Source organism: Saccostrea cucullata, unplaced genomic scaffold (genome assembly GCF_032062105.1).
Source record: "Saccostrea cucullata isolate Sc308-1 unplaced genomic scaffold, CSIRO_AGI_Scuc_v1 ctg3891, whole genome shotgun sequence".
Taxonomy (NCBI): Eukaryota; Metazoa; Mollusca; class Bivalvia; order Ostreida; family Ostreidae; genus Saccostrea; species Saccostrea cuccullata.
This window is the reverse complement of record NW_026939533.1, coordinates 4,315-76,403: the sequence shown is the minus strand read 5'-3', so window position 1 is coordinate 76,403 and position 72,089 is coordinate 4,315. Positions and strand designations below refer to the sequence as shown.

General features: G+C 33.3%; 1 protein-coding gene across 1 annotated transcript; it reads right to left on the bottom strand.

Moving 5' to 3' along the window:
- Positions 1–30,847: 30,847 nt before the first annotated feature.
- Positions 30,848–34,580, bottom strand: LOC134253152 (tryptophan--tRNA ligase, cytoplasmic-like). The gene is made up of 8 exons (XM_062735661.1): positions 34,343–34,580; positions 34,085–34,193; positions 33,279–33,398; positions 32,940–33,122; positions 32,430–32,643; positions 32,032–32,205; positions 31,297–31,437; positions 30,848–31,165 (listed from the first exon to the last, which is right to left on the bottom strand). Exons 1-8 carry the CDS (start codon positions 34,473–34,475, stop codon positions 30,998–31,000), a joined length of 1,242 nt encoding a protein of 413 aa, XP_062591645.1. The 5' UTR covers positions 34,476–34,580; the 3' UTR covers positions 30,848–30,997.
- Between the last annotated feature and the right edge of the window lie 37,509 nt (positions 34,581–72,089).

Below are 72,089 nucleotides of genomic sequence, written 5' to 3'. Positions count from 1 at the left end.
CTGGTTATGTGAAAATTTTGGGGAGAAAAAAGAAGGAATCTGTGAAGTCAATAGTGGATTTCAATCATTCACTTTATGCAAAGAATGAAGATGTTATTGACAATGCTCAGGAGGCATATGAGATGATTGGTGAACCAGAGGATGCATGGTCACGAATATGTCCAGAAACTGAGGTTCTTAGAAGGGAGGGTATAGCACAAAGAAAGGAAACTACAGTGCCACAGGAGGAAAACAGCTATCATACCGGATATCGAAAGCGAGACACATAATGCAGATGTCATGTATCATGTTCACCAAAATGCAGCTTCAAGAGAGGAAATGCAATCTGTTCTTCAAACTTTGAATGAAACACAGAGTGAAATATTTTACTTGGTGCGCGACTGGTGTTTAGGAAAGATTGCAGGAGAAAAACCTGAACCACTACATTTATTTATTACTGGAGGTGCGGGAACTGGTAAAAGTCATCTCATAAAAGCCATTCATTATGAAGCATCACGTTTGCTTTCACGAATAATGACTGAACCAGATAGTGTATCAGTGCTTCTCGCAGCATTCACGGGAACAGCGGCTTTCAACATAGGCGGAAATACACTTCATCACCTATTTTCATTAACAAAGTATCTTCCCCTTCCTTATGAACCACTTGGAGAACAAAGTCTCAGTGAATTGAGAGTTAGGATAGGAGATCTTCAGATCCTAATCATTGATGAGATATCAATGGTATACAAAAGGCTTCTCTACTACATACATGAAAGGCTGGTGCAGATTAAGAAGTGCAAAGAGCCATTTGGAGGGGTTTGTGTTATTGCTGTTGGGGACTTTTACCAGCTTCCTCCTGTTAAGCAGCGAAAAGACGAGAGACTTTACAAAGAAAATATGAGTTATCCAATGGACTTCTGGCTTGAGTTATTTAAAGTCATTGAATTAAAAGGGATAATGAGACAAAAAGAAGACTTGTCGTTTGCTGAGGTTCTTAATTCCCTTCGTGTAAGAGAGAGAGATCAACCGTTAACACATCAGCAAAGTGCTATGTTGGAAGATTGTATCAGGGAAGGTCCAGAAGATGTTCTTCATGTTTTTTCTACCAATGAAGAGGTTAACGCATTCAATTTGTCAATGCTAAAGAAATCTTGTGAAGATTTACTGGAAATTGAGGCCCAAGATTACAAAAAGGACAAAACATCGGGGAAACTGATACCGAAAAACAAACCTTTGACAAAATCTAAAAGTGATGGCCTCCCAAGTTCGCTCTTATTGTCTGTCCATGCAAGGGTTATGCTCACAAGAAATTGCAATGTGGAGGATGGACTTGTTAATGGAGTAATGGGGCATATCTGTAAGTTTTCAATGGTTGAAAACAGTGATAGAGTTGTTAAGGCTATAGGAGTAATTTTTGATAATAAGGAAGTTGGGAAGAAGTCCGGACAAAAGACAATGGATGGAAACCTAGTGTTCATAGAAAGAGTACAAGAAGAGATGAAGGAAAAGGCCAGTACGGTGGTAAGACACCAATTTCCAATTCGGTTGTCTTGGGCATGTACGGCTCATAAAGTGCAAGGGATGACAACTGAGAAAGCTGTAGTGAATTTAAATAAAGTTTTTGCTCCAGGTCAAGCATACGTTGCATTGTCAAGGGTTACTTCAAAGACTGGCTTATTTATTGATACAGAAGATTCAACTCGTTTACAGAGAAATATCTATGCTGATCCAGAGGTAAAGTCAGCATTAAGTGAAATGCCGAAGGTTACTTTTGAATACACTTCACAAGCCTTACTATCCACTGGGAAGAAAGTAATTCTGCATAACATACAGAGCTTGCGCAGTCATTTTGAAGACCTACAAAATGATGCAAGGTTTAAAGAGGTTGATGTTATATGCTTAACAGAGACATGGATAGGATCTGGGGAAAATACGGAGAAATATGGACTGCAAGGGTTTCAGTTTCATAATCTGCCTAGAGAGGAAGCATATGAAGAAAGTATTGTCTCAAAACAAAGTTTACGCATGTCAAAGGGTGGAGGAGTTGGGCTGTACTTGAAAGATAGGGAGGATTATGATATTGTTCTAATTGCCCAGATGAATATTGAAGGAATAGCAGTAAAACTAATCAAGGAAGATATTTTGTTGTTGTGTGTATATCGGCCTTGCATGGAAAAAATAACATCATTCCTACACAATCTTCAGAATGTTTTGGGCTTCTTGAAAACAAATGACTATGACTGTATCATCATGGGTGATTTCAATGAGGATGCAAGAGCTAATGGCCCAATTCAGAGGTTTATGAGAGATCAAAACTTCAGACAACTTGTATCCTTTAGGACCACTGAAGGTGGAACAACACTGGACCATGTCTATGTATCTAATTTAAGACAGATTGAGGTTCATCGATTACCCACATATTACAGTTATCATGATGCTATTCTTCTAAAATTCTTAGATCTTTAAAGCAGCACAGTGTTTTAGAAGCCAGACGGTATGTAATAAAGTAGCTGTTGTTCATGCACCTATGACAGACGTTTATGTCAGACGATAACCGATTTACTGAATGTTTTGTACAGAAAATTTTTAGCTTTTTCATTGAAAAAATAAATTTTGTAGTTTTTTGCCATTAGTTGTAGTCAGTGAAAAAGCATTAGATTACTAGTATCTTACAAAGTCTTCAAAGTCACAGAGTTCTTGATTAGCCTCAAATTTCGTTATCAATATCTCAATAATTAAAGAAAGTTTACCTCAATGAAATAGTATTGCCTTAATATTAGTAACTTAATTCAAAGATAATTGTTTGACATAGACTCTTTTGAAAATGTTTGTAAAAATTCAGATGTATAGAAATTTTCAATTAATAAGGTACACAAATACTCAAGAAAAAAAAAATGCAAGAAAATGTTAGCAGTTCAACCTGGGCTACTGAACCTGATTTTTTTTTTTGTACATTCTTGAGGCTGAGATGAGGTTGTGATTATGTATACATGTATCAACTTCTTAGTGAGTGAATGCATAGAGAAATATGTATTACAGTTGTACAGTTGCAGGTTAACGAGTATGTAAAATATGATTCACTTATAGAGTTAAGTGAACTGTTGAAGTTGAAATACTATATGTGTACTTTTTGAATAGCTACTAACGGAAACTGAACTATAGAAAAGGTAAATTCCAGTAAACCCCAGGAACTCGCACTGTTTATTTGTATATAAACCATATATTTGTAGAGTTTTTTCTGTATATATTATTGATTTCAAAAGATTATCAGCACTTTATTTTCCCGTTGCAATGCATTGGTTACATTAACTTCATAGAAATTTCCGAATACCGGGGTATCGGTCCCAGGTGTAAAAACTACCGGTATATGAACTAAAGGTATTGCCAGGTGTTTTCCAAGTTTTATGACTTCTTTTTTGAACAATTCATGGGAAACAAGTTCTTCAAAGACCTCAGCATGTTTTATTAGAATTGATTTTGAGGAGAGTTAGATGTGCAGGATAAGAGTTATATGTTAGTATGGATTGCATGATGAAGTGAACTTAAGATTGAATTTTGATTTTAAATTCTCAAATAGTCAAAACATTGAAGAAAAAATGAGAGATTCCCCATAGGGTTATAAAAAATTCTATTAATGAGCTTTTCTTTAACGTTTAAAACTGTCAATGTTACAAACAAATCCTTATAATATTTACATTTGCTGAACAAGAACAAGATTATCATTCATAATATCTGAGGCAATTTAATTACAAAATATGGCAATTGTGATTGATGTAAATATTACATAACGTGGTGTCATCGCATCTTTAGTGCAAGTTAGAAATAGAGCTAGAATATTTTTGTAAATATATATCCTGCTCAAAATCCTACTTCCACCTCCCCGCGGTGAGCAGGGGGCAACGGACTTTGTCCGGCGAACGGAAGAGGTAATTAATAAATTCTTCATGTGCATGATGTGTGTTATGTTCTTTTTTTAAGGTATTCAATGTATAACGACCATATTTTGTACCTGATAAACAAATGATCCGATGTCTTTAACCATGGAGGCATTTTGAAGATGTTATCAAAGAAACCGATCCACCTTAGAAATTTTCAAAATTTTGATTATTGTCCAATTAATTACATCTTTAATTCTACATCGAAGTCTATAAGCAGTGTATGTTTTATCAGATATTGTAATAAAGTAATATAAATTTCAAACAAATCTCTTAGTGAAAATGTGCATAAACTCCCTCTTTACTTACCAGGAAAGTGCAAAATGACTGTCTCCTTACATGTTACCAGTGTTGTGAATTTGGTTCATTTCACTTTCATTTTTATCTAGCAATGCGTTTTAACTGCTTTAAAATTATTTAAAAATCGTTCAAAATCCATTCATTATACATTAAATAACTTAAAAGTAGCATCCTGGCCCCTTGTGTCTCCTAGTTGTGTAACATTTGACATAAAATATGTAGTTTAAGATTTGTGAAATAAACATTTTGCGTCAGTAATATGTAACAAAATATTGACTGCTAAAGAGTTATCGATTAAAACTGTTGGCCTTTTTCAGCCCCCTAATTTTAGGGGTAATCCCCTTTTTCGTGATTGTCACGTTAAATCTCTCAAGAATTTTAAACACTTTTTGTTCAACAACTATTCAGAGATTCTTTTTCCTTTTCAAGTTATTTGCAAAAGAAATATTTAGGGATCAACTCCTTATTGGGGATGTTTAGCAAAAAATGAAAGGTTATATATTGTTAAGAACATTATTTTGAACATCTTTTGCTCAATATAACATTATCAAATTATTTTCCACTTTTGTGATATAAGCGTCAAAATATAGCATCCTGGCCCTTTGTGGCCATTAGTTATATACCATGACATAAAAATTATAATATATAGATAAAGATTGCTGATATAGACATGTTTGTTTCATTGATATATTACAAAATATTGACTGCTACAGAGTTATCAATTGAAGACTTTTGCTTCAGCAATGTATTACAAAATATTAACTGATGAAGAGTTATCGATTGAAGATTTCTGGCCCCTGCATTAAGTGCCCAGTCCCTTTTTCTTGATATCATCTTAAAGCTCTCAGGAGATTTTGATTGAGATTTTCATTTTAAAATAATGATTTTCCATAATCTGTAAAAAGACATTCAACATTAAAGACTTTAAAAATCGAATTTTGGCCCCTCACGACCCCAATATTAGGGATCAGCCCATTTTTCTTCATATCATCTTAAAGCTCTCAGGATTTTGATCACTTTTTGTTCAATAATTATTCAGAGATTCTTATTCGTTTTCGAGTTATTTGCAATAGACATATTTAGGGACCAACCCTTCAACTGCCTAATAGGGACGTTTAGCGAAAAATGAAAGGTTGCATATTGTTCAGAACATGATTTTGAACATCTTTTGTTCAATATTACTTATCAAAATATTTCTATCTTTCAAGGATTTAGCATTCTGGCCCCTTGTGGCCCCTAATTATGTACCATACGACATAAAAATCATAGTATATAGTTGTAGATGGCAGAGATAAATATCTTTCCTTTAGTAGTGTATTACAAAAAATTAGATGATAAAGAGTTATCGATTGAAGACTTTTGGCCCCTAATTTGAGTGCCCAGCTCCTTTTTCTAGATTTCATCTTAAAGCTTTTAGGATTTTGAACACTTTTTGTTCAATAACTATTCAGAGATTCTTTTTTCCTTTTCGAGTTATTTGCAAAAGAAATATTAAGGGGCCAACCCTTCAGCTCCTTAATGGGGATGTTGAGCGAAAAATGAAAGGTTGCATATTGTTCAAAACATGATTTTGAACATCTTTGTTCAATATTACAATTATTATCAAAATATGTCTCACTTTCGAGATAATAAGCGTCAAAGATTTAGCATTCTGGCCCCTTGTGGCCCCTAATTATGTACCATATTACATAAAAATCATAATATATAGTTGTAGTTGGCTGAGATAAATATCTTTGCTTCAGTAATGTATTACAAAATATTAAATAATAAAGAGTTATCGATTGAAGACTTTTGGCCCCTAATTTGAGTGCCCAGCCCCTTTTTCTCGATTTCATCTTAAAGCTCATATAATTTTTTGGACACCTTTTGTTCAACAACTATTCAAAGATTCTTTTTCGTTTTTGAGTTATATGCAAAAGAAATATTTAGTGGCCAACCCCTCAACTCCATGCTAAGCACTTCCGGAAAATATCCTGACCCAGGTGCAGCATGGGAACATGTCCTCTATCATCACTGAAAATTTCATCTCTCTAGCTTGAGTCATTTTTGAGTTCCATCACAGACAAGGAGGTCCTCTGAATTTCAATAAAAGGGCGATAACTCTCGACTGAAAGTCAATATCCCTAAAAAGACCCACCGGAATTAACTTCAGATATAAACGTATCAACCATGAACATTTGGAGAAAATCGAACGACCCATCTCCGAGAAATCGCTTGCACAAATTTAGTAAGAAGAAAAAAGAATTTAAAAAATAATAATAACTAAATACAATCTCGTTGCCAGAAACGAGTGGGTCTTCTGTCCGATTCTTGATGAGATGAGATAAGATTTTGATTGAGATTTTCATTCTAAAATAATAATTTTCCATAATCTGTAAAAAAAGACATTGAAAATTTAAGACTTTAAAAAATCGACTTTTGGCCCCTCATGGCCCCAAACATTAGGGATCAGCCCTTATTTATTCATATCAACTTAAAGCTCTCAGGATTTTGAACACTTTGTGTTCAACAACTATTCAGATATTTTTTTTCATTTTTGAGTTATTCACATAAGAAAACGTTATGGGCCAGCCCTTCAACTCCTTAATTGGGACGTTTAACGAAAAATAAAAGGTTGTATATTGTTCAGAACATGATTTTGAACATCTTTTGTTCAAAATTACTTTTCAACATATTTCTCACTTTCGAGATATAAAAGATTAAAGATTTAGCATTCTGGCCCCTTATGGCTCCTGATTATGTACCATACGACATTAAAATCATAATATATAGTTGTAAATGGTTGAGATAAGTATCTTTGCTTCAGAAATGTATTACAAAATATTAACTGCTAAAGAGTTATCGATTGAAGACTTTTGGCCCCTAATGTGAGTGCTCAGCCCCTTTTCCTGATTTCATCTTAAAGCTCTTAGGATTTTGAACACTTTTTGTTCAACAACTATTCAGAGATTCTTATTCGTTTTCGAGTGATTTTCACAAAAAATATTAAGGGACCAGCCCTTCAACTCCTTAATGGGGAGGTTTAACGAAAAATGAAAGGTTGCATATTCAGAACATGATTTTATACATCTTTTGTTCAATATTACTTATCAAAATATTTCTCATTTTCGAGGTATAAAGCTTCAAAGATTTAGCATTCTGACCCCTTTTGGCCCCTAATAATGTACAATACGACATCAAAATCATAATATATAGCTGTAAATGGTTAAGATAAACATTTTTGTCTCAATAAAACCCCAGTCACATTTCCGAAAAAGACTAACGGCCGACGGGTTTTGAAGCAAAAATGGGATTATTCGGGTGACAGTCGGCAGTTCATCGACCGTTGTCTTGACCGATTTTGACCACTCTTTTTGTCGGCCGACCAATTTTTTGTCCATCGGTCCAAGTTATAATTTTTTCTGCATCGGTGGCCGATTCCTTCAATTGAAGTTATCTGTCGACCAACCTTCGATCATCGTCCGACTATCGGCAGTTAGTTTTTTATGTCGATCGTCCGTCGTTCGACAATAAGGGTGTTCAAATTTTCGGCCGATGGTTAAAATCAAACTGTAGCTCAGAGCTCGATGATCGGGCGACGATTGATCGACTTGTGAATATTTTACAAATTAAGGATGCATAACACAAACAAAATTTGATGCACGGATTGATATATATTTTTGAACGGAAATAACTTAAATAATTAATCCGTAAGATATAATGAAATCTTAAATATTGTTTGCTGCTTAGATATGTTGTTTTTATGTAATTCTATACAAAGTTTTGCACACATTTTAACACTGAGTCGCGATCTTATAAAATTCTGCCACTTTGCCTTGCAAACATTACTCACGTCACCTATTTGAATATAGATCTATGAAAAAATATTGCTGATTTCACAAGAAAAGAGATTTTTTGTATTATTTATCCAAGTCATCGGTGTTTCTAGGAATTAATGTGACTGCTCCGTGTCGCCCGATACTTGTTTCGGCCGATCATGTTCTTTCAGCCGACAAGACCAGAAAATTTAATCGCCCGACCATCGGCTTAAATGTGACCTAGGCATAATGTATTACAAAATATTAACTGATAAAGAGTTATCCATTGAAGACTTCTGGCCCCTCTTGGCCCCTAATTTGAGTGCCCAGCCCCTTTTTCTTAATTTCATCTTAAAGCTCTTAAGGTTTTGAACACTTTTTGTTCAACAACTATTCAGAGATTCTTTTTCGTTTTCGAGTTATTAGCAAAAGAAATATTTAGTGGCCAACCCTTCAACTCCTTAACGGGGACGTTTAGCGAAAAATGAAAGATTGCATATTGTTAAGAACATTATTTTGAACATCTTTTGTTCAAAATTACTTATCAAAATATTTTCCACTTTTGAGATATAAAGCGTCAAATATTTAGCATTCTGGCCCCTTGTGGCCCCTAATTATGTGTCATACGACATTAAATTTATAATATATAGTTGTAGATTGTTGGGATAAACAATTTTGCTTCAGTAATCTATAACAAAATATTAACTGTTACAAAGTTATTGAATAAAGACTTTTGGCCCATCTCGGCCCCTAATGTGATGAGTCATCACTTTTTTCTTGATATCATATGAAAGATCTTGTCATTCTGCACAAATATTTCTCAGTATGTTTTAACAAAATAATTATACTTTAAAAGTTATGATCCAAAATGTCTCCAAAAATCACTCATGATTCGTGTCCTAAATTTTGACCCCTACCGAGCTTCCATACTAGGCACTTCCGGAAAATTTCCTGACCATGTTGCAACATGGCAACATGCCCTCTATCATCCCTGAAAAAATCAGCTTTCTAGCTTAAGCCGTTTTTGAGTTCCATCACAGACAAGGAGGTCCTCAAAATTTCGATCAAAGGGCGATAACTTCCGACCGGAAGTGAATTTCAAAAAAATGAAAAAAAACGTATAAGGTTTAGATAAAGATACGCCTTCTCCGAAAATTTCAAGGAAATCGGTCGAGCCATCTCCGAGAAATCTTCTGCACAAAAATTGTAAAGAAAAAAAAAGAATAATAATAATAAAAGTGAAAAAGAAACAATAGAATAATAGTAGGGTCTTCCGTTGGAGACGGAAGACCCTAATAATAATAACTAGAGCCGAGCTCGTTGCAAAGCAACGAGTAGGTCTTCCGTCCTGTTCGACCGGAAGTAACTTTTATTTTTCAAAAAAATGAGTAATGAAGTCCAAAAATGGTTTAATCCTCCAAATCTATGCTAAATATTGCTAAATTAAGCCATTTTTGGCTACTCCGGTTTGACCGGAAGTGACGACGACAGACGGAAAATTAAGATTTATGCTTCCAGTGACATATGTGAACCAAAAACCTTTCAAGAATGGCAAAAATATGCAATTTTTTACTACTTCCGGTTTGACCGAAAGTGACGTCGCCGGACGTATTTTGACGACGCCGTTGGATAAAGCTTAATATTTTGAACAACTTTGCTTATTTGACGTATTACAAATTCTCAATACTTTTTGAGATATAAAGGAAAAACTTTCGGCCCCTTTTGGCCCTTTATTATAGGGGCCAGCCCCTTATCGTTGATATTTTTTGAAAGACCGTGACATTTTCTACAACTTTTGTTCTATATGTCTTTACAAAATATTAACGTGTAAAAAGATATTGCCAAAAATGTGTGAAAAATTTCTAAATTCCCGATAGGACTTTTTTCGAGCCATAGCAAGCGCCGACGTGCGGCACTTCCGGAGAAAAAGAGTGGTGTATGTCACATCAGCACATGTTGCTCTATCGTCGCTGAAAATCTCAAGTTTCAGTCTAAAATCAATTTCGAGAAAAATGATGGACAATGAGACCCCCTGAAAATCACTAAATTGCTGAAATCTCAAAACCGGAAGTGACGTCATCAAAACAAGAAATTACATATCAGGTTTGTTTGATGTTCTATCAGTCCTGAAAGTTTCATGAAAATCGAACGAGCCGTTTCCGAGAAATTGTGTACACAAAATCGGTAAGAAAAAAAAAACAAAATCCCCACCCCTACCGGCAAGACCTGCCAATTTTTCCCGACACTGAAAATGTTACTTTAAGAATTTGAAAGGCAAGGTAGCCTTGATAAATAAAAACCGCGCTCGTTTTCCTAATAGAGGGAATACATTAAAATAAAGTTTTCAATTACTTATCTTCATCTAAGGCTTTGATTTCTTGAACTAATTAACAATTATATATACAATACAGATTGCAAATACGAATTAGAATAAATACAGCATTCATTTTATCTGATATCAAACAGTAGATTAGTCTAAATTAGCTGCAGAACTATAGCGTTATGGTTTTATATTTTAGTCTCTGACCATAGTGTTATGGTCAAAGACTAAAATATACTCGGTTTTTATTTATCAAGGCTACAAGGATTTTGTTAATCTTTAGTCACTATTTATAACTTTATTATTATGTCAACAATCCTTTATATATTGTAGACAATGCAAAAATATATATATTTCTGATTATGTATTCTATTTAATATTTTAGAAGTCATAATATAAATTGAAGTATATCTTGCTGATCAAAAATCAAATGATTATTTAACTTTCTTTCTAATATATATAACACTCTTTCTTGCATTGTAATTCATTCAAATGACTCATTTGTTATAAATACATTAAACGATTTATTGATAGATTAAACATAATAAAGGGGAGTAATCAATGTTGAACCCGCATTTGATTAGTTAATCTGGATTTTGAATCTCGAAACTCGAATTTCGAACCTCGAATCTCGTATGAGCCTTTTGATTGGTTAATCTGGATCTTGAATCTCGAAACTCGAATTTCGAATCTCGAATTTTCAATCTCGTATTTCGAAACTTGAATCTCGAATGAGCCATCTGGGCTTTCGTAGAAAAGAAACCTAAGAATAACAAGAAGGTCTTCCGCTGAAGACGGAAGACCTTAAATAGTGGAAAAGAAACCTAAGAATAACAAGAAGGTCTTCCGCTGAAGACGGAAGACCTTAATAAAAATAGTGGAAAAGAAACCTAAGAATAACAAGAAGGTCTTCCGCTGAAGACGGAAGACCTTAATTAGAGCCGAGCTCGTTGCAAAGCAACGAGTAGGTCATCCGTCCTGTTTGACCGGAAGTAACTTTCATTTAAAAAAAATAAAGAGTAATGAAGTCCCAAAATGGTTTAATCCTCCAAATCTATGTTAATTATTGCAAAATTAAGCCATTTTTGGCTACTTCCGGTTTGACCGGAAGTGATGTCGACGGACGGAAAATTAAGATTTAAGCTTCTAGTGACATATGATATCCAAAAACGTGTCAAGAACAGCAAAAATATGCAATTTTGGACTACTTCCGGTTTGACCGGAAGTGACGTCGCCGGACGTATTTTGACGACGCCCTTAGATAAAGCTTGATATTTTGAACAATTTTGCTTCTTTGACGTATTACAAATTCTCAATACTTTTTGAGATATAAAGGAAAAACTTTTGGCCCCTTTTGGCCCTTTATTATAGGTGCCAGCCACTTATCGTTGATATCTTTCGAAAGATCGTGACATTCTTCACAACTTTTGTTCTATATGTCTTTACAAAATATTAACGTGTAAAAAGATATTGCCAAAATGTGTGAAAAATTTCTAAATTCTCCATAGGTCTTTTTTCGAGCCATAGCGAGCGCCGACGTGCTGCACTTCCGGAGAATAAGAAAGGTGTGTGTCACATCAGCACATGTTGCTTTATCATCGCTGAAAATCTTACGTTTCTATCTAAAAGCACTTTTGAGAAAAATGCTGGACAATGTGACCCTCTGAAAATCACTAAATCGCGGAAATCTCGAAACCGGAAGTGACGTCATCAAAACAAAAAATTATATATCAGGTTTGATTGATGTTCCATCAGTCCTGAAAGTTTCATGAAAATCGATCGAGCTGTTTCTGAGAAATCGCGTGCACAAAATCGGTAAAAAAAAAACAATAATAAAAATAACGAGAGCAAAGCTCGTTGCAAAGCAACGGGTAGGTCTTCCGTCCTGTTTGACCGGAAGTAGCATTAATTTTTAACAAATGAGAAGTAAGCCTAAAAATGGTTTGAATCCTTTAACGCTATGTTAATTAATGCAAAAATAAGCAATTTTTTGCTACTTCCGGTTTGACCGGAAGTGACGACAACGGACGAAAAAATTATTTTTTTTGCTTCTAGAGACATTTGTTACCAAAAAACTTGTCAAGAACGGCGAAAATACGCGTTTTTCGACTACTTCCGGTTTGGCCGGAAGTGACGACGCCGGACGTTTTCTGACCACTTCAATAGATTAAGATTGTCATTTTGAACAACTTTGCTTCTTTGACGTATTACAAATTCTCAATATGTTTTGAGATATAAAGAAAAAACTGTTGGCCCCTCTAGGCCCTTAAATTTAGGGGCCAGCCCTTTTTTCGAGATATCATTTGAAAGATCGTGAAATTCTGCACTTCTTTTGTTCTATACGTTTTCACAAAATATTTTCAGGTAAAAAGATATCGAAGAAAAGGTGTGAGAAATTTTGAAATTTGTGATAGGTCTATTTTCGGGCCATAGCGAGCGCCGACGAGCGTCACTTCCAGTAAATTTGATATACCTGATGCACCTCTCCAGACATAGCTCTACCTAGCCTCAAAGTTTGAAGTTTCTATCTAGAGCCTTTTTTCGGGAAAATTGTGGACAAAATGACCCTTAAAAATCAGAAAATCGACGATATCTCTAGACCGGAAGTGACATCATCGAAACGGAAAAAAACGCATAAGGTTCAAGTAATGTTCCATACGTCCTGAAAGTTTTATAAGATTTTGTTGAGCCGTTTTCGAGAAATCGCGTGCACAAAATCGGTAAGAAAAAAAAATAATAATAAGGTGAAAAAAGAAACCGAACGAAAAACGATAAGGTCTTCCGCTGAAGACGGAAGACCTTAATAAAAATAGTGGAAAAGAAACCTAAGAATAACAAGAAGGTCTTCCGCTGAAGACGGAAGACCTCAATAAAAATAGTGGAAAAGAAACCTAAGAATAACAAGAAGGTCTTCCGCTGAAGACGGAAGACCTTAATAAAGGTAAAAAAGAAACAATAATAGAAGGTCTTCCGCTGAAGACAGAAGACCCTAATAACTAGAAAAGAAACTCGTTGCGAGCAACGAGAGGTTTTCCGTCTGATTCTGGAAACAAAACCCGTACAACTGAGCTGAAAAAATGAAGAGAAATGTAAGACACAAGGAGGATTGAATCCTGGTCGCCAGCGTGAAAATCTAATTAACACGCTTTTTTTATTCCCAATGCGCTAACCATTACCCTATTGGGACTTCTGCTCTAAATGTACTTGTATATATACTTCTGCAACAGTACACCAGTCTAATAATTATGAAAGTCTGGCCAATCTTCATAATTTCGCTCAAAAACACACGATTAAATCTTCGCGCCTTTTCTTTGCAATGTTACATTAAATAGAGGTGTAATAGCTTCAATGAAATTAAGAAAAAGAACTTTCTTATTGCCTAAATTTTGAGGTTTAGAGAGTATATTTAACATATTGTACACATTCTATATCTTATATAGGTCAACAACACTAAAGAAGTGAAATGGCTATAATTCCCGTTAATCTCCAAAGTGAACTATCCCGATTAGTTACATTTTCATAAAAAGATTGAAATGGTTCGCCGAAAACATGTCCCGCACTACGACGGTCAAGGATCGGATACCATTTATGTTCAATAACCTGAATCAGATCGATCTTTGAGAAAAGAATGTTAAAATAAATTCCATTAATCGATCTTATTAAAAACTTTTTTTTTTTTTTTATTTTCTTTTAGTTTAATATGACACAAGTGTACATGGGAAAAACAGTGGTTAGGTTTTTTACTTACTATATACATCAATATTCTTTTTGAAAAATATCACTTATAGCGAGCACAGCGAGGCGGCGCGTCGCGAGCTCAATAGACTAACGTGTACGAACGGAGGAAACTCGGGTTGAAATCTCCACATTGTTCCAAGAAATTTTTATCTCACCGCGTGAAAAAATTCCAAATATCCCAGTCATCCTTTGCGGTGCATAGCAACAAAGTGGCTAAACAACTGCAACTTACTTGAAAAAAAAATACAAACAACGATTTATTGCAATTTCCATGCCATGAAACCATCGTTTGCGTCCTAAGTCTACAGGACTTTTTATCTGACGTCATACTTTCGTCACTTTAACGGTTCGGGTATTTCCGATTTTGTCGGACACTTCCGAGAAGTTCGGAATTTCGATCCCGATGTTTGGGAAGTGATTTCTTTTTATTCTTTTTCTTTTCTTTCTTTTTTTTTCTTGAATGATAGGCAATTCACGTGTAGGTTTATGATAGTACATAACTGCGCTCGCCGCAACAGTCATACCGTAAAACATATAAACTATGATTTCATTTGCACATTTAGTCTTTTCTTTTCTGCTTTGAGAACCAGCCAAAACCAATGATAAAAGACGATTGAGAAGACCTTGGAACAAATCTTTAGTTTGACACAGTAATGCAACGTAACTTATACGTGACAATCAACGCATTTATTTACATTTCATTTATTAACGTCTTCCTTGGAAGACGGTATTGTATAGTTGAAGTTTTTTACAGTCTTCGGACTATGCACTTCCTCTCTTTTGTGATTGGTAGAAAATGCATGATGAGAAAATTTTCAATTATTTCATTGGTTGAAATGCTGTTCAAGGCAAGGGAGATAACTTTCTGATGATCTAATTTTCGTGCGACTTAACAATTTTGCAAGATTTTCAATCTTAAAAAAAATGACAAAACGAACAACAAAATCAGCAGTAATTAACTCCTAATAACATGATTTTTTGTATAGCAAAAAATAAAAAGATCTCTTTAACTTCATTATAAATAAAATTTGATTTTTATTGCTTGCAGGCTTTACAATTTGTTATTATTCTTTTCCCTTTTCTTGTTTGAAGAAGGAAATGGAATCAGCCGAGGTTTGCCGAAAGCTCTCGGCGAGTCAAAGTTTACGGAGATGACCGAGCGACAACCGTGGTAGGGCTAATGCCAGTAGAAAGCTAATGTAGAAATACAAAATCAAGAAATTCAAAAGAATTATACGGCCTGATAGGTGTAGATCAGTTTACAGTTTAAGATTGTTGCTAAAGGCGGGAAGCTTTTTTAAAAAGCTCTACTTGTCTTTATGTTACTTTCATTCAAGCAAACGCTCAGCTGCCTCCATAGACCCCTACTCGCAAAATGTCGGCGTTGACAGAGACAGCCTCCATCTTGGTCCCGCTTCAGATTTTTAAATGTTAATATCAAGAGTTTTGATTTATCAATATTCAAACAAATTATATAGTAAGCGTCAATAGAAGGGTCTCTATTAGCATTCCAAAAATAAATAAAAAATATCGAAAAACAAAAAAGTTAGAAAATACAATTTTTTTAATTCGTTTCTCCTAACGACAGAAAGTAGCGACGACGAACAAAATGTCGCGTCCTGGATGGTATATATCACGATCTATAATCCCTGAAAGTTTCATGTTGATATCTCTTACCGTTTTTGAGTTTAATCGAGGACAAAATGTCATTTTAATTTCAGGAAATGTCCCGTAACTTGGCACCAGATAGGAATTTTCAAAAAATCTCCCGGATATACAAAATTCATGTAACGACACATCTGTTCTGAACATTTCATGTAATTCCATCCAGTAGTCTTCGAGAAATCGCGTGCACAAAATTAGAAAGTCAAAAAAATAATAAAAAGAACTAGAAACGATCTCGTTGCGAGCAACGAGAGGTCTTCCGTCCGTTTTAGGAAAAGAAACCCACGTAAAATCGAGCTGAAAAGAGATTCAAATTTTGGTCACAAGGAGGATTGAACCCATGTCGCCAACGTGAATACGCTTTTTTTTTATACTTTTTTTATCCTCAACGCGCTAACCATTAAGCTATTGAGAGTACTGCTCTAAACATACTTGTGTATACTTTTGCAACAGTTCACCTGTCTAAGAATTATAAAAAACATTCATAATTTCGCGCCAAACGCCACTAGTAAATATTCGCGCCTTTTCTTTGGACTGATCTATTAAATAGGTATGATAGCTTCAATTAAATTTTAAAAATAAAACATTCTTAGCGCCTTTATTATACCCCCCGCTTGAAAAGCGGGAGGGTATATAGTAATCGTTAATTCCGTCCGTCTGTACGTCTGTCCGTCCGTCCGTCCGTCCTTCCGTCTGTCCGTCCGTCCGTCTGTTACGCTTTGGGGTACCTATCTCTTATCCGCAACTCCTCTCATACCACTGAATGAAATTTGATGAAACTTTCACAGAATCTTTATTACATATTGCCATTGTGCACCTCCTATTTTACTTTTAGATCCGACACATATTTTGGGTTTCCCGGCCACAGCAAAACATGGACTTTGCCATTATACATGTTACTATATGGAGGCGGGGGGTATCATTTAGTGAGCTCATTGTTCACAGTACCTCTAGTTTTATTTCGATGTTAAGAAAGTATATGTAACACATTATACACATTACATATTGTATCTAGCCCAGTTACACTAAAGCAGTGAAACGGAAAATTAAGTTTTAAGATTGACACTCAACTGCAACTTACCCGTATATACTCGCCAATAAGTCGTTCCGCCTATACGTCGGTTGTATTTTAAAAGCTTATATACCATAGGGACTGACCTCATATAAAAGCATTCATTTTATAGCTCGCCTATAAGTCGGACATAGAGTTTTGGACCAGAAATTAACTCCCAAAAATCCGACTTATAGGCGAGTATATACGGTACTGCTGTAATGTGTCGGACCTGAGCGGTCAGTAGGTCCGTGCTCGGATTACCGAGTTTTACTGGGGATATGATTGAATGCAATATTTACAGATAATAATATGACACCTGCCTGGTGTCTTTAAATTAAATGACCTAAGTGCTTTGTACACTTATATATCTTCAGTTAATACCGGCACCTGCCTGGTGCCATATGACAATTGCCTCACCATACAACTGACTATATAAGTCAACAGCCACCTGCCTGGTGCCTCTTGATTTAGCTTTTAACACCTGCCTGGTGTCTTACTGTTTACCAAGTTGCCTATATAACTCTAGCCAAGTAGCTACAATATACTTACACAGTATTCAACTTTGTAAGAGCTTCTCTGTCCTAATGACAAACATATAGCCAACGTCTCAAAGTTATATTTAACCTAGTCACTGACTACGGCAACTTTGCACAATTCCATTCGATTGATACACTAATTGGTTTCTGTACCAAAGTCAAGACACAAGCCAATTGGCTGTACTGCCCCCTTGTACCTCAACTTAATCAATGATCATAAGTTATCAGGTATCATATCGATAAAATACTATAGACTGCCTTTCTTTTGGCACACTATTATTATTTTCTAACAGAACATCATTTATCAATAAAACTTGTATAATTCTTTTGTCAATTGACCAATTAATTACAATATTTACATTGATTATCTATTATAATATAAACAAGTAACGGGAGGTAACTCCTCCAACCATTTCACTACTACGTTAAAGTCGAAGTAGTTTTTTCCATTTCATGTATCCTTATGTCAGAATCGTTTAATCAAACGCTCAGCTGCCTCCATAAACCCCTACTCTCGAAATGGTGGAGTTGACAGAGAGAGCCGCCATCTTGGTCCCGCTTCAGATTTTCAAATATTAATATCTAGAGTTCAGACAAACCAATATCCAAACAACTTACATAGTAAGCATCAATCAAAGAGTCTCTATTATCATTCCAAAAATTAATAAAAAATTTTGAAAAACAAAAAAGTTAGAAAATGCGATTTTTTAAAATTCGCTTCTCCTAACGACAGGAAGTACCGACGACGAACGAAGAGTCGCGTCCTGGATGGTATATATCATGATCTTTAATCCTTGAAAGTTTCATGTTGATATCTTTTACCGTTTTGGAGTTTAATCGCGGACAAAATGTCATTTTAATTTCAGGAAATGTCCCGTAACTTGGCACCAGATAAGAATTTTCAAAAAATCTCCCGGATATATAAAATTCATGTAACGACACATCTGTTCTAAAAATTTCATGTAATTCCATCCAGTAGTCTTCGAGAAATCGCGTGCACAAAATTAGAAAGTCAAAAAAATAAGAATAATAATAATAATAAGAAACAATAGAATCACTATAAGGTCTTTCGTGAAGACGGAAGACCTTAATAATAATAATAAGAAACAGTAGAATCACTATAAGGTCTTCCGCTGAAGACGAAAGACCCTGATAAGAAACAGTAGAATAATATAAGGTCTTCCGTGAAGACGAAAGACCTTGATAATAAGAAGAAACAGTAGAATCACTATAAGGTCTTCCGTGAAGACGAAAGACCTTAATAATAGAAAACAGAAAAAAAACAATAAGGTCTTCCGAAGGAAGTCGGAAGACCTTAATAAGAATCATAATAATAAGAAACAGAGTAAAAACTAGAAACGATCTCGTTGCGAGCAACGAGAGGTCTTCCGTCCGATTCTGTGAAAAAAAAAAACCCACAAAAAAACGAGTCGAAAAAGTTAGTAAAAAATTTTGGTCTCAAGGGGGATTGAACGCAGGTCGCTAGCGTGAAAATCTAACGCAGTTTTCTCTCTTTTATTCCTAACGCGCTAACTATTAGAGAGGTTGAGATCTTAAACTTGTACGCGTACGTGTATTTGTATATATTTTGACGTACACGTTTGAAATCTCAACCTCTCTAATATTGCTCTAAATGTACTTGTCTAAATGTACACCTTTCTAAGAATTATGAAAAGCGGGTCAATAATCATAATTTGGCGCCAAACACCACGAGTAAATATTCGCACCTTTTCTTTGGAACGTTCCATTAAATAGGTGTGACAGCTTCAAAGAAATTAAGAGAAAAAAGAACGTTCTTATGGATTAAATTTCGAGATTTAGAAAGTATATTCAACACATTGTACACATTCTCTATAGTATATAAGTAAGTAACACTAAAGCAGTGAAATGGCGATAATTTTAAACTTTTTTTTAATTTCCCGGAATTTATCACCTTAGTAAACTTTCCCGATTATTTACACTTTCATGAAAAGGTTGAAATGGTTCGCCGAAAAACATGTCTCACTCTACGACGGTCAAGGAATGAGATACCATTTATGTTCAAAAGCTTAAATAGGAATGAAAATATAAACTCCATTAAACGAACTTTTAAAAAATGTTTTTCTTATTTTTGTCTCTTCTATTAGTTTAATATGACACAAGTGTGCATGGAAAAATCGGTGGTTACGTTTTATACTTTATATACATCGATATTGTTTCTTTTAAAAATTATTTCTTATAACTTTGATTAAAAATCTGTTTTTTTCTGTGGTGCAAAACATATAATATGGCAGATGTCGTATTTCATTTGTATATTTAGTCTTTTCCTTCTCTACTTTGAGAACCAGCCAAAACCAATTATAGAAGACGTTTGAGACGACCTTGGATTTAAACTTAGCTTGACACAGAAATTCAGCGTAACTACGACGTGACAATCCAAGTATTCCTTTACATTTCATTTATCCCTATGTTACTTTCGTTCAAACAAACGCTCGGCTGCCTTCGTAAACCCCTATTGCGAAATGTCGGCGTTGACAAAGACAGCCGCCATTTTGGACCTTTCAGATTTTTAAGTTTTAATATCTAGATTTTGGATATATCAATTTTCAAACACATTTTATATTTAGCCTAATTAAAAGGGTTTCTATTAACCATACTAATATAATTCGAAAATCTTGAAAAACAAAAAAGTTAGAAAATTCGACTTTTTTAATTCACATGCCGTAACGACAGGAAGTAGAGACGACGTACAAAAGATCGCGTCTTGGATAGTACTTATCACGATCTATAATCCCTGAAAGTTTCATATTGATATCTTTTACCGTTCTTGAGTTTAACCGCGGACAAAATGTCATTTTAAAATCAGGAAATGTCCCATAACTTAGCACCAGGAAGGAATTTTCAAAAAATCTCTGAGATAGATCAAGTTCATGTTACGACACATCTTTTCTGAAAATTTCATGTAATTCCATCCAGTAGTCTTCGAAAAATCGCGTGCACAAAATTTTGGAAAAAAAATAATAAAAAGAACTAGATACGATCTCGTTGCGAGCAACGAGTGGGTCTTCCGTCCAATTTTTGATAAGATGAGATAAGATTTTGATTGAGATTTTCATTCAAAAATAATGATTTTCCATAATCTATAAAAGACATTGAACATTAAAGACTTTAAAAAATTGGTTTTTGGCCCCTCACGGCCCCTAATTTTAAGAATCAGCCCTTCTTATGATTTTGAACACTTTTCGTTCAACAACTATTCAGAGATTCTTTTTCATTTTCAAGTTATTTGCAAAAGAAATATTTAGGAGCCAACCCTTCAATTCCCTTACGGGGACGTATAGCGAAAAATGAAAGGTAGCATATTGTTCAGAACATTATTTTGAACATCTTTTGTTCAATATTACTCATCAAAATATTTCTCTCTTTCGAGATATAAAGCGTCAAAGATTTAGCATTCTGGCCCTTTGTGGCCCCTAATTATTTACCATACGACATAAAAATCATAATATATAGTTGTAAATGGTTGAGTTCAACATCTTTGCTTCAGTAATGTATTACAAAATATAAACTGATAAAGAGTTATCGATTAAAGACTTTTGGCCCCTCTTGGCCCCTAATTTGAGTGCCCAGCCCCTTTTTCTTAATTTCGTCTTATAGCTCTTATGATTTTGAACACTTTTCGTTCAACAACTATTCAGAGATTCTTTTTCATTTTCGAGTTATTTGCAAAAGAAATATTTAGGGGCCAACCCTTCAACTCCCTAACGGGGACGTATAGCGAAAAATGAAAGGTGGCATATTGTTCAGAACATTATTTTGAACATCTTTTGTTCAATATTACTTATCAAAATATTTCTCTCTTTCGAGATATAAAGCGTCGAAGATTTAGCATTCTGGCCCCTTGTGGCCCCTAATTATTTACCACACGACATAAAAATCATAATATATAGTTGTAAATGGTTGAGTTCAACATCTTTGCTTCAGTAATGTATTACAAAATATAAACTGATAAAGAGTTATCGATTAAAGACTTTGGCCCCTCTTGGCCCCTAATTTGAGTGCCCAGCCCCTTTTTCTTAATTTCATCTTAAAGCTCTTATGATTTTGAACACTTTTCGTTCAACAACTATTCAGAGATTCTTTTTCATTTTCGAGTTATTTGCAATAGAAATATTTAGGGGCCAACCCTTCAACTCCCTTACAGGGACGTTTAGCGAAAAATAAAAGGTAGCATATTGTTCAGAACATTATTTTGAACATCTTTTGTTCAATATTACTTATCAAAATATTTCTCTCTTTCGAGATATAAAGCGTCGAAGATTAAGCATTCTGGCCCCTTGTGGCCCCTAATTATGTTCCATACGACATAAAAATTATAATATATAGTTGAAGATTGTTCAGATAAACATTTCTGCTTCACTAATGTATAACAAAATATTGACTGCTAAAAAGTTATTGGATAAAGACTTTTGGCCCCTTTCAGCCCTTAATGTGATGAGTCAGCACTTTTTTCTTGATGTCATATGAAAGATCTTGTTATTCTGCACAAATTCTTTTCAGTATGATTTAACAAAATAATTATACTTTAAAAGATATGATGCAAAATGTCTCAAAAAATCAGTCATGATTCGTGTCCTAATTTTTGACCCCTACCGAGATTCCACACTAGGCACTTCCGGAAAATATCCTGACACAGGTGCAATATGGCAACATGTCCTCTATCATCCCTGAAAATTTCAGCTCTCTAGCTTGAGCCGTTTTTTAGTTCCATCACAGACAAGAAGGTCACCTAAATTTTGATCAAAGGGCGATAACTTCCGACCAGAAGTGATTTTTTCAAAATCGAAGCGCCGGTACAAACTTCAGATAGGAACACAGAAACTCTGAAAATTTGAACGAAATCGATCGAGCCATCTCTGAGAAATCTTCTGCACAAAATCGGTAAGGAAAAAATAAAATAACTAGATGAGATCTCGGTGCGAGCAACGAGTGGGTCTTCCGTCCGATTCTTGATGAGATCAGAGATTTTCATTCTAAAATAATGATAAAGATTGTGAAGAAGAACAATTTTGCCTCCATAGTCTGTAAAAAGGTATTCAATATTAAAGACTTAAAAATTCGTATTTTGACCCCTCACGGCCCCTAAAATTAGGGATCAGCCCTTTGACCTTCATATCATCTTCAAGCTCTAAGGATTTTGATCACTTTTTGTTCAACAACTGATCAGATATTCTCTTTCGTTTTCGAGTTATTTGCAAAAGAAATATTTAGGGGCCAACCCTTCAACTTTTTAATGGGGACGTTTAGCGAAAAATGAAAGGTTGCATATTGTTAAGAACATTATTCTGACTATCTTTTGTTCAATATTGCTTATCAAAATATTTCTCACTTTCGAGATATAAAGCGTCGAAGATTTAGCATTCTGGCCCCTTGTGGCCCCTAATTATGTACAATAAGACATAAAAGCTATAATATATAGCTGTGGATTGTTAAGATAAATATTTTTGCTTCAGTATTGTATAACAAAATATTGACTGATTAAGAGTTATCGAATTAAGACTTTTGGCCCCTTTCTGCCCCTAATGTGATGAGTCAGCGCTTTTTTCTTGGTATCGTATGAAAGATCTTGTTGTTCTGCATAAATGATGTTCAGTATATCCTTACAAAATATTTATACTTTAAAAGATATGATGAAAAATGTCCCCAAAAATCACTCGTGATTCGTGTCCTAAATTTTTACCCCTACCGAGCTTCCATACTAGGCACTTCCGGAAAATTTCCTGACCCAGGTGCAATATGGCAACATGTCCTCTATCATCCCTGAAAATTTCAGCTTTTTAGCTTGAACCGTTTTTGAGTTCCATCACAGACAAGGAGGTGCTCTAAATTTCGATCAAAGGGCGATAACTCCCGACCGGAAGTGAATTTCAAAAAAATGACTCGCCAGAATTAACTTCAGATAGAAATGCATCAACCGTAAAAATTTGAACAAAATCCGATGAGCCATCTCCAAGAAATCTTCTGCACAAATTTGTAAGGAAAAAAATCGAGAATAATAAAGGTAAAAAAGAAACATAAGAATGATAGAAGGGTCTTCCGCTGAAGACGGAAGACCCTAATAAAAGTGAAAAAGAAAACGAAGAATAATAGAAGGGTCTTCCGCTGAAGACGGAAGACCCTAATAATAATAAGAAACAGTAGAATAACTATAAGGTCTTCCGTGAAGACGGAAGACCATAACAATATGTTCCCCAACTTCGTTTGGGGAACATAATTATCATTCTTGCGTGTTTCTCTCCTTTTCAGGCCCATTGGAAGCAATTTCATCGGGGGCTGGGGGTGCGCACAAAACGAAAATTTCTTGATACCCGGAGGCATTACTGTTCAGGGGAACATAGCAATGAATTAGCCTTGATTTCTTTTTTTTATTAACATACCGACAATTGGACACAATTGGAAATTACTTTCATTTACATGTAATTGGAAAAGAATATACAGGCTCCCCACTCCCTGTCCGGCCCACGGCCATGAAACTTAGATGAGGTCACTTTTGATTTCAGTCTCTCTTTTCTAAGTTTTACTTATTCCTTTGTTAAACCAAGTTTGGGACGTGGAGACCGGTTCTTCGGATAAGACCGCATAAACCGAAGTCCCGTGTTGCAGTAGGTGCTGACACGAAAAAGTCCCTCACTGGAGTCTCCATATCAGTGAAAATTCTCGTGAGGGACGTTGAATAACAATCAATCAATCAATTAATCCTTAGGTGAAAGTGAGGCTGTGCTCAAAGGTGATCAGCTCGTCTAAGTTTAATGGCCCTGTTGCATTATGTTTCAAATATAATAAATATGACCCCCATTTCTGATTGCCCACTTATATTGTACATGTTTGCAAATATCAGGTATATTTTAGTTTATATTGACATAACATTATTTTAAAGTAGGATTGAGAAATTTTTTCACTTCAACAAATCTTAGGGTCGAAGGAGAAGAGGGGGCAAAAGGTTGGCTCTCCCCTTTTTGTGTGATCATGAGCAGCTGTATTGTCATCTATAGGCTGCATTCCCCCTTCCAAACGCACTTTTTCTTGCATATTCACCAGACTCTGGCTAATTCTTGCGTTGAAAAAAAATTACTGTCAAAAAAGTTAAAGAAAGATCCCAAACAATGCTTTTACAGGGCAAGTTTGACATGTACCAGTTTATTAAATTTTTGCTTGTCATTTCTTTTTTTTTTTGAGGGGAGGGGGGGACCCCACCCCCCTCTTCCCTCCAGGAATGCTGATACGTAACTGCGTCTACTGAATTTTGTTTAAATATGATATTAGTGCAATTATATAAGATCTTAATGAACTGTGACACTGATCACAGTACTCTAATGGTTGGAAGTTAGCCTCGTAAGCCATGGGAAGTTTAGAGTTGGATTGTTTTAAGTATCAACTACCCCCCTCCCCACCTCCCCATTAAAAAAATTCATCAGACTTTTTAAATTGAGGGAGCACAAGCATATAGTAGCTATATTTTCCATAATATACCACATACATGTATATCGAGAAAATTGACACCCCCAACCCATCCCCCGGATCCTACGGCCATGAAGAAAATATTAAAATAAAACTGGAAAATATAAATAAGAAGTTAGAACTAAAATGAAAACAAAAACGAAGTCGTTAGAATTTACATGTATTTACTATGGAAAACAAAATGTTATAATAAAAATAGAATAAAAACACAAAAAGGAATTGTGGCATTGATAACCCTCCATAGTTTTTCGTAATCAAAATTCGACCAACATGTAGACTTGACATTTGTAGAGTTGTGAATTGTCTTTGTGTTTTATTCAGAGCGCAGAAATATAAATTCAGGAAAACAAAGTTTACAACATCAAAGATACACACATTCATAATTTGAACTTAAAGTCAACACATTTGTATTTTCGGAACTACATGCTTGGATGTCTGAATTAGCTACTTACTTATGTATACATGTACTATGAAACTATTCGATTACAAGTTTGGATTTACAATCTTACAAGATTGCGTTTACAAACATACAAGTCTGGATTTTTGAACACGATTACCCTCCATATATTTCCAGTACATCCCCATAATAAATCAAGAACCCTGAACCCTGACCCAGGGGCCATGAATTTCACAAAAGTTTAGGAAATACCCTTCCTCGTCATGGCAATATATCAAGATAGTTTGTTTAATATAATTTCCAGGAGCAGAGAAGATTTTCGAAGAAATAATGCATTTTCAACATGTAATCTATATAGCCGGTCCCGCCCTGTACTAGAACATTAAAACCTGGGGCCATGATACATGTATCACGGTTTTGGTGGAGGACTCAATACTTGCTACCATCATACAAACAGTTTGATTTGATGTCCAAGAGTAAAGATTTTTTTTTAAATATTGCATTTATTTTGGTGATTTAGCCCCACCCCTCTGCCACCCCCGGGGGGATAGGGGTCATAAATTTTTATTCCACCACTGCCCTTTACATTCAAAATACCAACCTTCCAGAAGCGGTTCCAGAAACGAGTCTGAAAATGTTCAAGTATTTACAAACATCGCACAACGCACGACAGCGGACAAAATCATTGACCAAATAAAAGATGAAATATATAGTGCTTGATTTCATATAAAAATTTGCTTTTAAATATCACCCCCTGATAAAATATAAATTAACTGATATTTTTTTAAATGGCTACCAACACTATCGATGACAGAAGCCAGGCCTAGCTTGGAAGAAAACTGTAAGAGATCTATGGAACGCCATCACTGCCTTATAGCATACAACTCTGCATTTATTACGTCAATTAATCATTACGTGAGGTGAACATATCTTAACGTTATGTCAATTTTTAATGAGATTATGTAAAAATATCTTTACATCATGTCAATGCTGCATTACATGAAGTAAATACATTCTTTCATTATGTCAGCACTTCATAACTTGAAGTAAAAAATTCATTATGTGAAGTGATAATGTGTTTACATTGTGTTAAAACTTTATTGCATGAAATGAATTTTTCTTTACATCAATTCATTTCTTTAATATGTGAGGTCAAAATTGCATTACGTCAAGTAAATTGTGTTTTATAATTAAACTTATCATTACACGAAGTCAAAAGCCCATTCATTTTTGAGAGTGTATATTTCTATTATGTCAAAGTATTGTTACGTGATATGAATTTATCTTTATTTTACGGTGAGGGCATCATGATATGAGGTGAACACATCTTACCTTTATGTCAGTGCTTTATTACGTGGTGTAAACAGTGTATAACATAATGTGAACATATCTTTATATTATATCAATACTTTATTACATTATGTCAAAACTCCATTACCTGATGTGTATATATAATTACGTTATGTCAACTCTTTCTTATGTGATTTAAAAATATCTTTATATTGTGTTAACTCTTTATCATGTTGATTCCAAAAGTTCATTACCTGATGTTAAAAAACATTTACATTATCTCAAAGCTGTATATCTAGTATATAATGAATGTTGACGACCGTGATTTAATGACTGGTAAGAAGAGGGGGGGGGGGGGGGGGGGGCTGATTGATTAGGACAAATTACAGGCATATATTATCAACCCCCCTCTTTTCCCAGACATAACTTTACTATAGAAAATGTAATGTTCATTGAAACTGTACAGCCCCCACCCCCACTTCTTGTTGAAGTATAGTCCACTAAGGGTAATGTAATATATCTGAGGAAAAATGGGACTGATCGAAGTTGGACCCCTCTCCCCGAAATAGGATTTTCGGGCTTGGACTTTTTTTTTTCTTGGTTTGTCAAGTTTTCTCGGGTAAAGGTTTTTTTTCTGGCTGACCTCCTCTTTCAAAAAAAGATGCTACGTCACTGGAGTTAGTAATTTTTTTTAATCATTCTAGGGCAAGAATTCTATTACAAAAATCTACCAATCGCATATCTAAATCAATTGAATATGCCTTAGTAAGCATGCATAGGCACATATCAGTGGCAGATATTGGAATCTTGAACAAGGGGGACGGTATATGGTTGAAGACCAAGGGCGGAAAGCGGAGAAGCTTTCAGGCTCTATAGTTTTATAAAAAAAAGTGTTCAACTTAATTCAGCAAAGCTTATTGTGAAACTAATGCAATGTCCTTCAAAGTTTAAGACTTTTATTAAAAAAACAATCAAAATAAAAAGAAAAAAATGATTGCTGCACTACTCATAATATTTGATTTATCTAATTATGACATTAAAGTAAACACCTTTGAATTTCGACGTGACTTTAATTCACAGTCGCAGTGTTAAGGCTTTGCACGTTTCAAGATTGTCAATTTTGTCGCTTACAGTTTTCATTTAAAGATGCCATTCCCAAATCGCCGAGAATCTCTTCTACGACAGTTTTCTCTCCCGCCATTTTTAGTGCTTGCGGAACGCGGAAAATACGTTATGCTCATGTAAAGGCCGAGGATACCCGTGTTCGCATAACGTAATAGTGAATCGACATGATGTAGAAGAGTGCAGACAGTATGGCATAAGCTTTTCACATCAGTTAATAAAAACTAAGATCTCATGAAAAGTAAACATAACGAAATGCAAGTTGACGAAATATAATTGTAGTATGTGTAAATGTCATAAAGAGTTGACATAATGTAAAGGAAAGTTAACACGATGCAATAGTAGTGTGGGTTAATGTCATAAAGACTTGTCATAATGTAATGGAAGGTTGACACAATGCAATAGTGGTGTGGATTAATGTCATAAAGAGTTGACATAATGTAATGGAAGGTTGACACAATGCAATAGTAGTGTGGGTTAATGTCATAAAGAGTTGACATAATGTAATGGAAGGTTGACACAATACAGTAGTAGTGTTCTGCTATAAGGCAGTGACGGCGATCCATAGAGATCTCACATTTGCAGTATTAAAAATTAGAAGAAAGTATTGAGTAACGATTACTTTAAGAACGAAAAAAAAATGTATTAACGAGATCATATAAAATGCTCTGGATATTTACTCTGACCTTACATGAATTGATTCAAGAATCTTCAAAAGGAAGCCCTCTTACAAATATGCAGTTGGTGATAACTTATATGCACTTTGATGCACTAGTCAATGGACAGAGAATTGCGCCGTCTTTGAAAAGAAACCTATTTTTAAATCACAAGCGAATTAGATACAAGTAATACTTTTTACTGATAGAAATTTATTTCACCCTCTAAACTTTTCTTCAATTTTCCCATATTTTTTTAAATGAACCTTTTCAAAATTTTGTAATTAAAATTATGCATCATACATCTAATGATATAAATTTCAGTGCTTAAAAAGAACAAATATTTACAAGTAACAAAAAAAAATGATTTTACCTCAGATTGCCGAGAAAACCTAGAATTTTGAGTGGAAAATTCCCCAATAACCATTCAAAATAAAATATATTCTAAAAGATATTAAATAAAATTCTTAACTGAAAAGAATTTTAAGATATTTGCATTTGATAGATTTTTATTACAAAGAATGGGATTTTCTGTCAAAAGTGCACAAAAATTCAAAGTTGATGATTTATAAAATGTGTTTATTTCCAAATAGACGCTGAGACTTGGTGTAAGATAATGTAATTTAGTGCTGGGAATTAGTTTTATGGAATTTTTGTGATACCAGGTTTTATCTGTCTCCATAATGAGAACAAGATCTAACAAGCAAGGTCAGAGACCATTTTTCAGTCTCCGGTATTGCGTTTTTCGTGTAATGTTTGTCTTTCTATACATAATTGGAATTCAGTCAGTTGTTTCAGTTTCGGAAACCTAATCCCTGCAAATATGCGTCATTTTCGGCGAATACAAAATGTCTTTTTATACCTAAATTTGAGTTCAGTCAATTTACTTTCGGAAACCTAACACCTGCAGACATGCTTCATTTTCAGCGGATACATAATTAAACTGGAATTCAGGTAGTAAATAATATTACTTTCGGAAACCTAATCCCTGCAAATACGTCTTTTTCAGTGGATATATAGTTTTTTTTTAAGTGTATGCATGCCTTAAAAGGTCTAAGAAAAAATCCGAAGGAAGTATAAATTTTTTTTTACGTTCTTAAAATCTCCTCTAGCCCCTTAATTTAGGATGATTTTCACAGCCAAACCAAACTGTTTACAGCGCTCAATTTTAAGCATTGACCAGATACAACGACCACTCTGTTACGCAAATGAAAATAAATTTCAAATATTCATACGAATGGATAGTATTTTGACCAACGACTTCCACACCAGTAGTTAGAACATTGTTTCAAATCAATATGGCAACGGATTACTCCGTCTTCGAATTCCTGACCGAAACTTAAGGGTCGCTGCAGGAGTTACCAACCGATAGTTGTCTGAATGATCCCAACTGTGGATCTACCAGAAGGCTGTCTTTTGCCCTATGTATTGCTTACCTGAATTTCGAAATCGTTTTTGTTGAAATCTTTTATTATATTTCTTTTAGAATTATTTCATTGCAGGAAAAAAATCTTCTAAATTTTGTTTGTTATTTTTTTTAAAAACTGCAATATTTTACCTAGGTCGTTAATAATTCAGAATGAAGCATATGGATAATATATATAAGAACTATATTTCTTTAGTATTCATTTATGCAAAAGTGATTTAAAAAACTATTTTAAAAAAAACCCAAAACCTCCGATTTTTACTGAAGTGAATGAAAACAAAAAATAGTCTTTAAAAGACGTCATCGTTATCATGCGTATTCCTAAAACGTCACTCAATATCCAGCAGCATTGGTTATGATCATATTGTTTGATTTTCAGAAGTAGACAAAGTCCATGTACAGCAAGTGCTTTCTTCTTTTCACGTATGAGATTTCAAAAACGTCTGTTTCATATTAATAAAAAAATGGTCTACTAATAAAGGGAGTAATTGGCCACCATGGCAATTCCAGACGTGTTGGAAGACCCGATCTCCAAAAACCACATAGATAATTATTGTCAATCAGAAAGGCGAGTATCTTTTTGATGTAAATTTCAGAGTACATGTATGTGCAATTTGAATGTTTTTTAACAAATTAATATTGCAAATGATTAATAACAATTAAGGTAAGTAAATTTCAGAGTTCTTTTTTCACTTCTAGATTATTGAATTCAGAATGATAGATGGTTTATATTTTGGTCTTCAGTATTTTAATGCGCGATTATAACATAGATCAGATACACTTTATCCATGCCAACGTCTTTTTTTCATAGTAAAGCATTTCAACATGTATTTTCATTTAGTAGTATTTTGTAATCAGTTTTAGTCTATTACAGTGTAAGGTGTAATCATTAGTATCAGTAATCATCTATTCTTTTTAAACAATTTGGAGTCAGCAACTTCTTAACTTAATTTTACCCTTTTCATCTGTATTTGAAGTTCATCACCCCCCGTTGATTCGATACAAATAGTCATGTTTGTTTTGCTCCCAATTTCTATGCATTCAATGGACCTTTTAGCCATGATTACTGTTAGCTTCATATAGCACTGTATATCAGCAATCAAATTGTGGTGGATGGTCTGTATGTTTTTCTAACTAGAGAGAATCACTTTATTAGATAAAATCATTTACAATATTTTTCTTCTCAGAATCAACATATTCAATTTTTCAATATTAAACAATTCAATAGTCAATAAAAGAAAATATTCAGAAGCATTCCACGGTGTACTTGTTTACGGAGAACCTGTTATAGAGCAGGATAGTCATATTTAAGTTTTCTTGGTTTCATGAATTGCCTGACGATTTCGTCGGTAACAGCTTCCCTCCTTTGACGATGCTCACCGACCATTTTCTGTAAAATATCTATCAGTTCTTTCTTCAAAGACCCCGTCATTAATTCACCGCTCGTATAAGCCTGTTAAAGATAGATATATGATTTAGATGCAGTTTTTTCATATATAACACGGACTGAGAATACTATCCGTGTTATAAATAGTAAGGAATATAAATTTTATTTCAGGCGTTTAAGAAAGTTCTAGAAGTTACCATGCGGATTTCTTCCAGTCGCTGGTCATCCTCCATAAAGAAAGTAAGATACTGATATGAAACGTCTACTTCACAGTTCCCTCCCTTGGTTTTATGTTCCTCTACAGTGGCGCCACCTCCAGAAAAGGCATACTTGTTAATCTGAATTGAAAAGAAATGTCTTCTCTTATTTATTTCAGCTTGAACAAGATGTCTTCATTATCATGCCCCCCAAGAAGTGAGGGGTAAATTGCTTAGCTGCTGTCGGTCGGTCAGTCTGTCGTTAGGTCGTCGGTCGGTCTGTCTGTCGATCAACCATCAGATTCCGTTCATTTTCTTAGCAGAGTTAGCACATATTGAAATGAAATTTGGTATACAGATTTATCATAAGAATATCTAGGACTAGTTTTGTTTTGGATATGATTGGGTAATTTTGGACAGAGTAATGCCACCTTGACTAAGAAAAATTCTACTAATTTGCAGATTTTGTTCATTTTCTTTCCAGAGGTTGAAATTAAGTATACAGATTTATCATAAGAATATCAGGGTAAAGTTTCTGTTTTGGGTAAAATCCAGCCATTTTGGACAGAGTTATGACCCTTCGATTAGAAAATTTCCAATTATTTAGGGGAGGAGTGTTTTACAAACATCTCTTGTTAAATGAGTGATAAAAACATTGAACAAAATTCGTCACAGATGCAAAATTAACTACGTGCTGCACAATGAGCAAAAAACTAATTAATTAAGCAGACATACCTTGTCTTTTATTTCCTGATCTGTGTCTGTGACAAATATTGAGGAATTGGGGTCGCTTGCGCTCATTTTAGTCTGAGCTCCTTGCAAAGCTGGGAAAAACGTAGAATGAATGAGGGCAGGTTTTAAACAGCCCATCCTCGGAGCTACGTCTCTAGTCATCCGGAAATAAGGATCCTTCAAAAACAGAATTTGTACCTGTTTTAGGCTATCATTCAATATATTTTGTTAATTGATAATATTTTTCATTTGCATAGACATAAAGACCAAGAAGGAATGTTTAATTATACGACCTTTTTCTCAACTGTAGAAAATCGTGTACATCTTTTTCTAAAACTGTAAATCTGTTTTGTAAAAAAGTTATTTATCAGATATGACATTAACATTAATTATTCTTTTACCTGATCTATTGCACATGGAATGAGGCATGGGATATCAGATCTTCCATTAAATATTTCCGGAAACATACAACTGAAGCTTGGAGCAGCCTGAATAGCCGGGAAGCTTATTTTCCCGATACTGTCACTATCCGTAAATCCAAAGATCCCCTTCACTTGGTTGTAGGTCACTAGTTTCTGAATTCTGCAAATCGTTCTGTAAAACGCTGGACTGTTCCTATTGAGAAGAAATAATCAATTAATTTGAGTTTACTAAGGTTATTTTAAATAGTTAAAGTTTGACATTTTTAAGGCGATATCTTTCTAAGATACCTCCAGCCTCCACTGATTTATGTTAGTTTTTTTTTCCTTTCTGAAAAGTCAATTGCATTGTCATATCCATTTTTATGATATTGGTAATGTTTTCAAGTTTAAATTGCATGAAATTTAGATTTGTAGAAATTTAACTGTAGAAAGCAGTAAAAGGACATATTAGTAACATATTTTCCCCAGAGATTATAAAATTTTGCATACGTTAAGAAATCAAGATCACTAAAGATGAAGGTCTTTTCCACGTCAAAACCGCATGCGATAATATCTTTAGCATTTTCAAACGCTAAATGGTTGGTCTGCTCCAATGTCAGGTCTTTCCACAGAAACTTTTCATCATCAGTAAGTTGAATGACCAGAGGCACGTCAAATGTATCTTGCAGCCACCTTGGTGCACAAAATTAAAAAATTTATAGTTAACTTTTAGATATTTCATATATTATCACTCGTTTTTTGAACATCAACATTTCAATGTAATAAATTCTTCACAATTTGATTTCCTTTTTACTTTGGTATGACAGTTCGGACTAATTTAAAATATACTTAGTAAAAATGAAAGGAATGAGATGTCCCATGTGCATTGCCTCTGACGACGGTCCTCGACCAGTGTATAAGTAGAAAGGCTTCTTCTGCTCGTACACGTTCAAGATCATCTCCAAATCCCTGAGGGAAAAAAGTGTCAAAGTGCTTAGAGCTGATGTACACGTATTCTTACAATTTAAGACACATATAAACGGTATTTTTCGCTGGATTTAAAAGGTGATGTTAAGTATCCTTTGCAAAATACACATAAACTCTTTCCAGTACTTATTTTTTTCTAATTATATAAATTGTCTTTACAGTGCATTAATTTTTAAATACGTTTATTAAAAAAAATTGCAATTGAATTAATTTATCAAGGTTTTGCTAGTGTCAACACCAAATAGTAACATCAAGAGAAAGCAACTATTTCCTTGTTTCTTGTCCAAAAATTGAAATTTTTCAATCAAAATTTGGATATGACAATAATCAGCATATTTTTAATTTCAACTCCATCCATACATGGGCTGTGCCATAAGACGCGACTAGAAAATGTGAACGTCTTATTGCACGCTTACAAAAAGTTTAAAGACGACTGCGCTCACGAGTTCTGTCTGCCACGATATGCTTTTCTTTCTATATAGACATGGATCTTTTTAAACAAAGTAAAAAGACTCAAGACAACCTCCGACCGGTGTTTTAACATATATTATAAAACCGACAAATTTTGATACAGGTCGGTGTGCTCGGGACAACTAAACTTCAATGTGAGATTCATATAACTTTAAATTATTTTTGTATGCTCAAACAAGGTTATTTATTTAGCCTACCTTTGAGAGAAGAAAATACCCCTTCTGAGAAGATGATGGACAGGTCTTCCAGTCAAATTCTCTATTCTCTTTATCAAAGCATGATCTATTTTAGTGCTTCCAAACTTCCCTACGATTTCAAGGGAAAAAAGTCAATGTGACATTTTGAACAAATCGAAAGTAGACAATCCTTATATTAAATATTTTCAGTAAAACAAAAAAAAATCAAATACGGGAATAAAATGAGAAGTAAAATACAATTTAATTCTGTGGTCTTACTAATGAGTTTATCGTAGTCCACGCCTTTAGCAGAGTGTGTGGAGACTTCCCATGGGTTCACTATATCCTCCTCTTCTTCATTCACTTGGTCGTCTTTCAGTGACATCTTCTCTATTTGACTATGATTCGACATTTGCGGGAGCCCAGTTTTTCTGAAACCTAAGTGATTTTTTGAGTTGGTCTAAACTAAGGTAGAAACTAGGAGGGGTTTTAATATTCCTATTACGTAACGATATCATCCTTGAATGCCATTGGCTACAAATTATGTGGATTAGAATATTCAAAATATACCAGCATTTTAAAACCAGGAATCACCATAACTTGTTGAATGTTTACGCGGTTGAAGACAGTCTTTCAGGTATTTCAAATATTTTGTTACTTACTGTGTCATTTTTAGACATTTTGACTTAATTGCCCCTTATCCACTTTTTGGATATGAACTTTATCATTAATTAATGATTTTAAAATATTCTTTGTAGAGTTTTAATATAAGTCGTCTTTTTCTTTCTCGGTTAAATTAAGTAAGGCCTAGTTTGATTTTACAGTCTTAGGAACATTATTAATTTGATAAGGAAAGTAAAGAGTAAGGAAACCTTTAAATCCGAAGCCCGCGTCACGGTGGTCGTGGGTACGGTGGCTGCAACGTTATTGTTGACAAACCAATCGTGTAGAATCGTTCATGTATCGTGTGTGATCGTTCGTGTAACGTGCGAGATCGTGCGTGTATCAGACTCAATCGTTTGCGGTTTTAATCGTGCGTTATCGTACGTTTAGAAAAGTGTAAATTTCGTTTTGTAAGTTTTTATCGGAATATTATTTGTTAGACAAAAATTTCGTTTGTCTTTTTAAAAAATCCAAATAAAATAAATGAAGTGTAAGTTATATAATTGAATGCAGAAAGAATCAATTATCGCTTGTAAACAAGCAATATAGTTACTTAAAGTCGTTCAATATTATGTTCTGGTTAAGTAGCGTGATCTATTGTGATAAACCGTACTAAGATGTTTCACTTTTTTTCTCGGATGTTCAATCTTGTTTACTACTAATTGTGGTCAATATATCTTTAAGATTTTTAAATACATTGAAAATAAATATTTTTACAAATAGATAAACAGTTCCCATTTTGTCGGCGAATGTACATGTACATACACACTACTTGATTTTCGGGGTTTTGTTTATCAAGGTTTATCTCTGGTGCTTACTTTTATAATTAACTTTTAAAATTTCTGCCAATAGAAAAAGTTTAATAATTTAATTGGCAAGTTCATTTTAGAGACTTACAAACATTGAATCAATGTAAAATATGGATATAACGTAATATAATTCATTCCATATTGCCATTTGTTTTCGATCGTATCCCCCTTTCTGCATTTTATGAAATTCAATTTAGTCAAAATTTACGGTCCACCTACATGAACATCTTTTGATAGTACGAAAAAAATCCGTTTTTTATTTAATCGGAGAATTGCTTAATTATTTATAATCTAAAATGATAAATTAGTCTTACATGTATTTAGTTCCAGAAATATCTATTTCTGTTTTCTTGTTGATGAAATAATATTGAAATTCTCTGAAATCTAAAATCAGTATTAAGCCGTATTTCGATTTGAAAATATCGATTCCTAAATATTTTGAACTATTTTGAGAAGGATATGGAAATAACGAACAGTATTCATTCTCAACGTCCATTAAACAATATACAAAATAAGAGCAGAGCAAACACGGACCTCCGAAACATCAGAGGTGGGATCAGGTGCCATGGAGGAGTGAGCATCCCCTGCCGAACCGGTCACACCCGCCGTGTGCTCGTTGTCATAATCAGGAAATAACGGAAAAAATCCGTCGTCAATTCAGTGTATAAATAATGGACTAACAATTGGTATGAAAAACGTCAGTCAGCATTTCATTCAATGATAAATTGTATTTGCTGACAAGGTCATTGTATCGACCATAGAATTTACGAAATGATGACTTTAAACGAGACTGTTGATATTCTTGTTTCATCAACTTGCTTGTCAATAATTTACCTCGTTTAAGAAATTCCTCATACGTAAAGCACGCTCTTGCGTATCGAATCAACTGAGATATATATACTCTGTATGCAGGTGATGAAGGTATATTGCTGCATAAGTAAGGGAAGTTGACGATAGAAAAGTTAAAGTCATCACGTTTATCATATAGCTTGGTTGTTAGATTACCATTAGTGTCTTTTTCAAGTAAAATATCCAAGTAAGAAGCAGAAGTGTCGGACTCTGTTGTATCTTTTATCTCAAGCTCACCAGGATATATCGTGTCGACGTAGGAATGGAAATAATCATTATTAATTGACAATACGTCTTCGATATATCTAATGTCGAGTTGAAGGCCACAGCAAATGTTTTCTTTTACGTACACATGTATAAGATTTTGCATAAATTCTGCTTCATATGAATACAAAGATAGGTATGCTAATAAAGGGGCGCAATTTGTACCCATGGGAATTCCAAAAGTCTCCAAAAGTGAGTTTTGAGTGAAGAATCGTGCGTTTGCGTTAAAAATCGTGTAAGATCGTGTAAGTGTAGAATCGTTTGCGTGAAGGATCGTTCGTGTAACAGGTTTAGTCCTCACTGTTCCTAAATGGCCCTGGTCGTCGAGCGTAATTTGAAGCCGTTCACTGGCATATGGTGATGTCGGGACGAACGTTAACAACTTACAAACAATAAATAAACATTCTCACCACGGAAAAAAACTAAACAACTATTCCATACTTTCCACATCTATTTTTCAAGACTCAACAAAAGAATTTCTTTATCTTTCATTTTTTGTAATTTTTAATTCATCAACAGCTATTCAACTACTAACAATATAAGTAATCCACTATTTTATGCAGAAAAACTGTCAAAAATTCCTATTTTGAATCGATGTCTCTCGTTTGAGTACCAATATAGGATGCTTTTATGATTACTTTTCCTTTTTCATTTATTAATATTGATATTTCCTTATGGAGGGAAGTCAATGGTATCTATATTAAGAAGTGCAAGTTAAATTTAATGTAGTTGCCCTCCTTCTTACTCGGTAATATATTTTTAAGCATAAAATATCGTTAAATTCAAAGTAGTTTTTAACCATTTTATGTCGTATACTTCTACAGTTCAGATACGATATTGTGAAACCAGTTAAACTTACCGCAATAAGATTAACAATAGCAAAGACACGAGAACTGGAGATGATTTTACAGGAGACTTAGTATATCCTTCTACCTTGTTAGTTCATCGAAAAATAAATTATTTTTTCGAATACTGTATACAGGGTTATTTACGCCCTGTGTAATTTTCGCCCCTTTTTCAGCCTGTTTTGAATTCGCCCAGCCACGGTTTTATATAAGAAATTATACTGTGTCCTTTTAATTCTCCCCGTTTAATATTCGCCCAACTGAAAATAGGGCGAAAGGGGCGAAAATTTCCCTGTATACAGTAATTACCATGTGATACAGAGTATAATTTTTTACAGTCACTTCAACATGTGGAAAGGCACTTTAAAAAACTATGTACTTGGAAAATATTTTCTGAGTGCATTAAAATTTGGACAAAATCAACGCACTTTGAAAAAAATTTTTCAAATTGCGTTAAATTTAGGACACACTCAATGCACTTTGAAAATTTTTTTTTCAAAGTGCGTTAAGAGTGTACATTAACAGTTTTACCATGGGAAGATTCAACGCACTTTGAAAAAAAAACATGCATGAAACAAAAAATCTTTTTTGACTTTGATTTTAATAATTGAGAGAATCATTTGTAATTATAAAATCTTTCGAAAAACTTTTAAATTTACAAGTATTGATTTACCCTCATTGAGAAGAAGGAGAAGACCAGTAGAAGGGCTCTTTTTTTATACATAACCGTCAGTAACAAATTGAAAAGTGGACCCCCTAAAGGTAAGCCCCAATTTATTATGCTTATCGGTATATTATGTAAATCTTTGCAAAACATCAGTGTACTTTAGCCCCCCTCCTCCTGTACATGCACCGATGCCTATGTTACACCCAAATATAGGTATTTGCATAACTGGTCTAGCGTTGAAATTTTCAATAAATTTTAGTTTACATAAAATGCATGCAACCTGGAAAATTTTAAGTGCAGGAAAACATTTAAGAGAGAAAGAAATTTCAATTAAAGTATGGAAAAATCAAAATCGCTCAGTTTTACATCCGAGGTGAACCGGAAAGTTATCCAACAGATTCAATTATTTATCATACCTAAGATGTGCAAGAATATTGACCAAGTCATACAATTTTTTTTCAAAGTGCGTTAAAATGGTTGATATTAACGCACTTTGAAAAGAAATTTTATTTTTTCAAAGTGCGTTGAGTTGGTCCCAAACACACTTTGAAAAAATTTTTCAAAGTGCGCTGTAACACAAAATTTGTCCTAATATCACATATAAATAGTAAAGCAGTAAAGCATAGCGCAGGTATTTTTTTAAACGGTCAGCAAAATAATTATTCAAGCAGTATTATAATGATAGAGAATGTACAAACCAAGGAATCAGGCAATGTCACTGAGGTGATTTACTAGATTTTTTGCGCATTCACAGACTCCTTTACAAATATCCTTCCATTGTTGGTCTAAATTGAATGACTTGTTGTCGAGAGCATTTCTAACATAGTTGATGGCATTGGAAAGCAGCGACAATCAGAATTTTTCGTTACCTAATCAATAAAACTGTTACAACATTTAAAATTCCTACAATAAAAACACTTGTCTTCAGAAAACAAAGCGCTCGCTTCGTGATCGGGAGGTCGTGAGTTCGAATCTCGGCCGCGACTGACGGAAGTCGATAAAAAATGGGTAGCCACTTTTCTTCGCCATACACTTGGCACTTTGAAGTGAAAGTTGCGGGTCCTTCGGATAAGCCCTTAAAAACCGAGGCCCCATGTCAGCGGCAGGCGTTGGCACGATAAAGATCCCTTACTGGTAAAGATCAAAATTTGAAGCCCTTCACCGGCATACGGTGACGTCTCCATATGAGTGAAAAATTCTCGAGAGGGACGTTAAACAATATACTATCAATCAATCAGAAAACAAAACCAACTTTGTATAATTAAAAAGCCTTATTAATTCGAAGCATATAACTGAAAACGAGCCTGTAAACACAAGCATCATAGCCGAAGGGAGGGGGGGGGGGCTTAATGCCCTTAGTGGGTCGAGGGAAAAGTCCTGGTGGAGGCCCACACGGCAAAGCCCCCGGAAGTTTTTGGCTTTTCTTGTTTTTTAAGAGTGAAGCCAGGTACCATAATATAGGTATTTGTTATTTATGTTCCAAAGTATGGCGTGATTATTAGTAGTCATATCAATACTTTAAATGGAGCTGACCGGGGAAGCTACTGCAATTTCCTGTATTTTGATAGCAAAAACTAGGCAAAAAAAGTGGTATTAGTTAGTACCAATCTACGGCATTATTGATACTATATGTATCATACTTTGAATGGTTGGGTCCAGGGGCTCCTGGGTTTTCGTGTATTTTAAGGGTAAAACCAGGTTCAAAAATAGTTGAATTGGTTACTTATGTATCAAACTATAGCATTATTATTATAATCCATAGCACACTTTGAAAGTTTTTAGGTGTGCCCCCCCTCTTCCTTAATCCGCCATGAGCATAACAAAGAAACATATCAATGTTTGTTTGTTTTTTTTTTTAATAAAAACTGTTCAACAAACCAAATCAAAATTTGAATATTTATGTTCTATTCACACGGAGAATTTAATTCGAATTAAACGTAAAGTTACTGCGAATTATCTTAGCTAAGCGTTCACATGGAGAATCTAATACGAATTATAAGTTTAATTCGAATAAATTTATTGCGCATTAAACTACTTCGCATTAGCTCCAAGTGAACGCTTAGCAAAGCAAATTCGATTTAAATTCTGACGCATGCGTAATAACGAAATTTAGTCAAATGATCTACGGAAACGTATCAGAAAAGTATTATTCATCAGAGATTGTTGTCAAAATTATTCCGCCAAACCTTGAAGTATTTGTATTTGACAACATTTTTATATCATAATATCACGTTCTAAAACAACAACACGAGGCGGTTATACGTTTCGGTAGTTTCTTTAAAAGGGGTTGGATAACTTTTCAAAGACGTAGACGAATTAGGAAGGAATTTCAAAATGTCAAGACGAGGTTATAATACTAGACTGATTCATAAATGCATAGTACGGCTGAATTACTGCACTTTGTATTAATTTATGTAAGAAATATATTTTTGCCCTGTTCACGCGGAGAGTTAAATTCGAATTAAACGTAAAGTTGCCGCGAATTAGCTTCGCTAAGCGTTCACACGGAGAATTTATTGCGAATTAGTTTAATTCTAAATATTTACATTCGCTGCGATTTTCTAGTAAGCCAACTGTGAAATTGATTTGAAAACCATCTTCGTGTATACTCACGCGTAGAAATATACATGAAGAAACGTGCGTTAACGTGACGTCACAATGAGGCTGCAGCGACATTAGTAAAAATGCAACAATATAGGGTTCGAGATATTCAAATATTTAGCATATTTTAGTTGCTTCCGCACATGTAAAATGTAAATATAAGGAATGTTTTTCAGTTTAGTGTGAATTATTGGTGTGTGAATCACACAGACTTGCACGTAGGCATATTTTTCATGAAGCGCTAGCGCGCTTATGAAAACGTTAATCATGACAAGTTATGTGATTCACACACCATAATTACACAAAACTGAAAAACATTCTTAATTAGTTTACTTCGCATTAAAATATTCGCGTGTTAGTGTGAACGCTGTTTCGAATTAAATTTTGAGCATGTGTAATGACAAAATTAAGTGAAATGCCACATGGTCGTGGTCAGCTTGAAGTATTTGTGCTATTTTTGAGTGAAAAAATAAGCAAAATTGTGTTAATTACTAAAATGTGTGTACAGACACTGTAACATTATGTCAAATGCATCTGCACCTGCATAAGGTGACGTGATTTGCAAATGATAGCCTAACTGAAGCCTGGCCGTAGAAGTAGAATTTCATTAGTTAACTTCGCATTAGCTGTCACGTGCACGCAATTTAATTCGAATAAGTTTGATTCGCATTAGTTTACTTCGCATTAATTTACTGCGACGTGTGAAGAGGGTATTTAAACTTGTCGTGTGAAGAGGGTATTTTACTGTGTTGTTTGTGAAGTCATTTTTAGAGAAATAAACGGGAAACAATGCAACGTCCTCTTTGTGAAGTAATTGATGTCTTGATCAAATGTGCACAAAACAACCGCTCGAATCGGCGAACTTGTGTGCCAAAAATTGAAAACAAAGCAAATTACACGACCTACTTTAAAATTAATGTATTTTTTAATGTCAAGATCTAATAAATGAATTTAGACTAACTGTTTGGTGCTAGATCCATTATGAAGTCACATCAATTTCAACTCAGTTTTTCCCGTACTTTACGACTTTAGCAGAATTATGTACAAAATATGGTATTTTCATGGCATTGAATTTGAAATCATGTGAAAATTAATCCCGATACCTACTTAAAATTTGATATTATTTTTAAAGATGATGCCACGAACATACAGATTACCGTTTCCTAAAAGACTGTAGACAATCTTCATATATTTCGTTTGTATAATATGAAAAAAAAACTCATATTCCTGATGGGTTTTCTAATTTTTTTAATTGAAAATGTCAGGTTGATACATGGTTTTTCATCTTGTTTACCTACAAATTATTATTTATCCAAGCTAAAGTTATAAAACATCATTAAAGGATTTTTTTCTCAAATTTGATAAATCTGTAGGCATCTTTCATTTAAAATTAAAATAAAGTCAATATATTTATTTGATTGACGGCGTGAATCGCCAGCAAGTACATTTATCAGCAGTTAACTATTCAAATGCAATGCAACACAATACACATATATTTTCTAAAACCCTTTTGAATTTAACACAATTGCTTTGTTCTCTGTCAGGATATTCTATATGATGGGTATTTGAAAAAAAAATATTTCAGTATTATCAAAATTAAATCTGTCAATTCATTGTACTCCTATCAATTACGTAATTGCGTAAAAAAAATGAATAAACAAAACATTTTAGTGCATGTAATTTGCTTTTGTTTTATATACAGTGCACACAAGTTCGCAGATTCGAGCTGTTGTTTTATCATTTAATTATGATAATACAATGTAAATTGTTACAAAATTTAAGTTACATGTATTCTTTGTTTCCCGATTTTTTTCTCTAAAAATGACTTCACAAACAACACATTGTAAAATGCCCTCTTCACACGACGTGTTTAATTCGCAGTAAATTAATGCGAAGTAAATTAATGGTATCAAAACTTATTCGGGCTATAAATTGCGTTCACGCGACAGCTAATGCGCAGTTAACTAATGCGAATTGAAATTATACATCTACTTTATATTTGCCATTGTGACGTTGAACGTGTAAAATGCGTTATTTTTCACCCAACGTCATTTGCAAATCATGTCACCCTTATATAGGAAATTACGCAACGTTTATCTTTACACATTTATGCTACAGTGTCTGTACACACATTTTAGTGATTAACACAATTTTCCTTATTTATATAAAGGAAAACATTTGCAAATGTAAATATTGCTTAAATTGCACACGACAGCTAATGCGACCATGTGGCATTTCATTTAATTTTGCCATTACACATGCCTAAAATTTAATTTGTGAATTACGCTTATACAAAGGCAGTTCCATTTGACATAATGCAAATTGTAAATTTAATGCGAAGTAAACTAATGTGTGAATTAAATTAACAGACTTCGCATTAAATTCTGAGGCGCGCTAGCGCTTCATGAAAAATATGCTAAGTGCAAGCTGTGTGATTCACACACAATTTTACGTTTAATTCGAATTTTACATCTTCGGTGAACAGGGCAAAAATATATATTTGTCTTTCATAAATTAATACAAACGTCGCAGTAATTCATTGTGACGTACTTTGCATTTCTATGTATATTTCAATCGGGTATACATAACCTTTCAAATTTTGACATTTTGAAAATCACAGCGAATGTAAATATATTGTCTTGATGTACAAATTATCCAACCCCTTTTAAAGAAACTATCACGAAACGTATAACCGCCTCATGTTGTTGCTAAAGAACGCGATGTTATGGTATAAAAATGTTGTCAATTACAATTTCATCAAAGATTGGCGATTTAATTTTGACAACAATCTCTGATGAATAAGTTTTTTTCTGACATGTTTTTGACGACTTGCACACTTTTATATATCAAAGTTGAGTTCCTCAATGTCGCACTAAAATAATGCGTAAAAATTATGCCGCTAAAATTAAATATCGCAGACATCAGTGAAATAAAACATATAAGAAGACTTCGCGTAGACGACTCGATTAAATTAAAGAGGAAAAGTCAACAAAATTCGTAACATTAATTTATTGATATAACGTTTTGTTTTGAATCGATGTCTGATATAAAATAAAATACTTCAAATAGTAATAGGATATCTTGCAGGCCCGTAGTGCATAATTATGTAATGTCTTCCTTTATTTCATGATTGCGTGTTTTTCAGGACCCCCACTCTTTAAAAACCGTTGCTACAGACCAGGGCCGCGTTTCACAAAACTATCGTAAGATTTGTCCTAAGATAGATCTTACGATCATCTTAAGATCTGACTTATGACAATCATAAGATTTGTCACTGCTGTTTCACAAAACTATCTTAAGTATAAGAAATCTTAAGACAAGTCTGAAGACATGCATATTCCATTCTTCAATATCAAAGGGATTTTAAAAAAGTTTTCACGAGGTCTTTCTAAAATTTTCTTTGAAATATTGAAATAATGTGTCTCATATATAGTTTCTTTTGCAGATAAGCCCTAAAAAATAATTGCATCAATTAAAGGTAACGTTCTTTGTGTGTGTGTGTTGGGAAGGGGAGGAGGTCATTAAAATTAAATTTGAGTTAGTTTCATCATAAAAAATTAATAAAATTTGCTGAAATGTCTTTTTGCTCGGGAAATAGAAGTTTTTGACAAAATGCATATAATAACTTTTAATTAAATCTACTACTGTATCTGAAACTTTTCAAATAATGAAAGTTTTTTTCAATTAATCTATCTGAAACACCAAATTGTGTTCAAAGTTCGTTCATAACATTTATTCGATGCACTAGCCCTTTTCACAAAAAAACCTTACAACTAAGAGCAACCCCCCCCCCCTCATTCTACAACATTATTTAAGCTGCAAAAAATATTATTTTTCTATTACATTACAGAAATTTTTATGAATAAATTTGATTCAATTATTTAGAAAAATGTTTTTATCAAATAAAAAAGGAAGTGTGGTAAAATTTAAGTCTTATTCGTAATTTTTTTTTTTGTGTCTTTAAAACGCTTCAACTACTGCAACAAAATAAAATGCTAACAGATGAAAAAGAGAAACAAAAGAAAAAATTCCATTCAAAATTTTAGGGTGTCAATATTATTAAGAAAAAGCATAAAGAAAGCAAGTACATACAGCATCAAATATTACAGCATATTGAATTGTCATGCACATTCCTGAGGATTAATAAGGATACCTCATCTAATTTTGCATGACTTAATAAAATGTTTAATTTGAAATTAAATCACCACAGTTATAAACATATAAAACATACAAATATTTATATATTGTCTGCCACAATGTAACAAAATAAATTAAAGTAAAATTCATGGACTTATCAAATCCATAAAAATACACATGGTCCAAAGAAGCATTTGGGGTTCTTTGGGGTGCAAATCAGTTGGGAGGAGGCAAAACCAAAGAAAATGTCTTGAAATAAATAAAGTGGAAATACATAAAGTAGGTACATTTTAGTTTTTCAATCGTATATTTTTGGCATTTTTTTTGGGGGGGGGGGGGGGGGTGTCATTGTTCTTACTGGCCGGATATAGTCCTAAGTATTGTTCTATCTCTAAAAACCGTTTTCTTTAAATATTCTTCGGTTTTTTGCCAAAATACATACTGTCACAAGTTTCACTTTAGACTTAAGACATGTATCTAGTTGTCTTAAGATTATGATAGATCTTACGATTATCATAAGATATGACAGTTTTGTGAAACGGCTATGGTGCAATCTTACGATAATTTTCGGTCTTAAGACAGATCTTAGTCATAAGAAAGTTTTGTGAAACGGGCCCCTGGGCTAGGTTTCACAAAACTATCGTAAGTTTTGTCCTAGGATAGATCTTACGATCATCTTAAGATCTGACTTATGACAATCATAAGATTTGTCACTGTTTCACAAAATTATCTTAAGCATTAGAAATCTTAAGACAAATCTTAAGACGAATTTTATCCTTCAATTTCATTGGGATTTTTTGTTAAAATTATGTATGCACGAAGTTTAGTTGCCTTTCCTTAATTTTGCAGATATATACTTGAAAAAAAAACAAACAAACCAAAAACATTTTTTCGTATCAACTTTAATGTAATCAGGGTGTTTTTGTATGTGTAGGGGGTTGGGTCAAAAATTAAATTTGAATTAATTTCATCACCATAAACAGTAAATTTAATATAATTTGTTTCAATGTCTTCTTGCTCAGAAAATAGTAGTTAACTGACGAAATTTATGAGATGCTTTTTTAAAGCTACAAGACTATCCGAACCTTTGCAATTAATGAATGATTATAGCAACGAATCCTTCTGAAACACCTAAACGTGTTCAAAGTTCGTTCATAAAATTCGATGTAGGTCTCTTTAAAATGATTCAACTGCTGCAACAAAATATAAATGCTAACAGATGAAAAAAAGAAACGAAAAAACAATTTCCAATCAAAATTTTATGATTTCAATACTATTAAAAAAGAAGGAAGAAAGCTCGTACATTCAGCATCAAATGTTACAGTGTGATTTTCATACACATTAGAATATTCCGATAGATTAATGAGGGATACCCCAAGAATAAAATTGTTTGATTTTATCTAATTTTGTACGACTGATCATGAATGAAATGTTGACTTTCTAATTTCTAAAAAAAAATCACCATAATGTAATAAAATAAAGTAAAACGTCTAAAAAATGAAGTGTAGTTACATATATGTTTTTTATTTTTACTTTCATGGACTTATCTAATCCCTAAAAATGCATATACTTTGTATTTCTGTTTATTAAAAAGATATCAATGCACCCTATCAGTATATAAACTACACGAATCGCGAACACAGGATCTGTAATTACTTCAAACAATTTTAGATAAAGTTACACATGATGTATGGATTTTACATAAGTGTACATACATTGCCTTACAAAGCATTTGGGGAGTGCAAATTCAGTTGGGAGGGAACACAAGGAAAGAAAAAATGCATTGAAATTTAAAAAAGTGGAAAACATAAAGTAGGCACATTTTAGGTTTTCTATCGTCTACTTATTTGAAAATTATTTTTTTCAGGAGGGGGGGGTCATCGTTCTATCTGGCCTTTTATAGTCCAAAGGATTGTTCTATTACTATAAAAACTGTTTATCTTTAAATATCCTTAGGTTTTTAGCCAAAATATATACTGTCATCAGTTTCACTTTAGACTTAAGACATATATCTAGTTGTTTTAAGATTTTGATAGATCTTAAGATTATCATAAGATATGACAGTTTTGTGAAATAGCTATGGTGCAATCTTAAGATAATTTTTGGTCTTAAGACAGATCTTAGTCATAAGACAGCTTTGTGAAACGGGCCCCTGATTTTTATTCTCTGAAATTAATTATTAATTAAAAAAAAAAGAAATTACATGCCGTCGTTAATTGAAATTTTTTTTCTCAGAATAAACAAAAAAAATGTATATTTTACAGTATTATAATTCTTTATGCATATGCTTTTCAAATGTACTCAGAGAACAATGTCATTATATATGTATGATTGTATAAATTATAACATAAATCTGAATCAATCTGAATTAACAAAATATTTTTTTGCATGATTGGGGAAAACTGATTATTTTGTCTCTGTGACAACACAAACCTTGGTTATTATCTTTCAAAAGAAAGAGGACAAAATGCAACTTATGTCAATAATATTATCACTCTACACGCACAAAATCTTAAAAGATAGAGTATTTGCAGTCCTGCGCTCGGTTTTTTTCCAATCAAATTATCAAAGAAAATACAAAACTTTCTTAAAATTTTGAATTACACTATTCTGAGGTCATATATAATGTATGGCATCACATCAGATGAAAATCTTTTATGCTTATATGTCTTCATATATTCTCAAGGCTAAAAACTTGATTTAAGATATCTTTATCATAGTTTGAATAGGGGGTAACTATAACGAAATATACGTGTAGTCCTTTGAATCAAAATTCATGATTTATCTAGGGAAGGGGATAGCCAAGATGAAATCTATGTGAAATAATATTGGTTTATTGTGAGATATTGAACTTTTGATATAACCTCTAAGATAGACAAACTTGGATTGGTATTTCCTGTTCACAGGAATGAAATTATCAAACAATTTACTTAATTTAGGGCCCAACAAATAGCATTGAATCGATATTTTTAATTCGAATTATATAAGATTATAAAAATATATTCTTTGCATGTTTTATTAGACAAATCTAACGGCATTAAAAATTATCATGATTTTATCAAAGTTAATAAAGACATAACAGTTCTATTTTTATAAGAAAAAAAAAACGTCCAAAGTAAATCAAATTTTTCAATCTCCTTGTACATGTCGACATAATTTTGACGTTATAAACATTTCATTGGAAGATAACACTAATTTTATTTTGTCATTTTAAGGTAAAACACAACATCACAAGGCGGGTATACTTTTCCATAAGAAACCCTTTCAGAAAAATGACTTTAAAGTCTATTTATGTATATAAAAGAATTTATGTGATCTAAATGCGTATAAAATTGCGTATTTTTATTTATCACTATTTTGTGTGAATCCATGGGTCCCGAAGGGATTTTCCGGGTTTAATACTTAAGAGCCCTCTAGTTACGGCTATTTGCCTTATCCTTATCAAAATAACTTTTGGCTCCGAAAATGTGGTTTACAAATTTTACCCACCTCCACCTCCTAAATCCTCCATACATGTACCTATTGTTATTGTAGAGAATACATGTACTAGTTTCTTTTGTATGAGGTTCCTATTGTTATTATTGTAGAAAATATACATGTATGTACTATTTTCTTTTGTATAAGGTGTGGAATATTTTTTTGGGCCCCACCTTCTACTGCATTCTGAAATTGTAAAATATGTAATCTCATTTGGCATTTGTAATAAATGCTCTATACACACACACACACACACACACACACACACACACACAGACACACACACCCTCTTTATTATTTAACATGCTGCAGAACAGAGCTGCAAATGTGCTTCAGGTTCATATGAACCGACTTGTTCATCAGTTTCAGTATTTAAGAGCACATAAAAGTACCAAAAACAAAACCGCAATTGAAGTAACATATAGCTATAAAATTATGTAGGAAATTTTGATAAAAATTGTAGCTAAAATGCTGTATATCCTTAAGAACATCATATATACTTTTAAGAATATCTTTTGTGATAATTTTTTTTATGCAGTAATCCCGCGACATAACATTAACAAAATTCGAAAATTAATTTAATAGCAGTACTGTTAAAGCTTATATATATTTTGGAAATCATTCATAAAGTTTTTATTCATTGTACACGGTAAGTTGTTTATATGGTTTATTTTTCCTTTTCTGTGATTTTACGAACTTTTTAAAAAAAAATTTCTATATAATTTGGAAACAGATTTATACTAAGAAAATTATATTCATATATTAAAATCGATTTAAGTATATCTTTATTTTATCATATCAACAATACTATATCGATATGATTAAATATCATGTTAAGATCAATTTCTGAAAATCAATACATTATTTAAGTCGATAAAACTTAAAGCAATAAAATCTATTGAACAAAAGAAGTTGCCTTCAATTATGTAAATATATCTCAATACAATTCAGATTATGTGTATAAATAAGGAGGTTTAACACTTTATATGTTGATAAGTCAATAAAATAACACAACAACTGTAGAGCCATTTACGCTTCCGTAGAATGTAGGGGGCAGAAATATGCCATCATAATTTACAATTATCATTTACATCCAAACATTTTTCTACTTATGAGACAGAAAGAAGGCTATGGAGATAACGAACAGTATTCAATCTCAAAGTCCATAAAACAACACAAAATAAGAGCAGAGCAAACGCAGACCCCCGAAACATCAGAGGTGGGATCAGGTGCCATGGAGGAGTGAGCATCCCCTGCCGAGCGGGTGTGCTCACCGTCATCATCGTGAATTTGACGGAAAAATTCGTGGACAATTTAATTCAGTGTATAAATAATGGACTAACAATTGGTATGAAAATCGTCAGCATTTGACTCAATGATAAATTGTATTTGCTGACAAGGCCATTGTATCGACCATAGAACTTACGAAATGATGACTTTAAAGTTCTTCTTTCATTAACTTGCTTGTCAATAATTTACCTCGTTTTAGAAATTGTTTATAGGTAGAGCATGCTCTTGCGTATCAAATCAACTGAGATATATATACTGTAGATTCCTTATTTTTGTGAGTACTTCTTATCGCGAACTGGCTGTTTAACGTCAAATCGCGAGAAGAATATTTCGCGAATATTTTACATGCCATAACATAACATTACATGCCATTTTTCAACGCCATAAAAGTAAAAGCGAGTAATGAAGTGATGCTTCATGCGAAATTAAGCGGAAATTAATTCTTTGCGTATAATTAAGAACCTACAGTACTCCGAATACAGGTGATGAAGGTATATTGTTGCATAAGTAAGGGGAGTTGACGATAGAAAAGTTAAAGTCATCACTTTTATCATATAGCTTGGTTGTTAGATTATCATTAGTATCTTTTTCAGGTAAAATATTCAAGTATGAAACAGAAGTGTCAGACTCTGTGGTATCTTTTATCTCAAGCTCACCAGGATATATCGAATCGACGTAGGAATAGATATTACCATTATTAATTGACAGTACGTCGTCGATATATCTAAATGTCTAGTTGAAGGCCACAGCAAAATTTTTCCTCTTTTCACGCATAAGATGTTGCATAAATTTTGCTTCATATGAATATAAAAATGACTGCTAATAACAGAGCACATTTTGTATCCATGGGTATTCCAAAAGATTGTTGGAATACCTGGTTTCTAAAAAAAACATATGGATATTGTCAATCAGAAACTCACGCATCTTCTTGATATCAACTTCAGAGTACTTATGTGTGCAATCAGAATCTGTTTTAACAAAATAATTTTGCAATTGACCAATGGCGAGGTAAGAAAATTAACGAGTCCATTTTTATTGAAGAATCAGCTGTGAATGATATCAAAAAGTTTGGATTTTAATTTGTCGTGGGGAATTGTTGTGTATAAAATTAAAAGTCGTAAGTTCTTGAGCTGTTGATTTTTGTAAAGTCTTGTGATTGCAAATTGTCCAAAAGTTCTTTAGAATGTTTTAGTATCCACATCTGATTCACACTACTTCTTGAACATATAGTTGCACAATACTCTTGAAGTTTTTCCTTCACTACTGTCAATATCTTAGTGAGGAGTAACGAAAGAGGCTTGTTTGAACATTTACTGAAACTTGCAATGTATCTTTGTAAGGGTTCTTATGAAGTTTCGAAATAAAATATATGTAAGGTAGTTCAAATTCATTTTGGCTCTGTGGAATATTAAAATTATTCAAAACTGACAGGTGATTATGAGGAATTTCTTCCTTAGAAAAGGAAGTATGAGTATAAGTAGGATTACCACTTGTAGAATTAAATCCAAGTTCTTCTAGAATGAAATTTATATAATGAGCCTTACAAACGAAGACAATGTTGTTACCTGCTTTATCAGCAGCAACCAGTACATACTGATCGTGTAATCTATCTAATTCTTTTTTCACTTCTGGTTTATTGAACACAGAAGGATACATGGTTTTCATATTGCCCCTCAATCCTTTAATACGTGATTTTAAGATGGATCTGATAAATTTTATCCATTCAAACAATGTGTCAACGTCTTCTTGTTCATATCTGGCCCATCGTCTGGCGTAATTTTCGACAGAAACCATAATATTTATGAAATTCCGACGCCAGTTGAAAGACCGCGGTTCCCAATATTATGGACATTTTAAAATAAGTGATCTAAGGTCCTCATTACGAACTATATTTACGTCACCTCTAATAACGTGTCCAGCAGGACTATAGTTATAGGGCGAAGAAGAACATGAACACGAAGGAGGATTATGTTTCAGATAGTCGGTATGCAGGCCATGTAAAGTGTTTTTGTAATTGAAAAGCTTGGAAGCAATGGTCGATGTATATTTTTGTAGGAAATACAAGTTGTAGTCTTTAACTTGAAATATGGTAGAATACAAGATTGGACCCTTTTGTGCCTAAGAATATTACTTATATTACCGCATAAATTTCCTTTATTGGCATATTGAAGTTTAAGGAAAAGACGGATTGTTTTAGCTGCATTTTCTTAAGTATAACGTGCGGATTTAAAAAGCCTATGATATGTAATATCCATAATTACAGATCCGAGCTTATATTCGGGGGTGACTAGGAATCTTAAATTGGATGTTCCTTGGCCTTTTCAAGAAGACTATTTATAAGTTTCAAAGGGACAGAGTAAAGTTTTGTTCGAATATGATTCTATTCCATAGACAACATTAGACAACTTGCAGTTAAGATTTTCCCAAGGATTGGTATAGAAGTTCTGTCCAGTAAGATAACTGGTGAAAGAAGTGTTAGTTATCAAAATGTCATAGGTTTTACAGTTTCGCGCAGAACATTTTGAAACAAGACATGGGATCGGAAAAGGACAATTCTGGCTATTCGAAGCTTGTTTTTGCTTAACCTAAATTATTAAAACACAATTGAGTGAAACTGTCATTTATTTAAATAACAAATGACTAAAACTAAAATCTAAAATACATATTACAAAAAAGTTATTTAACAATTAATTGGCTGGGCTTAAAACAAAATATATACAGTTAATCACAAATTGACTAGTATAACATACAGATTAGTCACATGACATAATTTTTCCAAATCACGTGACACAAAAACCGCCCAGTCAATAATATAATGGTAAAAAACACTTGAAAAGCAAAAAGGTGATCACAAAAAAGCCAGTGCACCAAATTAAACAAGTTTTCATTTTTTATTTCATTCTTCAATACAAGTTATACAGTGTTAACAAGTAAAATCATCAAAAAGGGTGGTGGAGGGGAAGAGTTGGTTTCTGAAAATTAATGTGGCTTCTTCTTCGAAAAAAAAAATTGCTAGATTGAATAAACGACGTGATACGTATAACTTCATTTGATTGGTCCAAACTATTCAAATTCACCCCCAGAAAATTAAAATTAGTACCAGAAACCAGATAAATTGCATTGATTCTACCTTTTTAAGGTCCATATCAAAAAAGTTTTAATGTTTCAAGTACCCAAATAATAAAATATTCTTTTAGAATTTCAGTTTTAAGCGAAAAAAGATTGATAAGATAACTCTTTCAAACTTATTTTATGCCTCCTATGAGAAATATGAGCCTGATAGGTCAGTGAAAATATAACACAAATATGCAGTTTTGTCGATTATGTCATTTAATTTAATTCAATGACATAAAGTAAAATGCATAACAAATCATTAAGGGGGATCACCTAATATTAAACAATACAGGATACATGTACATAGGTGAAAGGTACAAGTGTGATCCCCCCTGAGACTGACTAGAAATTTACATGCAGTGAACATATCAGATTATATGTAAATATGCATAAAATATAACATGAATGAGTAAATCCTTGGAGGCGTCCAAACAATTGCGCCAATCCAAGAAACCTTAAGGTGTAAAATATAATATATTTCTCATAGCGGCATAAATTGAATTATCTGTGATAATATGACTTTCTAATCTGATTGAGGATGCAGCGCTTTATTATGTTTTCTAATATGAATTAAATAGGCATGATACTGAACAGTAATTTAATATACACCTTATGTTTTTAATTTCATGTTGTGTTAACTAATCAGAACTCATCTATCCTCTGTCGTAAAAGTTCACCATATCATAAAATTCATTTCTGAAAAAATAAGCAGCGCTTCACACCTGATTCTGTTTTCAAATGAAGCTGATGCTACTTTTTAAAAGTGAATCTAGGTACAATAATATTTGTATTGGTTATTTAAAACTAAATCATATTAATATTATTCCTATCATACTTTGAATGGAGGAGGCCAGGGGGCGAAGCCTTCAGAAGCACCTGCGTTTTCGTGTATTTTAATAGTAAAACCAGGCACAAAAATAGTGGTATTGGTTAGTCATGTACCAAAATAATTATATCATTATTATTATAAGTCATCACATACTTTGAAAATTAGAGATTACGCCACCAAGACTCCCCCCCCCCCCCCCAAGAAACAGATAAATGTTTGTTATTGAATTTTTTTTACCAAACTTTTCCGCTAACCAAATCAAAATTTGAATTTTTAGTTAAGACGTAAATCATAAATGTTCGGGCTGATGACATAATTACTAAAGAAAAGTCTTATTACAAAGAATCATTCCATGTTTATCGTAGAGTTTTTTTACGCTCATTGTACCTTGTTTGATTCTTATCGATTCCTTCACGCGCCTTACTTTTTTCTTTTTAGATAAAGCAAATTAGTGTTCTTTGGCGTTTTCAGACAAATTATTTTTTTGCATTTCATAAAAGACGCTTCTTTTATTTCAGTAAAGAAAGCCAGATTTTAAGTGTATATGAAAGAAAACATCGTCATTTTAATGCACTAAAATTTGCTGCTTATTCATTGCATTTCTTTACGTAATTGACAGGATTACATAGATAATGTGACAGAGGAGATTAAATTTCAAATACTCTTCATAAAGAACATCCAGACCAATAAACCAATTGTGTAAAATTCAATAGAAATATATACTCAAAGAATATCATGTGCATTGGGTTGAAATGCATTTGAATACTTAACTAAGCTGACCAATTTACTTGCAGACGAGTCACGTTATCAATTACAAAAAGAATATATCTAATTTATTTAAGGTCAAGATCTAGTAAATGAAAGAAAGCTAAAGATTTATCAAATTTGAGAAAAAAATCCTTCAATGATGCTTTATAACTTTAGCTTGGCATGATACGGTTTTTGGGTCATAATTTGTAGATAACAAGATGAAAAACCATATATTAACCTGTCATTTTCAATGAAAAATTAAGAAATCCCGGCAAGAATACGGGCGTTTTTTTATATTAGACAATAGAAATTTATCAAGATTGTCTACTGTCTCTCAGGAAACGGTAATCTGTATGTTCATGGCCTCATCTTTAAAAATAACATCAAATTTAAAATAGGTATAGGTATAGGGATTTCATATGATTTAAAATTCAATGCCATGAAAATACCCTATTTTCTACATAATTCTGCTAAAGTCGTAATGTACAGGAAAAAGTAAGTTGGTGCTTCATCAAAAATATGCCTACGTGCAAGTCTGAGTGATTCACAAACCAATGATTCACACTAAACTTAAAAAATTCCTTATATTTACATTTTACATCTTTGGAAGCACCAAAAATATACTCAATATTTGAATTTCTCGCTCCCTATATCGTTATACTTTTAATAACGTTGTTGTAGCCTTATTGTGACGTCACGTTAACGCACGTTTCTCCGTTTATTTTTTTTACAAGTTAGTATACACAAAAATGGTATTCAAATCGATTTCACAGTTGGCTTAATAGAAAACTCATTGAATGTAAATAATCCCGTTTATTTTTCTAAAAATGACTTCATAAACAGTAACAGTGAATAGTCCAACATAGATTAATAAAAAATGCATTAATTCTGCCGTACTTGACATTTATGAAGCAAGATCTTATTATATTATAACCTCGTCTTGACATTTTGAAATTCCTTACTAATTCGTCTACGTCTTTGAAAAGTTATCCAAACCCTTTTAAAGAAACTGTTTTAGAAAAATAACTTAAAACAGCGTCATTTTCTATACAGGTATATTTCAACAGTAAAGCGTGAAATAGTACTATAAACTAACCGCCTTTGCAGTAACATAGCTTTAAAATTACATAGGAAATTTTGATAAATATTTCAGATAAAATGCTGTTTATCCCAAAGAACATTATATATAATTTTAAGAATATCTTTTGTGGTAATTAGCTCACCTCAACAAATGTAATACTGTCGGTGTCTCCGTCGGCGTCCCTGGTTAAGTTTTTTGGAGTTGTTTTAAGTACTTATATGTCCTATATTGATTAGACATGCATGGAAGATGCTTCTAGTGTGTTTCATTGTACCAGTCAGAGTTTCAGATGCTGCAAGTTTAGCGAAGGTATGACCAGGTTCATGGTTTTGGAGCAGGTTAACATTTTTGGTGCAGTTTTTTGGTGTAGGTCTCATTTCCAAAAGACTAGAAGACCTATGTTGACCAAACTTGCATGGATGATACATCTAAGGATGCACACTACCAGGCTTGCTTCGGATGCTGAATCTGACCGACATTTTTGGGTTGAGTAAACAGGTTAAAGTTTTTGGTGCAGGTTTCATTTTGAAGATACTACGAGACCTATAATGACCAAACCTGCATGGATGGTATATGTAAGTATACATAATACATGTACCAGACTTCCTTTTGATGCTGAATCTGACCTACATTTTCCGGATGAGTGAACAGATTAAAGTTTTTGGTGCAGGTTTCATTTCGAAGTTACTATGAGCCCTATAATGACTAAACTTGCATGGATGATACATCTAAGGATACATTCTACCAGGCTGGTTCGGATGCTAAATCTACCTACATTTTCTGGATGAGTGAAGAGGTTAACTTTTTATGCAGGTGTCATTTCCAAGTAACTATGAGCCCTAGGTTGCGCAAATCTGCATGGATGATACATCTTAGGATGCACACTAATGGATTTGCTTTGGATGCTGAGTTTGACATACATTTTTCAGAATATGAACCAAGTAAAAGTTATGGGTGCAGGTCTATTACCAAGAAACTATAAAGCTTATATAAACCAAACTTGCACAAATGATGCATCAAAGGATGAAAACTCTCAAACTTGCTTCAGTTGCTGAATTTTAATTACATATTCGTGATGAAGATTGAAAAACTAGCTTAAAGTTTTTGTATAGGTCTATTCCAAAGTATCAGTTCAAAATTGCATAAATTTCTGAATACCTATTTATGTTACCTACATGAACAATATCCGAAAATTCAATTGCAGTACTATTATTATTTATATATACTTATATCCATCTTGGAAATCATTTACTAAGTTTTTTGTTCATTGTACATGGTAAGTTGTTTATATGGTTTATTTTTCCTTTTCTGTGATTTAGCGAGCTTTTTAAAAATTTCTATATAATTTGGAAACAGATTTATACTTAGAAAATTATATTAAACATTGTTAAACAAGAACTCTGTTTATTATGATGGCATATTTCTGCCCCCTATACAGTACCGACCAGACCCAACCTGACACCAAAGCAGTCCCAGAAAGCAGTCCCCGGGACTGCTTTGGGACCGCTGTGGGACTGCTGTGGGACTGCTCTGGGACCGCTATGGGACTGCTCTGGGACTGCTATGAAAAGCAGTCCCAGCAGTCCCAGCTGCCCCTGGGACTGCTTTCTGGGACTGCTTTGTTCACTCATGTATGAAAAAGGTTCTGAGTGACATGATAACTCCGCCCCCTTGTGTATTCTGAATTTGCAGGCTCCCTGTTGTTTTGTTTACTTGCAGCAGAGAGGAGTTTAAACTGTTTAGTAAGCAAGGATTTCTTACATTCTTTTAATAAGTAGAGATTATTATAGTTAATTGATATTTTCAGGGACTGTATATTTACACAAATTAATGTGTATTTAGAATAAATAAAAAAAAAATAAAGTTGATAAAAAAGATATTCATGAGAAAATTTTTATTCCTAAAAATAAACTACAAGTTTATGAGAAAAAAAATAGCTTCATGCAAGCCTTTTTTAATTATTTAATGTTAAATTATAATATGTACTCAAAATTTGCATTGGTATTATTTAAAAACAATCATAAAAAATGATTACAGTAACTGTTAGATATAAAATTAAAAAAAAAAAAAAAAAAAAAAAAAAGCTGCATATTTTATAAGGACAACGCTAAAAAAAGAGTATTCCATGTAGCCCTCAAATAAAACCCAACAATTTATTAAATGACCATGAAATAAAATTATGCTACAGTGAGGTTGCCAATAACGAATCGCACCCGTTAACGAATCACTTTCAGATGAAGATTCTGTATTTTTCTTATCAAAGTCCAATACTTAGCCTAACCTGCCCTGTTATGCTGAATTATTCTTGCTTTTATCATATATCATGAAATTATTAAATTCAACTCGTTTAATGTCCTAATATTTAAATAAACATGAACAAGCTTTTTAGTGACGCTGACCAGAAGCGTACATGCAAGCAGACTACTTTCACTTTTCGGTACCGCTCCAATGTGAATCGTACAGTCTAGGTAAACAAATTTGGTGCAGATGTTTAATAAAATTATGTGTCTAAAAGCACTGAAAGCGACATACAATTTCTAAATCAGAAATTAATAGTATTCACTTTAAAGTTGGGGGTATTTAGGTTTCCAATAACGAATCACTGTTTCAAGAAATATGAGATGCAATTATAATTTTTCGTATGCGGTTTTTTGCACACCAGTTACAGTAAAAAAAAAAACAACAGAAGATGTCTACCAAAAGCGTACAATAAAGGTGGTTAAAATACACATAAACAAAATCAGCAGTCAAAATCAGTAAGAAGTACAGAGCATGTGGATTCGAGAATGTCTCCCGGTGATATATGTGCATGTAAGCTAATGTGAAGACATCGACGATAGCCAAATAAAAATCGTCATGATTACCAAACAAAATTAAGATTTAGAAATTTTATTTATTTATCCCTTTGCAATTTAAACTTCCCTACTAAATCATTATTTCCAACAATACCCCGTTTGCAGTTTTCCTATTCCCTAAAAAATTATTTCCAATAATAAATTTTTATTTCTTGTCATGATCAAGATCAAGCTCGTATAATATAAAATGCATATTGCTAACAATACTTTTTTCAATTCAACATCAAGCTAAATAAATTATAAACAGAGTATTATGATACCCCCCCCTTTTTTTTCAACATATACTAGTTAGTAAACATATGATTTAAATTACATATTGAGAAAATGATATGCAGACTGCAGCCTTTTGCCTATATGGAATATATGCCACCACTGTCTTCACGTAAAAGGGAGAAAGAGCACTATGAAAGCAGCTAGAGGAGAATGAGCTTTCTTAGTCATTTCTATAGAGACGATGGACAGTTGAAGTAGACCCATATAAAGTGAAAGGACAACCTCCAGTATTTAATAAATCGGTATACTGGTATTTAGTCTACTGTGGATATCGGAATGGAGAAATCCAGCAAATGAATCCCAACATCATTATTTGTAAAGTTGTCTCTACTCATTGGAGGAAATTTAGGTGTTGGGTCTCGACATTTTGAAAATATAATTGTTCCTTTCAGCTTTAGGTATCTCTGAAGCCAGGCTCGTAGGAAGCAATTTCTGTTGGTAGGTAGGGAAGGGGGGGGGGGGGTGCAGAGCCATACATTTTCAGTTGAGTAGGCACTATCAACCACCAAAATTCCTTGACAATTAATTAATCAAGCATAAAAAGGTCATCTGACGTTTTTTTTTTTTTTTTTTTGAGGGGGCACAATCATATATCTAGCGATCTATTTTCTATCTAAATAGCGACAAAATTATGGGGAGGGGGTGTGGTAGCTCAATGAGTACAATTTTTTAATCAAAAATTAATTCTTCGGCTGTTTGCAGTTCATCATGAACGTATATAAGTTTTTACGTCCTCTTATATCAACTAGTCAATTGTTTTCCCTATGATTTCATTGCTGTTGTTTTACATTAATTGTCGGATGCAAACAACTCAAAAAATTCCAAGCTTTTCTACTTTTTTGGGTGGTGGGTGGGGTTTGAAATGTTTTAAGGCATAGTAAAACGTTACGTAATAAGGGTATTTTTAAATTTACACGGTCCCGAACCAGAATAATCAGCTTTATGTCACGTGATTCGGTAATGGAGAAAATGATCCGGTAAAGGAGAAAACATCATTCATACAAGTACAGCGATAATTTTTTATTTAATCAGTGGTTATTGGGGAAATATATATGATGTTATAAGTAAAACATAGTACCACCAAACAATGTTGTAAAATGAATTTAACTCAAACTCAGGTACGAAATATCCAAGCAAATTTACTAAGTGATTCGATAACGGCAACCTCACTGTACTATTCTACCGTAACAAAAACTATGTAAATAATCATTGGGGAATTAATGAACTACCGGTAGCTTTTAATTAATAAACAAGTTATTAAAAGAGTACATGTATATTTATTTTCAAAAAAATGAAAATACCGGGAATTGTGATTTATTTATTATTATTTTTTTTTTGCTAGTGCTTACCTGGCAAATTAATGTTAATAAGATGGTATCAACACCCATTGTTTCAATCGCCTTTGGGCAGAAAAATTAATACATGTTATTTGGGTATTTGTATCAGTGTTACACATCATTGAACATGCTGGTAAACAATGACCCTAATTTCTATTTATTAAATGCAAAAAAATGTGATAAATAAAATGTGTATAAATTTCTTTCGGGATTATTTAATTCTGAACATAATTTGAAGATTCCATTCTAGTGATTTACAGATGTACACTCTAACATTTACAAATTCAATTATAATTTTAAATTATAATTAAATTGACATGTCAGTAAAAATAATCATGACTGAAAAATAGTACTTAGTTGGCAAAATTAACAAAGATTTTTTTTTAAAACCCCAATACCTAAGAAAACTCTAACTTTAGAGTATCCCGATAGTCTAAATTGGCCATATAATGATAAGATCTATGTAAAGCTTCTTCTGGTGGAAAATATTTAATTCACTTTTAATTTTCTGTATAAAAAATAGACATGGGAACCAGTATCAATCACAGAAGAATTATTAATATATCCAAGAATTGTGATTAAATATTCATGTTCAGTGTAATTCACAAATGTACATATGATAGAAAGCCTTCTTCCTCCAATAAATATTATTTATAATTATTTTAATTTGTATGTGCGTACATGTTCTGTTCATAAATGACCTTTGTGTACATGTAAGGATTCCTGGCATACTACCCAGAATCAATTTCTACTGCCTTTTATAGTTCCATTGTTTATTGGCAATCTCATTTCTGAGTTAGCCCCGCCCATTAAATTAATAAACCCCGCCCACTGGGACTGCTGGGACTGCTTTCTGGGACCGCTGGGACCGCTCTGGGACTGCCTGTGGGTCTGCTCTGGGACCGCTGTGGGACTGCTCTGGGACTGCTGCGGGACTGCTTTAGCAGTCCCAGAAAGCAGTCCCCGGGACTGCTCTGGGACTGCTTTGTGTCAGGTTGGGTCTGGTCGGTACTGTATGTACATGCAAGATAAATTATGTTAACATGGAAGAAAATTATGTCAACATGGAAGATAATTATCCCTACATGCAAGATAATTTTGTTGAAATGCAAGTTGCAATCTCTGTAGAAGAATCTGATTTTAATATGGTTAACATCACGTAAGTAAGCAAGATGCAACATAATAATGACAAGATGCGATTTACTTATGTTAACATGCGATATAATTATGTAGACAGGCAAGATATTTTTGTCAATGTTCAAGTTAATTATTTAGACATGCCACTTATTTATATGAACATGCAATATACGTATGTTAACATGCGAGATAAGTATGTAGACATGCAAGATATTTATGTTCACAGGCAAGATTTAGGTATGATTATTCATACTTATTTATGTCAACATGCGACTAGTTATGTCAACACGCGAGTTACACTTTTACATACAAAATATTTCTGTCAACATGCAAGATGATAAGTTGCATATCAACTTACATATCTTGCATGTTAACATAATTATCTTGCATGTTGACATAAATAAGTCGCATGTTGACATAGTTATCTTACATGTCGACATAAATAAGTCGCATGTCTACATAAGTATGTTGCATTTTTCATCAAAAAGTCAAGTACAGGGGTAAGAAGGTAAATTAGTCCATATTTAAATTATGTTTTCTTAATAGATTGGTAACTTGCATGTGAACATAATTAACTTGCATGTTGACATAAATATGTTCCATGTCTACATAATTATGTTGCGTAATAACATAATTTATTTTGCATGTAGGGGGCAGGAATATGCCATCATAGTTTAGAATTATCATTTATATCCACACATTTTCCTGATTATGAGACAGAACAATTCTGGCTACTCGAAGCTTGTTTTTGCTTAAACTCTTGTATTTATTATTAAAACACAATTGAGTGAAACTGTCATTTATTCAAATATCAAACGACAAAAACTAAAATCTACAATACATATTACAAAATAGTTAGATAACAATTAATTGGCTGGGCTTAAAACAAAATATATACAGTTAATCACAAATCGACTAGTTAAATATACAGATTAGTCACTTGGCATAATTTTTCCTAGTCACATGACACAAAAACCGCCCAGCCAATAATAAAATGGTAAAAACACTTGAAAGCAAAAAGGTGGTCACAAAAAGCCAGTGCACCAAATTAAACAATTTTTTTTTCACATTTTTCAATACAACAAGTTATACAGTGTTAACAAGTAAAAACATCAAAAACGTTTGGTGGAGGGGAAGAGGAGGTTGCTGAAAATTTGTGTGGCTTCTTCGATAAAAGATGGCTAGAGTGAATAAAATCACGTGATACGTATAACTTCATTTGATTGGTCCAAACTATAAAATCTAGCCGTAAATGCAAGGGGCACCTGAAAGGGAAATGATTAAATGAAAAATTACATAAGTTATAAGAAATATAAAATTTTGCATATAAAACAATTAACTGTACCAATAATTGTTTATTTATAGATTTTTTTAATGTGTGGGTATTCATACCTAAAACAAAATGCTATCCAAATGATTGCATTAAAGGGTATCGACCCCCTGATAAGAGAAATAACTTTCCAAGTAAAGACTACGATTTCTTCTCAAATTTTTATCGGAATTTCATTATCGAGACCCTTGAGCCGCCAATGCATTCAAACCTAGGATGTGATGGAATCATTACCTTCTATTTCCTTTGCCTATGACTTTCAAATTTACCCCCCGAAAATTTGAATTAGTACCGGACGCAAGATGAATTGCATAGGTTCTGCCTTTTTCTGGGCCATATTAAAAAAAGTTTAGTGTTTCAAGTACCCAAATGATAACATATTCTTTTAGAATTACATCAGAGAAAAATATATTGATAAAATAACTCTTTCAAACTGATTTTCAAGTCTGATTGAGGATGCAGCGCTTTATTATTTTTTCTAATATAAATTTAATAGGTATGATACTAAACAGTAATTTAAAACACACGTCATGTTTTTAATTTCAAGTTGTTTTAATTAATCATAACTCATTCTATCATCTGTTTTAAAAGTTCTCCATACCATAAAATTCATTTCTGAAAAAATAAGCAGCGCTTCATACCTGATACTGTTTTCAAATGAAGCTGATGCTATAGCCCTTGATGTAAGTCAATGTTTGGAAATTTTGAAAAGAATTGTGAAATTTAGAGCAGAGGATCATAAGTTCTTTGACCAGCTTTTATTGGTGTAATTTTTAAGTATTAAATAATTAGGTTCGGTAAGTCCTTGTTATGTATGATTTCTTGTCAGGGGAAATGTGTATTTTTTAAAACGTTTATTCTCAGTCTCTATAATAATTGAAAACATTTGTAACTTTTTTAATAAGTGTGTAAAATTAAATTGTTCGCAATGTATTCCATACCACCTGCATATGGGATTTTTATCTCTGTGTTTATGCGATACATAAGAATATGCTCTCCATTGAACTGTTTTAAAAAGGATGTAAGTCATGGACAAACAAGTCGATGAAACAAGAAAACCAACAAAATATCAAAGTCCTATCATGATTTACGATAAAAATGACATTGCCAGGAAGTCTAATCTATTGATAAGCTAGATGCTGATGGATGTCGTTTTACCTATTGCTACGCTATACTGATTTGTCAACTGAACATATTTTCTTGTTATTTTACGATCATTTAAAGGAGAATGCAGTGGATGCGACTAGTCGAAAGGGGGTGCTTACTTTTTCATGGCACCTGATCCCCACTACGATGTGTTACAGGAGCGTTTTTGCTCTGCACCCGATTTGTTTTGTTTGAATAAACTTTTGAACTTGAATACTGTTTGTTATTTCCATATTTCATCGTTAAACATGATTGAACCTTTCAAAAACCATTAGTAAATATTCATTAAAATAAATATTTATTATTAAACACTTTTTGACAAAGCTGGTAACAATATTGTCTTCTTTTAAAACAAACAAACGAACAAACAAATCTTTCTTAAGTTGATTAAAAAAGAAATCAGTTTCAATTCCAAGATTTGCTCAGAGTTTTGTTTTGTTTTTTTATGCCCCCGTAAACAAAGTTTCGGGGGCATATAGTTTTTGTCGTGTCTGTCTCTCTGTCTGTCTGTCTCTCTGTTTGTCTGTTTGTCCGCAAAAACTTTAACCTTGCCCATAACTTTTGATTTAGTGGAGCTATGACTTTCATATTTCATATGTGTATTCCTTGTGACAAGACCTTTCTTTTGGTACCACCAAATTTGACCTTTTGACCTTGACCTTGGAGTTTGACCCACTTTTACATGACAATTTTAAAATTTTACTTTGGCCATATCTTTTGAACAGTAAATACCAGGACATTTATACTTCACATATATAATGTTTGTTTAAAGACCTTTCACTGGATACCAACAACTTTGACCCTTTGACCTTATAGATTTCCTTACTTGTGAAAAAACTTTAACCTTGGCCATAATTTCTGTAAGGTAAAGGATGGGGCTTTCATACTTCATACATGTAATCCTTGTGAGAAGACCCTTCATTGGATACCAAGAACTTTGACCCTTTGACCTTGACCTTTGAGATTGACCTACTTTAGAAAAGCAAACCTTGACCATAACTTTTAAAGAGTTAGGACCAGTGCTTTCATACTTTACATATTTGATCCTTATGACAAGACCTTTCTTTGGGTACCATAAAATTTGACCTTTTGACCTTGACCTTGGAGTTTGACCAACTATTACATGAAAATTTTAAAATTTTACGTTGGCCATATCTTTTGAACAGTAGACACCAGGACATTTATACTTCACATATATAATGTTTTTTAAAAGACCTTTTACGGGATAACAACAACTTTGACACTTTGACCTTGACCTTGTAGATTTCCTTACTTGTAAAAAAACTTTAAACTTGGCCATAACTTTTGAACGGTAAGGGATAGGGCTTTTATGCTTCACACATGTAATCCTTGTGAGAAGACCCTTCATTGCATACCAAGAATTTTGACCCTTTGACTTGACCTTTGAGATTGACCTACTTTAAAAAAGCAAACCTTGACCATAACTTTTAAAGTGTTAGGGCTAGTGCTTTCATACTTTACATTTTTGATCTCTATGACAAGACCTCTCATTTAATAACAATAACTTAGACCTTTTGACCTTGACCTTGGAGTTTGACCTACTTTTTAAGAAATTGAACGTTGACCATACCTTCTGAACGGTTAGGGCTAGGACTTTCATGCTCTACAAAAGTATTTTATGTGGCAGGACCTTTCATTCGATACTAATTACATTGACCTTTTGACCTTGAACTTGGAGATTTTTGTAATTATTAAAAAACTTTAACATTAGCTTACTTTCCAATTTCACAATTGTTTTCCAGTGAGAATACCCTACTTTTGGTACCAATTCATTAAATTTGCATTTTTACATTGGCCATATCTTTTGAACAGTAGACAGCAGGACATTTATACTTCACATATATAATGTTTTTTAAAAGACCTTTTACTGGATAACAACAACTTTGACCCTTTGACCTTGACCTTGTAGATTTCCTTACTTGTAAAAAACTTTAACCTTGGTCATAACTTTTGAACGGTAAGGGATAGGGCTTTCATACTTCATACATGTAATTCTTGTGAGAAGACCCTTCATTGGATACCAAGAATTTTGACCCTTTGACTTGACCTTTGAGATTGACCTACTTTAAAAAGCAAACTTTGACCATAACTTTTAAAGAGTTAGGGCTAGTGCTTTCATACTTTACATTTTTGATCTCTATGACAAGACCTCTCATTTAATAACAATAACTTTGACCTTTTGACCTTGACCTTGGAGTTTGACCTACTTTTTAAGAAATTGAACGTTGACCATACCTTCTGAACGGTTAGGGCTTGGGCTTTCATGCTCTACAAAAGTATTTTATGTGGCATGACCTTTCATTTGATACTAATTACATTGACCTTTTGACCTTGACCTTGGAGATTTTTGTAATTATTATAAAACTTTAACATTAGCTTACTTTCCAATTTCACAATTGTTTTCCAGTGAGAATACCCTACTTTTGGTACCAATTAATTTAATTTGCATTTAAGAAAAGCTTAATCTTTGCTATGTTGCCATATGATGCGGGAGCATCAGTGTTTTACAAACACATCTTGTTTTTAAATATGAAATTCTTTAAAAAATTTTCCGTTGAATTTTCATTTAACCTTCCAGTCAATGAAAGAGAGTTTGATTTACTAAACTTAACCGGGTTCCTGAACTTCATAAAAAGTTTTTACAAAGTGATCAATTGTTGTATATGGTAAATGTTCACTGAGGAACTTCAGGCTATTGTGTAAATACATATTCCCGAATTAATCTAATGCACAAATATTACTCCAAAACTCTAAAGCATTTTTTTGACATTTAAATCTTAGGTTTTTTTAGTTTCAAAGGCATCAAAACAATTGACTTTCTACGCTTCGTACATTTATTTCTCCAATTAATTAAAGAACAAACCTTTTGATAAATACATCCTCAATGAAAGTTAGAGTCGTTGATATTAACAGCTCGTCATAGGCTCTCTTTGTTATGAATTATATGGAGATAAAGAACAGTATTCAAGATCAAAAGTTCATAAAACCATAGAAAATAGGAGCATGGAAAATACGGACCTCCAAAACATGTGCTGGGATCAGGTGCCATGGAGGAGTGCGAATTCCCTTTAAAAGATGCGAGAAATCCCTATTGAAAAATATTTAAGCCTTTCAACTTATTTTTCAAGTTGCGCCTATGGTTAAAATTTTCTGATAGATACAGGAACAGGTACAGGTACGCGGAATTTTTATTTGTATTATAACTTATATGTATCTTTAGTTTTAAATTTATTTTGAAAATTATTTATAAATGATTTTGTACGAGGTTCTGTTTTAAGGACAGCTAACTCAAGTGTGAAATGCCAATTTTTGGGTTTCGATTATATGAATACATATATAGGCTGTTTCAGTTGTTTTTGTTTTGCATAGCTCCACGCACTTTTAAGCTCACATAAATTTTCGCACATATTGAGGTCACATTAGTTTTGCAATAAAACTGACCATTTTTGCACTCCAGTAAGAGAAATAACCCTAATACATGAATGTATTGAATCTTAGGTCAATTGAAGACTTTTGAAAAAAAAAAATGTTAAACTTTTCAAAGTCGATGTTTTAAAGCGGACTTTATTAATACATGGTATGGTATGACATCTGTATGATTAACTATAGGCATTGCTAAATTGGATTAATCATTTTGCTTGTCAGATTTTTTTGAAGATATAAATAATCTTTTCTAACACTTAGCCCCCTCCCCACTTTCAATTTGCTCTCGACGCCATTGAGATGAATATTTTTCTAAGTACTTTGCACATTTTCAATACTCACCTTGGCTTTGGTCGAAATGTAGCACCGAAAAAAGACAATGCTGCATGAAGAAATCAGCAAAGAGAAAGAATAGCAAAAATATTGTTCATCTATAAAATTAACTATAAAATAGTAAATTGTTACTATTTGAAAGAAAATTATTTTACATTTAAGGTCTGAAACTTTAAAATTTTGCGGTGGGACCTATCTTTCATGATGCTTGATTTTAGAAAGTAACCCTGAAAAAAAATGCCAGCTTTTAATCATGGAAAACAGTCGAACAGATGGAAAATACTGTTATCACAATGCGCTTTAGAGTCATGTTAATATACAGAAAAACAGCAGTTAAATGAACTGCACTGTTTCTGTGTCTAGGCAAGTTAAAGGACTGCTTTGAAAAGAACGGATAAAAAGACGGCTGAATCACTCCTCCATGGCACCTGATCCCACCTCTGATGTTTCGGAGGTCCGTGTTTGCTCTGCTCTTATTTGGTATATTGTTTAATGGACGTTGAGAATGAATACTGTTTGTTATTTCCATATCCTTCTTGACGAGAAACCATGAAAAATCCAATGGGAAATTCTCATAATATATCAGCCAAGAGCATATAAAATCCCACCAGTTATCATAGATAGATTATCGGACTACCTACTGTGGAGTAACCGGTAATGATAAATATTCATGGTTCGTGGCAGGTATGGCCAATCCAGAGGTGATGCTGAATTATGTACGAAAAGTACAATGTTTTTGAATGTTGAATTCTTTTTTTTTTTAAATTCATTTATTTAATTCAGATAATTTCATAAACCTTGCATTGAATTACGCACTCGCAGTCTTTTAATGGATATTTAAAACGTAGAACAATGACAAATGTAATTTGTGATTCAGGTTGGAGGTCTAAAAATATACCCCCGTGTTGTTTAAATTATTTTGATTAACTTATCATACGATTGGCAACATTTCATGGGCTAATATAATCTTGCCAAAAAAGATACAGCAGGCTTATTTATATACCATGCACCGTTTTAGCTCACCTGAGCCGAATGCTCCAGTGAGCTTTTCTGATCAAAATCCGTTGTCTGTCGTTGTCGTCGTCGTAAACTTTTCACATTTTCATCTTCTTCTCAAGAACCACTGGGCCAATTTCAACCAAACTTGCCACAAAGTATCCTTAGGTAAAGGGGATTCAAGTTTCTTCAAAAAAAGGGCCACACCCTTTTCCAAGGGGAGATAATAATGAATGAGTGAAAATTTAATGGCATTTTTTAAAAATCCTCTTCTCAAGAACAACTGGGCCAAGAAAGATGAAACTCATGTGGAAGCATCCTCAGGTACTGTAAATTCAAGTTTGTTCAAATTATGACCCCCGGGGATAGGGTGGGGCCATAATTGCCGATCAAAATTTGATATAGGCGTATATAAGGAAAATCTTTAAAAATCTTCTTCTCGAGAACCACTGAGCCAGGAAAGATGAAACTCATGTGGAAGCATCCTCAGGAAGTGTAGATTCAAGTTTGTGCAAATTAAGACCACCAGGGGTAGGATGGGGCCACAATGGCTGATCAAAGTTTTACGTAGGAATTTATAGGAAAATTGTTTCTCAAGTACTTCAAAGCAACGATTAGTGATTGTATAGGAAGAAAACTTTTTTTAAAAATCTTTTTATCAAGAACAGCAAAATTATATGCTGTATTAATATGAAGGCATTCTAAAGTAGTATTAAATTCAAGCCCCCCCCCCCCCCCCTTCTCTTCAGTAAACTTTTCAGTTCTGATCTGATTTGTGTTTTTCCTAGCCGATTTGCTCAGGTGAGCGATGTGGCCCCTGGGCCTTTTGTTCTTTTCAGAGATAAAAAGCATTCATTTCTTCCTAACCATCGTAAAATTACAAATAAAAGAGATATTCTAAATGCATTCGAATCTAAAGGACAATGGCAATGCTTTTTCAATAAAAATGGAACTCGGAAAATATCTCACTTTGTCATTAGTCATTCACAAAATTATTTTGTTAAAATAATTCTGATTATACAAACAAGTACTCTGAAGTTTACATAAAAAGATGCTTGAGTTTTTGATTGGCAATATCTACCGGTACATGGGTACAGTCCACTAATTGTTTTCCCATAGGCGACAATGTTAACGTTTCTTCTCATAGCGATGTCCCTAATTTTCGTTCGGTAGTGAGTGACCCCTCAAATCAAAGCACATCAACTTGTCTTTCCTTGATTAAAATCTCGAGGTGGCATGTCAGATTCGTTTTCCGGCAAAATGCGTCTGTCTGCGGGAACCTCTAAAAATGAAAGTGAAAGTAGGGGAATTTCAGAATTCTCACTGGCGTTATAATACACAAAATAATTCGGCTGATCTTCTTGATAAATTACATTTTCAAAGCTTTTTTGGCAGGAAAGATACTCCTTATCAACAAGTGTGAGGCTCAGTTCAGTACACCTGCCCATTTTTTTTTATGCAAGTCTGCAATTTAAGGAACTTGTAATTTTTTCTGCACTACTTTCTTCTCCTACCGATTCTAAAAATAATTAGTGGGATGTACCCAATATGAAAAAGCATTTTTTTGATTTTACAATATTTCACACTGTTTGTCAATCTAGAGCATAAGTAGAGACATCATGCCAAGTTTCATGAAAATTCAACAATTAATTAAGATTTTACAGCATTTACAGTTCCATGTGTAATATCCTTAAAAAATGCTCCAATCTAGCCAATACTGCACCCAAGTTTTGAGTCAAATTTTAGCCTATTAACACATCTATACCATTCTTAATCACCTTCATATCTTTAAATACATATAGTCAAATCATAATCAAGCACTTAATTGGGTCAATTTCACTTATTTTAAAAAATTAATGTATTTCCGCACAAAATATGACCACTTTTCACCCTCTAATTCATAGTTTCTCCAGAAATGACAAAAAAATGAAGTTCACAAATACCCCGAAAGTAGTAAAATAAAAAAGTACTGATTATTTCCTGTCCATTGATGTATCATTCATGAAATTTGGACTATGAATGAAAAAGTTATAAGCCTTTATAATCCTATATAGAATCATTTGTTTCCAAGCAATTTTTAGACCAATGCAAATTTACTCATCTATGACGTCACAATGACATCATAATAATGGATAGCTCAATACATGTGTATCATTACTTTTCCCGAACTTTTCATTTAAGACAAAATCAGTGCTTATATACTATTATTTACTTTAAAAAATAAAAATATGTGGTGTTGCAGATTAAATAAATAGTTCACTAAAGTTGTTTTGTTTCCATGGTAACCATTTTGTAATTTGTAGGAAAATGAGACAAAATTTTGAATTTCCTGACAAATCGCATAATTTTGACTGTCAAATATTCATGAAATTTCAATTCTTATATCCGTGTAATCTTAATAATGCATAATTTACAAAACAAAGATGTAGATCTAATTAATTTGAAAATCTTAAATAAGAAAAGAAAATCTTTATGAGCTGCAAAATGTATATAGCAGTGCATGTACAGATTAGTTATAGCTAAATACTTTCACATTCTAATCACCTATTTAATATGTAAATTTCCTCACCCCCACCTCATCCCCCCACTTCAATGAAATTTTTTTTTTAGAAAACTTAAACTTACATATTTTGCCGACTGTCACATTTTGCTGGTTCTTTTTCAAGATGTATTCAAATGGGTGTGCATTTGCTGGCCAATAGTTTTAAACACCATCTGCATGGACCTCATGTTTTTCCTGTACCAATCACCATGAACCTTAAAAAAAATCAATACAATAAATGGTACAATATCACATTTGCAGACAGACAGACACACAGACATTCAATGCGTACAATTTTACCATATTCCTGTTATGCCCATTACTTGAAATTAATTAATTTAAAAAATGATTAATTTGCTCCCACCTGAAATCACACTGTTTACATTGGTAGTTAAGTTAATTCAGCAGAAAATGTAAAAATCATGTTTTACTGACAATAATAACATTCAACAAATACATGTAATGCAATTGCTAAAAAATATAGAAAAATCAGTTAATGTGCATCTTCACACACATCGTTTAACTCCCAGACAACTGTACCCAGCTTGACCGCGCAACTGATCTGAAATGATGTAGGCCCCTGTCAAGTATGCATATGTGAAGTGCCGATCATCGACATGTTCCAAAAACATTAAATTGTTATTTACAAATATTGTACTAAGGTATACCTCTTACCTAGCTCCTGTGTAAAATACAAATGCCCATCACCTATATACTGCTTAAAACTACCCTGAACAGTTTTGATAACTTTCACAAGTACTTTCACTTCGACCTTGACCCCGATTGAATACCTATCCCGAACTCCTTTGTTAATTTTTGTGTTATGAAAATAAACCACAGTGAAGCATGTACTTCTACATAATTGCTTCTTAATCAAATTATACATTTACGATTCTGAATAAACAAATTATATAAATCGAATTTAATCTACATGATACATGTGTAAACAATGGGTGATACATGTTATTAGCAGACCTATTTTTATGAATCATAAAAATGTAGAATATGTGCAAAATCTTATGCGTTAAAAGAAGAAAAAACTTGCTGTGGCCTTCAATTCGACATTAAGGACATTGGGAAGTCACGGTTTTCCGGAGAAAAAAGGTTTATATCATGGGTTTATTCACTTATAAAACTCTGATTGAGAGTGATCTCCCGTGTAGAATTCTCTATGAAATGAAAACCAACAAAGCGTATTTTACAGAGGTAAACAAAAGCACATGTGCTTCCTTCAACAAGTGTGAGGTCATCAGTACA

Coding starts and splice junctions, on each gene's coding strand:
- LOC134253152 (XM_062735661.1), bottom strand. CDS start 34,475: ATGTCGAATCATAGTCAAATAGAGAAGATGTCACTGAAAGACGACCAA. Junction 34,194..34,342: donor GGACTACGATAAACTCATTA/GTAAGACCACAG, acceptor TTGAAATCGTAG/GGAAGTTTGGAAGCACTAAA. Junction 32,644..32,939: donor AGTGATCTTGATTTCTTAAC/GTATGCAAAATT, acceptor TCTTCTCAATAG/GAACAGTCCAGCGTTTTACA.